The sequence below is a fragment of the Pantherophis guttatus genome, chromosome 2 (assembly GCF_059756535.1).
Source record: "Pantherophis guttatus breed Tessera chromosome 2, ASM5975653v1, whole genome shotgun sequence".
Taxonomy (NCBI): domain Eukaryota; kingdom Metazoa; phylum Chordata; class Lepidosauria; order Squamata; family Colubridae; genus Pantherophis; species Pantherophis guttatus.
The window spans coordinates 285,441,622-285,513,710 of NC_142064.1; positions in this window are offsets into that span (position 1 = coordinate 285,441,622).

Below are 72,089 nucleotides of genomic sequence, written 5' to 3' on the forward strand. Positions count from 1 at the left end.
TAACCCTAACCCTAACCCTAACCCTAACGCTAATCCTAACCCTAACCCTAACCCTAACCCTAACCCTAACCCTAACCCTAACCCTAACCCTAGCCTTAGCCCTAGCCCTAGCCCTAGCCCTAGCCCTAACCCTAACCCTAGCCCTAGCCCTAGCCCTAACCCTAAATCTAAACCTAACCCTAACCCTAACCCTAACTCACTGCTCACTGCCAGGAGTTCGATCCTGACCAGCTCAAAGTTGACTCAGCCTTCCATCCTTTCCAGGTTGGTAAAATGGGTACCCAGATTGTTGCTGATTCAATAAAGTGCTTATAGAGGGCTGTAAAAGCACTGTGAAGTGGTATATAAGTCTTTGTGCTATTGCTATTCAGGCAAATACTGTAGAGGGGACTGAATATCTGTTATTCACTAGCTCAGCTTTAAAATGGCTCCTCCTTTTAGGGTGTTTCAAGTTGCTTGAAATAATACAATTCAATATATTAGTAGAAACCAATTAAATAAATAGAGAAACCAGCAATCCAAAATTAATAGGGCTATCAGTGCATGTAACATAGATGCCTGTGCGAGTAAGATTATCACCCCTGGTGTCAACCAAAACCAAGCATTTAATAGCGAGTGCCATATCATGTGCATTAATCAAACAGGTGGCAAGAAAGTAGGGGCAGTCATGTACGACACAGGTTATGTAGACAGTAAACAAAGGGTCAATCAAAATGGACTCAAATGTCTATACACCAATGCACAGAGTATGAAGAATAAGCCAAGTGAATTAGAAATTCAAGTAAATGAGGGCAGATATGATATTTCTTTTTCTCTTTTTTCTTTTTTTCTTTTTTTGAATTTGTATACCGCCCTTCTCCCTGAGGATTCAGGGTAGTGAACAGCCAAATAAAAACATCAAATATAAATATTAAAATACAGTTAAAATATATATATAAATTTGGCCCCATTAATTAAAACAATAAACAAAACAATTAAAAACACTTAAAAAGAATTAGGCCAGCCCGGCTTGTTGGAAAAGGAAGGTTTTAAGGGCACGGCGGAAGGCACTGAGGTCATGGATTCTCCTTATCCCTTATCTCTATATTGTTGGCATTACGGAAACTTGGTGGGATGAAACCCACAAATGGAACATACAGCTAGAGGGATACAAGCTATTTAAAAGAAATAGACCAAAAAAAAGAGGAGGTGGAGTTGCACTATATATAAGAAATAACTACATCTCTACAGAAATAGAGCACAACAATGATGAAAATTATCTTGAATGCATTTGAGTCAATATTAAAGGGGGGAGGAATGACCTTGCCATAGGTCTATACTATAGGCCACCCAACCAAACAGAGGAAGTAGATGAACTTTTTGCTCGTCAGCTAACTAAGGTATGTAGGAAGCACATCACAATAATAATGGGGGATTTTAACTACCCTGACATCAACTGGGAGACAAACTCTGCACCAAGTGGAAGATCCAACAGGTCTCAAAGATCACCCCAAAGTTGATATCTCTAAGGCAAATGAAATTTCACTATCTCATGAGCAGTTTTAAAATCACTTCCAATTTGTGATTCAGACCAGTGACTATCTATGATTTTTCACTATACTTTTCTCCAGTTTCTCCTCTGCACATGGAGGTCCAGAGGTAGTTCAGGATCCCCAGAGGAGATGTCTTCTTACTTATTATTATTATTAACATCCTGGTTTGTGAGATCTCTCATGATATTCCTCCAGTGATTGCCTTTGGTGTAAACATCAGACTGAAGCAACTTGAAAGGAATCTTACATGAGAAAAGGATAAATGTCTCAGATCAAACTCCATGTGGCACAAATTTTGGGACATTCAGGGACTGTGCTTCTTGAATGTACCTTTCCTTTTTCTCATTTCCAGGTGCAGTTCTGTTTATCTCTCTCTCAGTCAAGAAAGTTACTCTCATTTTCATCTTGTGACAGTGCTTTGAATTCTTCAAACTCTCTTGTTCTTCCTTAGAAACAGGAAGGGGATTGATTCAGCCCCATGAATTATGGACCTCCTCCTTCTGCTTCTGCTGCTGCTGATGTCCCAGCCAGTCTCTGGGAAGCTGAGAATGAAGTGCCTGCTGAGTTTGGAGGAACATGAGGGAAGAAAACTACAGAGCTATTACAGGCCAGGAGACCATCTCATTAGTATCGTCTCCTTTGCCACATTAATATCCCATATAATGCTGTCTTTCAACACAGCTCCTTATACTCAATCTCCCTCGTAAGTCATTCAGTGTGATGGAGTTGCATTCTTTCAAATTTGCAGTCCTAACACTATTCTTCTTTTCTTTCAGTTACACCTATATTGCAGGACTTGTTTAATTTCTTGAATCATTTGGATTTTCATGGATTCTCTCTTACATCTTATTTTAAGAGACCCAAATCCAAAGATGGAACAACCCTGCCCCCCAAAGTCCAAATTATTTCCCCCTCTCATACAATCCTGAGTTAATCACAACTAGCTCATTGAAAAGTTTGTAGTTTCCTCTGCCCCACCCATTTCCCTATTTTTATAACCATTCATTGATATTCAATGCCTGACCCTGGTATGGAATAGAGGATGGCTTATTTTTAGAATTGCTTTTCTGGATCATTTATTAGTCCTCTTTGCTGATGATTCTATTTTAATGATTGAATGACTTTGCATCTTGATCATTTCACAAAACAAAAATGAGCACTATTAAAAATACTGATATATTTTAAATATTAAATCTCCACCCCACGTCCTCAACACTCATAACAATTAAACGGTGATGGGTGACTATAATTTTATTCTTATGTTGGACACTTTTGGCTTAAGACTGAATTGGCTTGTGGAGAGAAAGAGGAACAAATGAAAATATATTTTGTTGTTGTTAGAGATGATGTTATCATGAACATTTTTTACAGTAGTTCATCTACTGAACCAGCAAGAATCCTACGCTTCATTTTTGCCATTCAACAAGTGAACCAGAATTCTCAGCTTTTGTACAATCTCACACTTGGCTACAACATCCATGACAATTATTTGAGCACCCTTGGCACTTCAGATGCCTTGCTGGATTTGCTCTCAACTGGAGAAGTCAATGTTCCCAACTACAGCTGTGGAAAGAAGGACAACCTGATGGCTGTTCTTGATGGATCTTTTGATGACATCTCCATTCAGATGTCAACATTAGTAGGCCCCTACAAAATCCCACAGGTTTGTTTTTTTGTTTCTCTATCTGGCAAAGTGAGCAGGTTGTTGGTGGGTGGGTAATAGATTCAATCATATCCTTTCTATGAAAATCATGAACTGCTTTTCTCATGGCCTTTGTCATGGCTAGGGATTAGGATCCAGAGTGGGGAGGAGGCCTAAATATTTACTTGAGCAAGACTTGAGCAGCTGGACACAATGTTAAATATGGAACATTTAAGTAAATCTCTAAAATGAACTGATTTGCATTTGCAGTGCTCTAGAGATAGAGGACATAACATGTCTATTATCTGAATGTCAATTTTATTAGAAAAGAGAAAGAACAGTATCGTAGACCTCAGATTAGACAAATGATTATATTCAATCTTGCTAATATTCTGCATTTTGAATTTTTTATGTTGATATGGCTTAAGGGTTAAGAACAATAGACTATTCCAGGGGTCACCAAATTCATAATTTTAAATCCCGTGGACCACTAATATGAATTTTTTCAAAAGATAAATAGTATTTAGTGCAATATAAAAATGCAAATAACCACCAACATTTTCTCGCAGACCACCATTGGTCCGTGGACAACCAGTTGGTGACTGCTGGACTACTCCAATATGTTCGTGAGAACCACACTGGATGTGTTAAAAGCTTACAGTTTGCACTTGATCTGATCTAACCATAATACACCATTCTTCATTGCTTCTTCAGATCAGTTATGGAATTGTTTCAGAGGCTCTGAGTGATAAAAGTCAAATGCCTTTTTTCCATCAGATGCTCCCCCAAAATGGGATCCAGTATCCAGGAATTGTCCAACTCCTCCTCCATTTCAGATGGACTTTGATTGGTCTCTTTGCACCAGACACAGAGGAGGGAGAGAATTTCATGAGAACTTTCACTTCTATGCTTGTCAGAAATGGAATTTGTGTGGTTATCTCAATGACTAGACATACAGAACGTCTCAGAAATGCCATCTCTAAGTGGAGAAAAGTCAATGTCTTTGTTCACTTCAGAGAATTTGCTTCCCTTGTGGATATAATTCAGCGCATCCATTTAGCAATTGAAGGTTTGTCAGGACCCATTGAAGGTAAAGTCTGTATCACCACAATTGTGGAGAAAATGACAATTCCAAGGCATAAACATTTCAAATATATCCATAGCATTTGGAACTTTCCTTTTCAGGAAAGAAAATGGCCAAATGATGATGCCTTTCAACCCAATCTTTTCAAGGATTCCAAATTTGAAGACCAGTCTTTTCGCTGTTCTTTTTCAAAGCATGTCCTTTCTGTCAAGGGTCGGAGACGATGCACCCAGATAGCACCACTGGACATGCAAGAGAAAAAGAATAGAATTCAGATACAAAATGACGGCCGTTTTTATAGTATTGTTAAGACTCTGGCCCATGTCTTGATTGTTGCATATTCCTCAATATCTAAGAGGAGAAAAACGGAGAAGAAAGAGAGATTGGGGGCTCCAAGGCTAGAGCCATGGCAGGTATGGGGTTGTGACAAGGATCCATCAAACCTAATTCCTATTTAGAAAAAAATCCAATGCTGAAGTAGGGGAACCATTGTTCTCCAAAAACCCAACAGGTTTGGCCAAGCGGAGGCCAGATTTAGTTCACAGGATTATGTTCCAAAGAGCAGGCACTGTGACAATTATATTTTGATATTAAACACTGCTATTATAAAATTATTTAAAATGTATGCAGTGTAAATAAATTCCTGTACTTATGGGTTTGTAATTAGCATGATAGAGTTTTATATTCATAAATTTCAGCTAAACCTGGGAGCATTTCGCTTAACCCCTCCTCACTGCAGGAATCCAATTAAAGCTTTCCAGAATGATAGCTACTCGGTCTTTGCATTTAGCTATGCCATTTATGCGAATGCTAACACTAACGCTAACCCTAACGATCCTGACCAGCCCAAGTTTGACTCAGCCTTCCCTCCTTCCAAGTATGGTAAAATGAGAACCTAGATTGTTGGAGGCAATATGCTGATTCCATAAACCACTTAGAGAGCGCTGTAAAAGCACTGTGAAGTAGTTTATAAGTCTAAATGTTATTGCTATTCAGGCAAATAGTAAAGAGAGGACTGAACATCTCTTGTTCACTGGCTCAGCTTTAAAATGGCTCCTCCTTTTAGGATGTTTCAAGTTGCTTTCAAAATTCCTGGATGTTTCAATTCTAGTTCCATCCCTTTCTGGAGAAGAATGAGTTTTGCAATTTTTCCTGGGAGAAACTGTACTTGGACCAAAGTGGAAATGTAGCAGCAGATCTGAATATCATAAGTTGGTTGCTTTTCCCCAATGAGGATCCCATCAAAGAGCAACTGGGGAGTTTTGAAAGGCAGAGGCTTATTATCGACCAAGATGCTCTTTCACGGCTAAAGTTGCTCAACAAGGTGGTTGAAAATATTGGCAATTTTTCTCTGTCTGTATGGTTGGTGTTAGGGTCCCCTGAAAGAGCAGGCTCAGATATTTTTAAAATAGCTCATATCTGACCACAGTTATTCATGCCTCTGTTTCACCCCACTGAGATAGACCTCCTGCTGCTAGGTGTTCAATCAAAATGGAACCACTATGACTTGTCCGATATGAGATAATGCCTTAAACTAGAAAAATGAAGGACTGAAAATTACCATGACTGTTACCCCCCCAAGTCTTTCTTGACACTTGTAATAATGAAGGTAAATTTGTAATAAAATGTTACTTAGATTTGATCTTTGGCCTGTAAGCCATCTAAAAACCCATTTAATGGAATTTATTTATCTTGATTGTCAGCTACCATAAGTCTTCCACTGAAACAAAGATTTCTCCAAATTTAAGGAATAAATAAATGTGGGTCTGTCTTTCCATGTCATCTAATTGTAGTTCTAATTTTGGGAGGCAATGGAGGACAGGGAGTCCTGGAGTGCTGTGGTTCTTGGGGGCTGAAAGAGTTGGACACAAGTAGTGACTAACAACAAAACTGTAATTCTTCAATGGAAACAACCTTGTCTTAAATACCTCACTTGCAGAAGTGGGTTGCTACCAGTTTGGACCGGTTCGGGAGAACTGTTAGTGGAAATTTGGCATGGTTCCCCGAACAGGTAGTGACCTCTGGATGGCCCCTTAACCGGTTCCCGCTTGCTCACCCCTCCCACCTGATTCTCGCTTGCCCTGCCTGCCCACCTGCTCTGCCCAAGCACTAATTGCAGAATCTAGCCGTGTACTTCTGCTCACCGCTGCTGGCAAAGGTAAGGCCGAAGGGCATTGGCCAGTGGGTGGGCAGGGGAGGGAAAGCTGGTGGAGGGGTGATATCAGCAGTGGGTGGTGGACCTATGTGCGTGGGCAGGGAGGGGAGCATGCGGGAGATCGTGGCACTGGAGTTCTTCCTGTGCATTTTCCCCAGCCGGCCTGGCCTGTGAGGGAAGCACGTGGGAGATCCTAGCTGAAGTTTACTCGTGAGCAATATTGGCTGGGAGAGGAAGGGAGAAAGGCCAATGGTGTTCACGAGGAAACTGAGGCTCCTAAGGGGGGGTTGAGCCTCCCCACCCACAAGATGTTCACCTGAGGGAATTGCTGGCAGCCAATTTCTGCAACTCCCATCCTGTGCTCTTCCCGCTGCTGCTCGGCCTCCTTGATGCACAGAGGCAGGAGGCAGCAGTTTCTTTCACTGCCTGCGAGCTGATGGCTGTGAGCAGCAGATTGAGTAAGCCAGCGATCTGCCGGCTGCCTCTATTCAGCAGTTTACTTGTGAGCAAGTTTACCGGTTAACATGATGCTCTCAAGTAAACTGCAGATTACAGGAAGCTGGCAGATCCCTGGCAGACTGCAGACTGGCAGCTCTGGGTTGTCTCTCAGCCATTGTGTGCAGGGAAAAACCTTGCAAAGTAAAGAAAAACTTCCCCTGAGTGTGAGAGGTTAATTGCCTCGCAGTCACAAGAAATTTTTCTTTACTGTGACAAAGTGTTTCCCTGCACACAACTTCTGTAACAACAGATACATTGTGTCCAGACCAGTTGTGTGTGTGTGTGTGTGTGTGTGTGTGTGTATGTGTGTGTGTGCGCGCGTGCGTGAGAGAGAGAGAGAGAGAGAAAGAAGAAAGAAAGAAAGAGACTAAGAAAGAGAAAGAAAGAAAAAGAAAGAAAGAGGAAGTGTGTGTGAGAGAGAGAGAGAAGAGAGAGAGACAAAGAAAGACAGAGAGAAAGAGAGAAAGAGCCAGGAAAGAAAGAAAGAGAGATAGAGATAGATAGATAGAGAGAGAGAGAGAGAAAGAAAGAAAGAAAGAAAGGAAAAGAAAAAGAGGAAGAGAGATAGTCGAGACAGAGAAAGAAAAAGAAAAGGAAAAAAAGAGGAAGGAAGGGGGAGAGAGAGAGACACACAAGAAAGAAAACGAGACAAAGAAAGAGAATGAAAGAAAGAGGAAGGAAGGGAGAGAGAGACTAGAAAGAAAGAAAGAAAGAAAGAAAGAAAGAAAGAAAGAAAGAAAGAAAAAGAAAGAAAGAAAAAGAAAAAGAAAGGAAGAAAAAGAAAAAGAAAGGAAGGGAGAGAAAGTGTGTGTGTGAAAGAGAGAAAGAGAAGAAAGAAAGAAAGAAAGAAAGAAAGAAAGAAAGAAAGAAAGAGGAAGGAAAGAAGGGAGAGAGAGAGATAGAAAACTCTATGCTATTATTTTTAATTGTTCCATTATTTATCATGTGTTAATATTTTACACTGTCCCTACACCTAGAGTAATTTTATTGCCTTTCTTTTACCCAGGGCTACCACATAGTTTTCAGGGATTTACATGCATTCAATGTCTATAGTCCAGAGCATAAATATGTGTGTGTTTATTTTGTACATCAGGTTGCATAAGTCCATCTTAATATGCTATTCCTGGTATGTGATGTTTTATATACATGCAGAGAAAGAAGCACTCTTGTGATCTTTGACTTTTAGGCTTCAGCCATAAACATCAGCCATAATACTAATGACTGTTTTGAACAATATGCGCGAATGGCTATTTTATATGTGAAATTATGACTGAACTATTTCTGCACCTATATTGGTTCTCACTCTCAGGAAGATTCTCCTTAGTTTTAGGTTGCTTCTCTCTTTGTTCAGTTTCCATCCATTGCTTCTTGTTTTGCCTTCTGGTGGTTTGCAAAATACATTGCAACCCCTTCTTTCTGGCAGCCCCTTAAAAGCCTGTTGCCTCTCACACTCTTGGGCAAAGCATGGGAGCCATTTCCTCCTTTCAGTGGCCCATGAAAGTACATCTATAGTATGTAGATAATAAAGTTGAAAAAAGGTGAACAACATTTTTACAGAACTATAGATACGTTGAGGCTGGGTGTGACAAGGAATGGCTGGGAGGGGAGGGGCCAGGCAAGGCACCGCTTGACGTGAGTGACATTGAGTTGGCCACACCCACCCAGTCACATGACCATCAAACCACACCCAGTGTCACATAACCAACAAGCCATGTCCACAAAATAAGCTGCGCCCACAGAACCGGTAGTAAAAAAAATTTACAACCCACCCCTGCTCACTTGGCCTTAGAAATATCTCTTTCCCACACAGGGTTCATACTCATGTCCCATGGGCTGCAGGAAAACATGCCTGGCTCACCCTTTTTAAATGACATGTTCTCATGATTTCACCTCCACTCATCCTCACTATAGTTCTAGAACTTAGGCAGCAATATTTAGTCTTATTTCACCAGCATGGCAGCTGTATGAATTGAAAATATAAATGTAGAGATATAACTAAATAATACCTCATTTGAAGTTGACAGCCCTAGTCTGTGAGGAATTTTTTCTTTATATCTTAATAGGAACAAAGATTTGGATTATTTTCAAAGGGGAGTGGCTTTACAATCTTTTATGTTTTCCTGATCTACTGCTCAGAAGTTTCTTTCTTAAGCACAGTTTCACTTTATTTTAATCATCAATCAATCAAATAAAAAAATAAATTTGGCAGATATTTTAGAATGAATTTTGTTTTTCTGCTTAGTCTCTGCCTGAGTCCAAATGTGTGGAGAAATGTCACCCTGGATTTGTAAAACAGGCTCGGAAAGAAGAACCAATTTGCTGCTATGATTGTATTCCTTGTCCGGAGGGGACCATCTCCACACAGGAAGGTGGGTGACACCAGAGGAACTCTGGCTTTCCTGTCTCTCGGTATCAGCTGTCATCCAAAGAAGGTTTTTCTTGGAATGTGAAAAAAGAGACTATAGAAATAATATTACTTACTGTTTTCTCAGATGCTGAAAAATGCACCAGGTGCCCAGATGATAAATATCCCACTGATGACAGAATCCAATGTATCCCCAAAAGAATAACCTTCCTGTCCTATGAAGAACTTCTGGGTATCATCCTGGTCTCCTTTGCTGTACTCTTGTTTCTAACCACAGGCCTTGTTTTAGTCATATTCCTTAAATACCTAGAAACTCCCATTGTCAAAGCTAACAACCGGGACCTGTCCTACATCCTCCTGGTTTCCCTCTTGCTTTGCTTCTTGTCCTCCTTTTTCTTCATTGGCCGACCAAGGAAAGCCACCTGCCTTCTCCGACAAACAATGTTCAGCATCATCTTCTCAGTAGCTGTGTCTTGTGTGTTAGCCAAAACAATCATGGTAGTGCTGGCCTTCCTGGCCACGAAACCAGGGAACAGGGTGAGGAGATGGTTGGGGAAGAGCTTGGCCAACTCCATCATCCTTTCTGGCTCTGCTGGAAAAATGGTCATTTGTGCAATCTGGCTGGGAGTTTCTCCTCCGTTTCCTGATTTTGACCTGCACTCCCAGTCAGGAGTGATCATCCTTCAGTGCAATGAAGGCTCTGTGACCATGTTTTATGTGGTTCTCTGCTACATGGGTTTCCTTGCTGCCATTTGCTTCAGAGTGGCCTTCCTGGCCAGGAACCTGCCTGGGGCCTTCAACGAAGCCAAACTGATCACCTTCAGCATGCTGGTCTTCTGCAGCGTCTGGATCTCCTTCCTGCCCACCTACTTGAGCACCAAAGGGAAATACATGGTGGCCGTGCAGGTTTTCTCCATCTTGGCTTCTGGTGCTGGCCTGCTGGGCTGCATCTTCTTCCCCAAGTGCTACATTATCATCCTGAGACCAGATCTAAATACTAAGGAACATTTAATGTAAAAAGTCGGTATCTGATCATGAAGTAGATTCTTAGGCTCATAATACTTAACTATTTATTGCAGTTATTATTGCGTTTGTATGCTTCTTTTGACAATTAAGGTTATTTAAAATCAAAAGAAATAAACATACAAAGAATGTTAGACTAACATAAGATAATCATCAAAGTGTAAAATAAATTAATTAATAATTTAAATTGTCATGAAACTAGGGAAGGAGAAGATAAGAAATGAGATTTTATTATCATATAGGACTAACTGACATATGTTTGAAACAAGTTTACCAATCAGTGGGTGGGATCCCCTTCAGTTCATTTAAAAAGAAAGAAGACCACATCTTTCAAACTTTGTAAAATCTTTATTTTTTGTAATCTTTTGTAATATACAGCAAAGAGGTGATTTTAGAGTCGTTTTTGGAAAACTTTCCTCAGCTGAAACTGGGGAAAGTCTAAAACTCTTTTGGCCAAGTGTTCAGAGCCATTAATTAATCCAGTTCCTGACATGCCAGGAATGAGCTCATCCTCCCTTGAACTGATTTCTGAGAAAGAATCTGGGGAGTTGTCCAAGGAGGACATGATACTGTCTGCTGTTTGTTTAGTAAACAAAGAGACTTCAAAGTACAAAGTTTCTCAGTGTCTTACATGAATACTGAAGGGCAAGTATAAGGGAAAAAAAAGTCTACCCCCATAACGTATTCCATATTTACCCAATGATACAGTTGGACAATTATCAATTTCCATTCCCTTTGTTTCAAATATCATCCCAAAGTTAATATTTCTAGGGCAAATGAAATTTCACTATCGCATGAGCAATTTTAAAATCACTTCCAATTTGTGATTAATACAGGGAGATCTAAAAGAAAAGTAAATTACAAACAAGTCCTACTCTTAACATAAGGCAGGCTTCACGGTTACAGATTTCTTCCTTAACATTAAAAGACAGGCAGTATTAGAATTAAGCGTCATCAACCTAAGTGTCAGGGTTCCAAGAAACCCCCATGAAAGAAGACTCTGAAGCTTGAATTTCCTCACTGTTCCATTTTATTGGAGAAGTCATATTGGCACATCTGGCAAAACCCAAACCCAGTTTCCAGGTTTTCCCCACCCAAAAGAAAGTTCAAGTCCCTGCCCAGCACCCACATGTCCATCACATGGTCCAATCAGGCACCATCCAAAACCGGAGATGCCTCCCAGTCACCGCATCACAGCTGCAGGGCAAGGTGGCCTTGACTCTCTGAGAAAAGAATGTTATTTTGATTACATATCACACCTACTCTATGCCAGGAGTCCCCAACCTTTGGGACCTCAGGGACCACCAAGTTCGTAATTTTAAATCCCGCAGATCACTAATATGAATGCAGTGCACCACTTGCTGAAGCGCCTGGACTCCCAGTGATGGGTTGGTGTCCTTCAGGCACTCTCCCTCCTCTCTTTCTCTCTCTCTCCCACTCTTTCTCTCTCATTCTCTCTCCCACTCCCCCTATCTTTCTCTCTCTCCCATTCATTCTCTCTCATTCTCTCTCTGAATCCCTCTCTGCCTCTTTCTTTCTTTCTTTCTCTCTCTTTCATTCTCTGTCTCTGTCTCTCATTCTCTCTCTTTCATTCATTCTGTCTCTTTCTCTCTTTCTCTCTCATTCTCTCTCTCATTCTCTCTCATTCTCTTTCTTTCTCTCTTTCTCTCTCATTCTTTCCCTTTCATTCTCTCTCTGATTCTCTCTCTCTCTCTGATTCTCTTTCTCTCTCTCATCTCATGGGCCAGCCAGTGTCTTGGGGCTGAGAGGAAGTCAAGCATCTCCCCGAGAGATCAAGGTGCACAGAGCACCAACAATGGCCATGAGATCCAGCAAGAGACAAAACTTCACTCTTACTCTGGAATATGCAGTGAATCTCCATCCCCTGCCCTTCCCTCGCCAGGTGAGGAGTGACTGGGAAGGGAGGGCAAGGTGTGGGGGCAGCTATTGGTGGGTTCAGCTGACAGGAAGCTACAGCATGGGGAAGAAACAGCCCGGGTTCCTGCCACCCGTTGCTTCGGCCCACCTGCACTGCCACCCCCCCTTGCACCATTATTATTTATTATTCATATTTCTATGCCACCCATTCTCCAAGGACTCTGGGCAGCTTACAACAATCAACAGTATACTAAATAGCATATTGCCCCCAACAATCTGGGTCCTCATTTTACCCACCTAAGAGGGATGGAAGGCTGAGTCAACCTTGGGCCGGTGAGATTTGATCCGCTGATCTGCTGAACTAACAGTCAGCTGAAGTAGCTGCAGTACTGCACTCTAACCACTGCACCACTTTGGCTCAATTATCTCATTCCTGCCAGCGAGGGCTGTGCTACAAAGTTGCAAGTTGCATGAAGCTCCCTCTACAGCGGAGATATACAGACCCATCATGAGCTGCCTGGCCAGTTCCATATTCCAGAGCTCTAGTCACAGGACTGTCCATTGCTCATACCGGAGCAGCTCCTCCACCCGGGTGCACTGCGGACCACCAAAATTTTCTTATAGAACACCAGTGCACCACGGACCACCAGTTGGTGACCATTGCTCTATGCAATCCCCCCTCCCATATTTCCACAGTAGAAAATGTGGCACGCCTGAAGGCCCAAATGTAAAAGATGGCTTCCATGTCTGACACTAAGGTGGAACCACACTCTATAGTTCTGGGTGACCTTCCTCAGGAGTCTCTGGAGACAAGAGAGTACATTGAAGGACAACACCCAATTTCCTGGGTGTCAACTATCTTTCTTCAGCATCACTTTCTAGACATGTTCAGAAAGGAAGGCCCACAACCACTTCACACCAGTGCCCTCTAGGGGTATAACTATGATTTTTCACTATGCTTTTCTCCAGCTTCTCTTCTGCACGTGAAGGCCCAGAGGTAGTTCAGGATCTCCAGAGGAGATGTTGCTTCTTACAGTGATTATTAAAATCCTGGTCTGTGAGATCTCTCCTGATATTTCTCCAGTGATCACCTTTGATGTAAACATCAGACTGAAGCAACTTGAAAGTGATCTTGCATCAGAAAAGCATAAATGAATCAGGTCACACTCCGTGTGGCACAAATTTTGGGACATTCAGGGACTGTGCTTCTTGAATGTACCTTTCCTTTCTCTCCTTTCCAGGTGAAGTTCTGTTAATCTCTCTCAGTCAAGAAAGTCACTCTCATTTCCATCTTTGAATGGTGCTTTGAATTCTTTGAATGCTCTTGTTCTTCCTTAGAAACAGGAAGGGGATTGATTCAGCCCCATGAATTATGGACCTCCTCCTTCTGCTTCTGCTGCTGCTGATGTCCCAGCCAGTCTCTGGGAAGCTGAGAATGAAGTGCCTGCTGAATTTGGAGGAACATGAGGGAAAAAACCTACGGAGCTATTACAGGCCAGGAGACTACCTCATTAGTATAATCTCCACTGCCACAATAATATCCCATACAATGCTGTCTTTCAACACTGCTCCTTATACTCAAGCTCCCTCGTAAGTCATTCAGTGTGATGGAGTTGCTTTCCTTCCATTTGCAGTCCTAACACTCTTCTTCGTTTCTTTCAGTTACTCCTATATTGCAGGACCTGTTTAATTTCTTGAATCATTTGGATTTTGATAGCTTCTCTCCTATGTCTTATTTTAAGAGACCAAAATCCAAAGATGGAACAATCTCGCCCATCAAAGTCAAATTATTTTCCCCTCTCGTACAATCCTGAATTAATCACAACTAGATTATTGAAAAGTTTGTACTTGCCTCTGCCCCACCCATTTCTCTATTTTTATAACCATTCATTGATATTCAGTGCCTGGCCCTGGTATGGAATAGAGGATGGCTTTTTGTTAGAATAGCTTTTCTGGATCATTTATTAGTCTTCTTTGCTGATGACTCTATTTTAATGATTGAATAATTTTGAATCTTGGTCATTTCACAAATTAAAAATGAGCACTATTACAAATACTGATATATACACATATGTGTGTGTGTGTGTGTGTGTGTGTGTGTGTGTGTATTTGTAATAGTGCTCATTTATATATATTTAAATTTATAAACTTTATTAAAACACATATAAAACATATATAAAAAACATTTACAAAACATACAACATATAAGTACATTTTCTTCTTAAAGCAATATTTTGTAGTGGTTCTTCAATTAATACAGTTGTGATTTTCCCCTTATGTTTAGCCTGGTAGTTTTTCTCATTCTCTTTTCTCCCCCCTTCTCTTCTTTCCCCTCCCCTTAGGATTTCTTAACAATCTTTATATTTGAATTAAACTTTTGTTTTGAAACCCCTGTTCATGTTTACTTGTCCATAGGAAATTATAAATATATCTATTTACATCTTTATTCTATTTTTCTTGCACCTATATTTCTTTATTAGCGATGTTATACCATAGGTACTATTTGTCCCATATTCTATAGTACTCTGTCTCTTCTTTTTCCTTAATTTCTTTTGTTAATCTATCCATTTCAGCACACTGTGTGATTTTATCTGTTAACTCTTCTTCCGTTGGGATTTTTTCTTGTTTCCAATTCTTTGCGTATGTTATTCGAGCTGCTGTTAGGATATGTAATAACAGATACTGATATATTTTAAATATTAAATCTCCATCCCACCTTCTCAACACTCATAACAATTAAACGGTGATGGGTGACTATAATTTTATTCTTATTTTGCACACTTTTGGCTTAAGTCTGAATGGGCTTGTGGAGAGAGAGAGGAACAAATGAAAATATATTTTGTTGTTGTTGTTAGAGATGATATTATCATGAACATTTTTTTTTACAGTTATTCATTTCCTGATCTAGCGAGAATCCTAAGCTTCATTTTTGCCATTGAGCAAGTCAATAAAAAATCTCAGCTTTTGTACAATCTCACACTTGGCTACAACATCCATGAAAATTATTTGAGCACCCTTGGCACTTTTGTTGCCTTGCTGGACATACTTTCTACTGGAGAAGCCAATATTCCCAACTACAGCTGTGGAAAGAAGGACAACCTGATGACTGTTCTTGATGGATGTCTTGATGACATCTCCATTCAGATGTCAACATTAGTAGGCACCTACAAAGTCCCACAGGTTTGTTTTTTTGTTTCTCTATCTGGCAAAGTGAGCAGGTTGTTGGTGTGTGGGTAATAGATTCAATCATATCTTTTCTATGGAATTCATGAGCTGCTTTACACCATGGCTACGGTCATGGGTAGGGATTGGGATCCACAGGAGGCATAAATATTTATTCAAGCAAGACTTGAGCAGCTGGATACAATGTTAAATACGGAACGTTTAAGTAAATCTCTAAAATGAACTGATTGTATTTGCAGTGCTCCAGATAGAAGACTTAGCACGTCTAGTATCTGAATGTCAGTTTTATTAGAAAAGAGAAAGAGCATTATTTTAGACCCCAGATTAGACAAATGATTATATTCAATCTTGTTAATATTCTGCACTTTGTATTCTTTATCTTGATATGGTTTAAGAGTTAATAACAATCGACTATTCTAATATGTTTGTGAGAACCACACTGCATGTGTTAAAAGCTTACATTTTGGACTTGATCTGATCTAACCATAATACACCATTCTTCATTGCTTCTTCAGATCAGTTATGGAATTGTTTCAGAGGCTCTGAGTGATAAAAGTCACATTCCTTTTTTCCATCAGATGCTTCCCAAAAATGGGATCCAGTATCCTGGAATTGTCCAACTCCTCCTCCATTTCAGATGGACTCTGATTGGTCTCTTTTCAACAGACACAGAGGAGGGAGAGAATTTCATGAGAACTTTCACTCCTATGCTTGTCAGAAATGGAATCTGTGTGGTTATCTCTCATCAATTCTCAATGACTAGACCTACAGAACCTCTCAGAAATGCCATCTCTAAGTGGAGAAAAGTCAATGTCTTTGTTCACTTCATAGAATTTGCTTCCATTGTGGATAAAATTTGCCACATCCATTTAATAATTGAAGGTTTGCCAGGACCCATCGAAGGGAAAGTCTGGATCACCACAATTGTGCAGAAATTGACAATTGCAAGGCATACACTTTTCAAACATATCCATAGCATTTGGACCTTTCCTTTTCAGGAAAGAAAATGGCCAAATGATGAAGCCTTTCAACCCAGTCTTTTTAAGGATTCCAAATTTGAAGACCAGTCTTTTCGCTGTTCTTTTTCAAAGCATGTCCTTTCTGTCAAGGGCCGGGGACGATGCACCCAGATAGCACCACTGGACATGCAAGAGAAAAAGAATAGAACTGAGATAAAAAATGAGCACCGTTTTTATAGTATTGTTAAGACTCTGGCCCATGTCTTGAATGTTGCATATTCTTCAATATCTAGGAGGAGAAAAATGGAGAAGAAAGAGAGATTGGGGGCTGCAAGGCTAGAGCCATGGCAGGTATGGGGTCCTGACAAGGATTCATCATACCTAGTTTCTATTTAGAAAAAAATCCAATGCTGATGTAGGGGAACCATTCTTCTCCAAAAAAACCAACAGGTTTGGCCAAGCTGAGTCCAGATTTAGTTCACAGGATTATCACCTTCTGCTACCGATAGCCTCCCACCGACCAATACACTTCCACAGAGAGGGACTCCTCCGGGTGTCTGTCGGTCCAACAATGTCGACTGTCGACCCCCAGGGGGAGAGCCTTCTCTGTGGGGGCACCTGCCCTCTTGAATGAATTGCCCCCGGAGATACGGATGATCCCTGACCTATGCACCTTTCGCCGTGCCCTCAAGATGGTATTGTTCCAACAAACTGGGCTGGCCTAGACACGATTTTTAATGATTTTTAAGGGTTGTTTTCAGTTTTTTAATAATATCAGGGCCAAACTATTTAATATATTTTAAACTGTTTTTAAATTTTATGTATATGTGTGTTTTATTGTTGGCTGTGCACCGCCCTGAGTCCTTCGGGAGAAGGGCGGTATAAAATTTTAAATAATAAATAAATTAATAATGTTCCAAAGAGCAGGCACTGTGACAATTATATTTTGATATTAAACACTGCTATTATAAAATTATTTAAAATGTATACATTGTAAATAAATTCCTCTGTTTATGGGTTTGTAATTAGCATGATAGAATTTTATATTCATAAATTTCAGCTAAACCTGCGAGCATTTTGCCTAACCCCTCCTCACTGCAGGAATCCAATTAAAGCATTTCAGACTGATGGCTACTCAGTCTTTGCATTTAGCCATGCCATTTATGCTAATGCTAACGCTAATGCTAATGTTAATGCTAATGCTTATGCTTATGCTAACCCTACCCCTACCCCTACCCCTAACACTAAACCTAACTCACTGCTCACTGCCAGGAGTTCGATTCTGACCAGCTCAAGGTTGACTCAGCCTTCCATCCTTTCCAGGTTGGTAAAATGGGTTTCTAGATTGCCATTTATGCTAATGCTTCTGTCAGGTTTCGGTGCTATCTTGAATAAACTTCATTCTCAAGCGCAAGCTGTCTAATGAATCATTTTATTTTTAAGAATAGCAGAATCCGACATTTCTGACTCAAATTGCAGCCAAACTGGCCCCTCCTTCCAACCCCCTCCTCTTCCGCTCCCCAACCCCAACGTCCCATTGGCCATCATACAGATCCAACTCTACATCCCGGCACGTTCTTTTCACAGGAATGCAGCCCCCATCCTCGTCTCCCAGGATACACTATCTGTACATACAAAACTAGGTAAAAGTTCATCTCAGCAATAAATCAAGCTTCCGCTCTTTCTGCTTCAACTTGTTATGTCAGCGCTGGAAGAAAGCCTAATTTGGAACGCTGACATCCGGCCCCTCTCCCTTCACTTCTGCGACATCACCTATCCCATAGGGAAAACACAAGAAGATTAGTCCCATCAGCCCCTCCCTGGCTGTGCACCCCCCCCTCCCGGCTTTCCCGGGTGGTCTGCATGGAATTTTGCTATAAGGCGATCAGCTTGGATGTTTGCGCTTTTCACCCAGGAAGCCTCTGACAATGGGTAACCCTTCCATTTAATTAAGTACTGAAGGCGCCCCCTGTGCCATCTTGAATCAAGAATCCGCTGCACTTCGTAGTGCGTTTGGCCCCCAACAACCAGGGGCCCAGGGGGTTCACGTGGCGTTGGCCTTAAAGTAGACCCCACTACAGGTTTTAGAAGGCTACTGTGAAAAACGGGGTGAATTTTCCCCAAAAGCCGTGGCAACTGCAATTGCACTGTAACGGGGTTGATTATTTTTATTATAGGAAATGGTCCTATAAATTTTGGGCCCAATTTCCTGCTCGGGAGTCTAAGTCTCAAGTACTTGGTGGAGAGGTAAACTTTCTCTCCTAGCTGAAATGGTCTTTGGGGAGTTCGGTGCTTGTCTGCTTGGTCCTTATAAGATTGAGCCGCCTTTGCCAGCGCCCTCTTAACATTTTCCCAAGTTTGTCTCAACATTTCCATCCAGTCGGTCAAACTGACTGAGGAAGGGGGCTCCCTCGGGTATTCTGGCATGGGAACAAAATCCATGCCACTCACTATTTTGAACGGGGTTAGCCCCGTGCTGCTGTGGACAGCATTATTATATGCAACCTCTGCAAAAGATAGGAGGTCTGCCCAATTGGACTGCTGGTAGTCGACGTAGCATCTTAAATACTGTTCTATCATAGCGTTCAGTCTTTCTGCCCCCCCATTGGTGCTCGGGTGAAATGCTGAGCTGAGCCCTTGGGATGAGCCTATGGACCGTAGAAACTCCCTCCAGAACTTTGCTGTGAACTGGACCCCTCTGTCGGAAATGATTCTCCTGGGGACTCCATGTAGGCGGTAAATGTGTTTCAGGAACAGTTTGGATAACTGACGGGCTGAAGGCAGTCCACTACAAGGAATGAAGTGTGCCTGTTTGGAGAATAAGTCTATTACAGTCCAGATCACTGTATTTCCACTGCTCCTCGGTAGGTCTACTATAAAGTCCATTGCAATCTCCTCCCATGGTCTTGTTGGCTCAGCTACTGGTTGCAACAATCCAGGCGGGCACCCTGGCCTTGTCTTCATCGTGGCACAAATGGTGCAGCTTTTTACATAACTGTCTATGTCCTTTCTCATATGTGGCCACCAGAACTGCCTTCGTACTAGGTGCAGAGTCTTTAGGAACCCGAAGTGTCCTGCTGGTTTAACGTCGTGGCTCCTCTTAAGAATCAGGATGCGTAAACTCTGTGGGACATAGAGTTTTTTCCCCCTCCATGCTAGTTCATCTCTTTTTGTCAAGAGATGTTGATTGTCCCGATACCAGGGGTCGGTCAGCGTTTCATTTTTTAATTTTGCAGTTAAGTCACTTGCAAGTTGGCCTTGCTGGTCACGTCGTTGCCGTCTGGTGATCACTTGGGCCGCAGCTTGGGTGGAGGGGATGATGGCATTCACTACCTGCTCCCGCTCACTGTTGTATTGGGGCATCTGGGAGAGGGCATCAGCCAGGAAATTTCTCCCTCCTGGGATGTGCTTAAGCTCGAAATTGAAACGATTGAAGTATTGTGCCCACCGCATCTCTACATCCCGGCACGTTCTTTTCACAGGAATGCAGCCCCCATCCTCGTCTCCCAGGATACACTATCTGTACATACAAAACTAGGTAAAAGTTCATCTCAGCAATAAATCAAGCTTCCGCTCTTTCTGCTTCAACTTGTTATGTCAGCGCTGGAAGAAAGCCTAATTTGGAACGCTGACAGCTAATGCTAATGCTTATGCTTATGCTTATGCTTATGCTTATGCTTATGCTTATGCTTATGCTACCCCTACCCCTACCCCTACCCCTACCCCTAACACTAAACCTAACTCACTGCCAGGAGTTCGATCCTGACCAGCTCAAGGTTGACTCAGCCTTCCATCCTTTCCAGGTTGGTAAAATGGGTTTCTAGATTGTTACTGATTCTATAAATCACTTAGAGAGGGCTGTAAATGCACTGTGAAGAGGTAAGTCTAGGTGCTATTGCTATTCAGGCAAATATTGTAGAGGGGACTGAACATCTCTTATTCACTAGCTCAGCTTTAAAATGGCTCCTCCTTTTAGGGTGTTTCAAGTTGCTTTCAAAATTCCTGGATGTTTCAATTCTAGTTCCATCCGTTTCTGGAGAAGAATGAGTTTTGCAATTTTTCCTGGGAGAAACTGTACTTGGACCAAAGTGGAAATGTAGCAGCAGATCTGAATATCATAAGTTGCTTATTTCTCTCCAAGGAGGATCCCATCAAAGAGCAATTGGGGAGTTTTGAAAGACAGAGGCTTATTATCAACCAAGATGCTCTTTCACGGCTAAAGTTGCTCAACAAGGTAGCTGAAAATATTGGCAACTTTTTTGTCTGTATATTTCTGCCTCTTAGTATCCTCTGAAAGAGCAGGCTCAGATATTTTTAACAGCCCTTATCTGACCACAATTATTCATGCCTTTGTTTCACCCCACTGGGATAGGCCTTCTGCTGCTAGGAAGGTCATCCAAGGTGTTCAATCAATATGGAACTACAAGGACTTGTCCAATATGAGATAATGACTTAAACTAGAAAAATGAAGGACAGAAAATGACTTTGACCCTCCCAAAAAACTTTCTTGACTCTTGAAATCATGAAACAATGAGGATCCATTTGTAATGAAATGCTACCTAGATTTGATCTTTGGCTAGTAATCCATCTAAAAAATCCTTGAATGCAATTGTTTATCTTGATTGTCAGCTACCTTAAGTCTTCCTCTGAAACAAAGATTTCTCCAAATTCTCCAAATTTAAGTAATAAATAAATGTCTTTCCATGTCATCTAATTGTAGTTCTAATTTTGAGAGGCAATATAGGACAATGGGTCCCGGCGTGCTTTGGTTCTTGGGGGCTGAAAAAGTTGGACACAAGTAGCGACTAACAACAAAACTGTAATTCTTCAATGGAAAGGACCTTGTTTTAAATCCCTCACTTGACCTTAGAAATATCCCTTTCCCACACAGGGTTCATGCTCATGTCCCATGGGCTGCACGAAAACATGCCTGGCTTACCCTTTTTAAGTGACATTTTCTCATGATTTCACCTTCACTCATTCTCACTACAATTCTATTTATTTATTTATTTATTATTGCGATTTATATGCCGCCTTTCTCCCTGGGGACTCAAGGCAGCTTACAAAATGACAAATTCTAATACAAATCACAATGAAATAAAATTAAAATCCGCAACCCTATTAAAAACAGTTTAAAATTATGACAGTGTACCCCCAAACGGATCAGTTGAGTTGACGGAAGAGCCACATCGCGACGGAAGGAAAGAAGGTTGGGAGCTGTCCTGAGCTCAGTGGGCAATCCATTCCAGGGGGTCGGGGCTCCCACAGAGAACGCTCTCCTCCTGGGGGCTGTCAGCCGACCTTGTTTGGCCGACAGCACCGTGAGGAGGCTGACTTTGTGAGAGCGCACAGGATGGTGGGAGTGCGGCTGGAGATGGTCCTGCAAGTACCCCGGGCCTAAGCCATGAAGGGCTTTATAGGTGAGCACCAGCACCTAGAAATGTATCCGGAGCGCCACCAGCAGCCAGTGCAGCTCACGCAGGAGAGATGTTACACGGGAGTATCTAGACGCCCCCATAACTACCCACGCGACTGCGTTCTGGACTAGCTGGAGCCTCCGGACGCATCCCAAGGGCAGCTCCATGTAGAGGGTGTTACAGTAGTCCAACTTAGAGGTAACGAGGGCATAAGTGACCATGGTGAGGGCATCCCGGTCTAGAAAAGGGCGCAATTGGTGCACAAGACGCACCTGTGCGAAGGCCCCCCCTGGTTATGGCCTTCAGATGGTCCTCTAAAGACAGCCGAGAATCCAGGAGGACACCCAAGTTGCGGACCCTATCAGAGGAAGCAAGAGTTTCTCCCCCGATCATTAAAGATGGAACCTCCAGATCCCGGGATGCCGGCATCCACAGTCTTGGAAGGGTTGAGTCTAAGTCTGTTCCTCCCCATCCAACCTGCACCACTTCCAGGCAGTGGACATCACGGAAAGGGCATCCCTAGAGTGGTCAGGGGTGGAGAAACTAGGCAGTAATGTTTAGTCTTATTTCACCAGCATGGCAGCTGTATAAATTAAAAATATAAATGTACAGATATAACTCAATAATACCTCATTTGAGGTTGACAGTCCTAGTTGGTGAAGAATTTTTTCTTTATATCTTAACTGGAACAAAGATTTGGATTATTTTCAAAGGGGAGTGGCTTTACAATATTTTATGTTTTCCTGATCTACAGCTCAGAAGTTTCTTTCTTAAGCACAGTTTCATTTTATTTTAGCAAATCAATCTAATAAATAAAAATTTGGCAGATATTTTAGAATGAATTTTGTTTTTGTGCTTAGTCTCTGCCTCAGTCCAAATGTGTGGACAAGTGTCAACCTGGATTTCTAAAACGGGCTCGGAAAGAAGAACCAATTTGCTGCTACGATTGTATTCCTTGTCCGGAGGGGACCATCTCCACACAGGAAGGTGAGTGACACCAGAGGAAATCTGGCTTTCCTGTCTCTCAGCATCAGCTGTCATCCAAAGAAGGTCTTTCTTGGAATGTGAAAGGAGAGACTATAAAAATAATAATACTTACTGTTTTCTCAGATACTGAAAAATGCACCAAGTGTCCATATGATAAATATCCCACTGATGACAGAATCCAATGTATCCCCAAAAGAATAGCCTTCCTGTCCTATGAAGAACATCTGGGCATCATCCTGGTTTCTTTTGCTGTTGTTTTGTTTCTAACAACAGGCCTTGTTTTAGTCATATTCCTTAAATACCTAGAAACTCCCATTGTCAAAGCTAACAACCGTGACCTGTCCTACATCCTCCTGGTTTCCCTCTTGCTTTGCTTCTTGTCCTCCTTTTTCTTCATTGGCCGACCAAGGAAAGCCACCTGCCTTTTCCGACAAACAATGTTCAGCGTCATCTTCTCAGTAGCTGTGTCTTGTGTGTTAGCCAAAACAATCATGGTAGTGCTGGCCTTCCTGGCCACGAAACCAGGGAACAGGGTGAGGAGATGGTTGGGGAAGAGCTTGGCCAACTCCATCATCCTTTCTGGTTCTGCTGGAAAAATGGTCATTTGTGCAATCTGGCTGGGAGTTTCTCCTCCGTTTCCTGATTTTGACCTGCACTCCCAATCAGGAGTGATCATCCTTCAGTGCAATGAAGGCTCTGTGACCATGTTTTATGTGGTTCTCTGCTATATGGGTTTCCTTGCTGCCATTTGCTTCACAGTGGCTTTCCTGGCCAGGAACCTGCCTGGGGCCTTCAACGAAGCCAAACTGATCACCTTCAGCATGCTGGTCTTCTGCAGCGTCTGGATCTCCTTCCTGCCCACCTACTTGAGCACCAAAGGGAAATACATGGTGGCCGTGCAGGTTTTCTCCATCTTGGCTTCTGGGGCTGGCCTGCTGGGCTGCATCTTCTTCCCCAAGTGCTACATTATCATCCTGAGACCAGATCTAAATACTAAGGAACATTTAATGATAAAAGTTGGTATCTGATCATGAAGTAGTTTCTTTAGCTCATAACACTTAATTGTTTATTGCAGTTATTATTGAGTTTGTATGCTTGTTTTGACAATTACAGTTATTTAAAATCAAAAGAAATAAACATACAAAGAATGTAAGACTAACTTAAGATAATCATCAAAGGGTAAAATAAATGAATTAATAATTTAAATTGTTATGAAACTAGTGAAGGACAAGATAAGAAATGAGGAGACAAGACTTCCCAGATTGGGGTGAGGGGGAGGGATACGACATCATCTATCTCCAGTCCTCAACACAGTCCTCTCAGCAGTTCCAAAAAGGCTCCATCCCCATTTGCACCACTCAGTGACCCTGATAACAGAGATAAACCTCCAAGTGACTTTCATGACTCTCTAAAAGGAAGCAAATGACCAGCTGTCTGCAAGGAGTATAAATCCTTCCATTCCCCACCATCCAGTCAGAGCTGAAGAAGCTTCTTGGATGAGAAGTGAAATGCCTTCAAAGAAAAACAAAACAGTCCAGTTACCTCTTGAAAAAAGCACCTTTGGGACATCACCATACTAGAAAACTGCACTTCAACTGTAGTCTCAAATGATGGTGAAACTGAACAAAAGAAAACAAAATAAAGGGTGAGTAGAGAGGCCTTCATTGCAAGGGGTGGAACTTCCATTTCACTGGGGACAGAACTTTACCTCAAATTTTGGATATTATGGACATCAAATAAAATACCATCTTTTGTTCCTTAAGCTTTAAGACCTGATTCTGTAGATAGCTTCAGATCCCAATGATGGAGCATCACAATGGAGATGGTTGATGGACTAAGAAGCAATCCCACCCCCCACATATCCAGCTCCTTCCCTCCCTATTTTTTAAGTATAATTCTATTTTGATTATAGCTTCCATTTTAATTATTTTAGTTTTCTTTTATATTGTTAATGGTATAAGTTTCCCAGAGTTGTTTTGAAACAAGATGGGTGGCAAATAAGCTGAATGAACGAACGAACGAACGAACAAACAAACAAACAAACAAGCAAACAAACCAATGTTTGAAGCAAGTTTACCAGTCAGTGGGTAGGATCCTCTTCAGTCCATTTAAAAAGAAAGAATATCACATCTTTCAAACTTTATAAAATCTTTATTTTTTGCAATCTTTTGTAATATATAGCAAAAGGTGATTTTAGAGTTGTTTTTGGAAAACTTTCCCCAGCTGAAACTGGGGAAAGTCTAAATCTCTTTTGGCCAGGTGTTCAGAGCCATTAATGAACCCAGTTCCTGACATGCCAGGAATGAGCTCATCCTCCCTTGAGCTGACCTTTTTTTGGGGGGGGATAAGTTTTTTTTATTTTTTAAACACAGAAACAAACATACAATACATCTTTTCTGAACAGAATATTGGCCCGGTCTTAAATTTGTACAGATTTTTGTTCATCTTTAGCACAATTTTATATGTTCAATTTTTCTCATAGCATTTATTCTCTCTAATTTTAAGAAACCAATATTACCCTTCATCATAACTTCTCATCCTATTATAGTTCATTTTTTCTTTTCCCGCCTTAAAATTTGAACCCCTAAATTTACATTCCCATAACATAGCACAATCCCCAATTACTTCCTTAAATTCTCTTATTCTAATCACCAATGATTCTTTTTTCAGCTATTCCAAATAATACAATTCACTATATTAGTAGAAACTAATTAAATAAATAGAGAAACCAGCAATCCAAAATGAATAGGGCTATCAGTGCATGTAACATAGATGTCTGTGCGAGTAAAATTATCGCTCCTGGTGTCAACCAAAACCAAGCATTTAATAGCGAGTGCCATACCATGTGCATTAATCAAACAGGTGGCAAGAAAGTAGGGGCAGTCATGCATGACACAAGTTATGTAAAGAGTAAACACAGGGTCAATCAAAACGGACTCAAATGTCTATACACCAATGCAGAGAGTATGAGGAATAAACCGGGTGAATTAGAAATTCCAGTAAATGAGGGCAGATATGATATTGTTGCCATTACGGAAACTTGGTGGGATGAAACCACAAATGGAACATACAGCTAGAGGGATACAAACTATTTAAAAGAAATAGACCAAAAGAGGAAGTGGAGTTGCACTATATATAAGAAATAACTACATCTCTACAGAAATAGAGCACAAAAATGATGAAAATTATCTTGAATGCATTTGGGTCAATATTAAAGGGGGGGGGATGACCTTGTCATAGGTCTATACTATAGGCTCCCCAACCAAACAGAGAAAGTAGATGAACTTTTTGCTAGTCAGCTAACTAAGGTATGTAGGAAGCACATCACAATAGTAGTGGGGGATTTTAACTACCCTGACATCAACTGGGAGACAAACTCTGCACCAAGTGGAAGATCCAACATGTCTCAAAGATCACCCCAAAGTTGATATCTCTAAGGCAAATGAAATTTCACTATCCCCTGAGCAATTTTAAAATCACTTTCAATTTGTGATTCAGACCAGTGACTATCTATGATTTTTCACTATACTTTTCTCCAGTTTCTCCTCTGCACATGGAGGTCCAGAGGTAGTTCAGGATCCCCAGAGGAGATGTCTTCTTACTTATTATTATTAACATCCTGGTTTGTGAGATCTCTCATGATATTCCTCCAGTGATTGCCTTTGATGTAAACAACAGACTGAAGCAACTTGAAAGGAATCTTACATGAAATAAGAATAAATGTCTCAGGTCAAACTCCATGTGGCACAAATTTTGGGACATTCATTGACTGTGTTTCTTGAATGTACTTTCCTTTTTCTCCTTTCCAGGTACAGTTCTGTTTATCTCTCTCTCAGTCAAGAAAGTTAATCTCATTTTCATCTTGTGACAGTGCTTTGAATTCTTCGAACTCTCTTGTTCTTCCTTAGAAACAGGAAGGGGATTGATTCAGCCCCATGAATTATGGTCCTCCTCCTTCTGCTTCTGCTGCTGCTGATGTCCCAGCCAGTCTCTGGGAAGCTGAGAATGAAGTGCCTGCTGAGTTTGGAGGAACATGAAGGAAAAAACCTATGGAGCTATTACAGGCCAGGAGACCACCTCATTAGTATCATCTCCTTTGCCGCATTAATATCCCATATAATGCTGTCTTTCAACACAGCTCCTTATACTCAAGCTGCCTCGTAAGTCATTCAGTGTGATGGAGTTGCATTCCTTCCATTTGCAGTCCTAACACTCTTCTTTTCTTTTAGTTACTCCTATATTGGAAGACCTGTTTAATTTCTTGAATCATTTAGATTTCCATTGATTCTCTCTTATGCCTTATTTTAAGAGACCAAAATCCAAAGATGGAACAACCCCGCTTCCCCCCCAAAGTCCAAATTATTTTCCCCTCTCGTATAATCCTGAGTTAATCACAACTATCTTATTGAAAAGTTTGTAGTTTCCTCTGCCTCACCTATTTTCCTATTTTTATAACCATTCATTGATATTCAATGCCTGACCCTGGTATGGAATAGAGGATGGCTTGTTTTTAGAATTGCTTTTCTGGATCATTTATAAGTCCTCTTTGCTGATGACTCTATTTTAATGATTGAATAATTTTGAATCTTGGTCATTGCACAAATTAAAAATAATTACAAATAATGTAATTACAAATTACATTACAAATAATGATATATTTTAAATATTAAAACTCCATCCTATGTTCTCAACACTCATAACAATTAAACGGTGATGGGTGATGATCATTTGATTCTTGTTTCGGACACTTTTGGCTTAAGACTGAATGGTCTTGTGGAGAGAAAGAGGAACAAATGAAAATATGTTTTGTTCTTGTTGTTAGAGATGATGCTATGATGAACATTTTTTTACAGTAGTTTATTTACTGATCCAGGAAGACTCCTAAGCTTCATTTTTGCCATTCAGCAAGTCAATAAGAAACCTCAGCTTTTGTACAATCTCACACTTGGCTACAACATCCATGACAATTATTTCAACACCCTTGGCACTTCAGATGCCTTGCTTGACATTCTATCGACTGGAGAAGCTAATGTTCCCAACTACAGCTGTGGAAGGAAGGACAACCTGATGGCTGTTCTTGATGGATCTCTTGATGACATCTCCATTCAGATGTCAACATTAGTAGGCACCTACAAAGTCCCACAGGTGTGTTTGTGTGTTTCTCTACCTGGCAAAGTGAGCAGGTATTTGGTCGGTGGGTAATACATTCAATCATACCTTTTCTATGGAAATCATGAACTGCTTTTCTCATGGCAATTGTCATGGCTAGGGATTGGGATCCAGAGTGGGGAGGAGGTCTAAACATTTACTCGAGCAAGACTTGAGTAGCTGGACACAATGTTAAATAGGGAACATTTAAGCAAATCTCTAAAATGAACTGATTTGCATTTGCAGTGATCTAGAGATAGAAGACATAGCACATCTATTATCTGAATGTCAATTTTATTAGAAAAGAGAAAGAACAGTATCTCAGATCTCAGATTAGATAAATGATGATATTCAATCTTAATATTCTGCATTTTGTATTCTTTATGTTGATATGGCTTAAGGGTTAAGAACAATAGACTATTCCAGGGGTCACCAATCTTTCGGAACGCAGGGACCACCAAATCCATTATTTTAAATCCTGTGGACCACTAAGATTATTTTTTTTTCAACAGATAAATAGTTTATTTTAGCAAAAGATAAATAGAATTTACTGCAATATAAAAATGCAAATAATTTTTCTACAGACCACCAAAATTTTCTCGCAGACCACCAGTGGTCCTTGGACAACCAGTTGGTGACTGCTGGACTATTCTACTATGTTTGTGAGAACAACATTGGATGTGTTAAAAGCTTACATTTTGCACTTGATCTGATCTAACCATAATACACGATTCTTCATTGCTTCTTCAGATCAGTTATGGAATTGTTTCAGAGGCTCTGAGTGATAAAAGACAAATTCCTTTTTTCCATCAGATGCTCCCACAAAATGGGATCCAGTATCCAGGAATTGTCCAACTCCTTCTCCATTTCAGATGGACTTTGATTGGTCTCTTTGCACCAGACACAGAGGAGGGAGAGAATTTCATGAGAACTTTCACTGCTATGCTTGTCAGAAATGGAATTTGTGTGGTTATCTCAATGACTAGACATACAGAACCTCTCAAAAATGCCATCTCTAAGTGGAGAAAAGTCAATGTCTTTGTTCACTTCAAAGAATTTGCTTCCCTTGTGGATAGAATTTGCCACATCCATTTAATAATTGAAGGTTTGTCAGGACCCATTGAAGGGAAAGTCTGGATCACAACAATTGTGGAGAAAATGACAATGAGAAGCAATACACTTTTCAAATATATCCATAGCATTTGGGCCTTTGCTTTGCAGGAAAGAAAATGGCCAAATGATGATGCCTTTCAACCCAATCTTTTTAAGGATTCCAAATTTGAAGACCAGTCTTTTCGCTGTTCTTTTTCAAAGCATGTCCTTTCCGTCAAGGGCCGGAGACGATGCACCCAGATAGCACCACTGGACATGCAAGAGAAAAAGAATAGAATTCAGATACAAAATGAGCACCGTTTTTATACTGTTGCTAAGACTCTGGTCCATGTCTTGAATGTTGCATATTCCTCAATATCTAGGAGGAGAAAAATGGAGAAGAAAGAGAGATTGAGGGCTCCAAGGCTAGAACCATGGCAGGTATGGGGTCGTGACCAGGATCCATCAAATTTATTTCCTATTTAGAAAAAAAATTCAATGCTGATGTAGGAGAACCATTGTTCTCCAAAAAACCAACAGGTTTGGCCAAGCAGAGGCCAGATTTAGTTCACAGGATTATGTTCCAAAGAGCAGACATAGTGACAATTATATTTTTATATTAAACACTGCTATTATAAAATTATTTAAAATGTATACATTGTAAATAAATTCCTGTACTTATGGGTTTGTAATTAGCATGATAGAATTTTATACTCATAACTGTCAGATAAACCTGGGAGCATTTACCTTAATCTCTCCTCATTGCAGGAATCCAATTAAAGCTTTTCAGACTGATGGCTACTCAGTCTTGGCATTTAGCCATGGCATTTACACTAACCCTAACCCTAACCCTAACCCTAACCCTAACCCTAACCCTAACCCTAACCCTAACCTTAACCCTAACCCTAACCCTAACCCTAACCCTAACCCTAACCCTAACCCTAACCCTAATCCTAACCCTAACCCTAACCCTCACTCCACCTGTAACTCACTACTCACTTCCAGGAGTCCGATCCTGACCAGATCAAGGTAGACTTAGCTTTCCATCCTTCCAAGGTTGGTAAAATGGGTACCCAGATTGTTGGGGGCAATATGCTGATTCTATAAACCACTTATGAGCGCTGTAAAAGCGCTGTGAAGTGGTCTATAAGTCTAGGTGGTGTTGATATTCAGGCAAATAGTGAAGAGAGGATTGAACTTCTCTTATTCACAAGCTCAGCTTTAAAATTGCTCCTCCTTTTAGGATGTTTCAAATTGCTTTCAAAATTCCTGGATGTTTCAATTCTAGTTCCATCCCTTTTTGGAGAAGAATGAGTTTTGCAATTTTTCCTGGGAGAAACTGTACTTGGACAAAAGTGGAAATGTAGCAGCAGATCTGAATATCATAAGTTGGTTGGTTTTCCCCAAGGAGGATCCCATCAAAGAGCAACTGGGAAGTTTTGAAAGACAGAGGCTTATTATCAACCAAGATGCTCTTTCATGGCTAAAGTTGCTCAACAAGGTGGTTGAGAATATTGGCAATTTTTCTCTCTGTATGGTTGGTGTTAGGATCCCTGAAAGAGCAGGCTCAGATAGTTCTAATTTTGGGAGGCAGTGGAGGACAGGGTGTCCTGGAGTGCTATGGTTCTTGGGGGATGAAAGAGTTGGAAACAAGTAGTGACTAACAACAAAACTAATTCTTCAATGGAAACAACCTTGTATCAAATACCTGCTTGCAGAGGTGGGTTGCTACCAGTTTGTACCGGTTTGGGAGAACTGTTAGTGGAAATTTGGTGTGGTTCCCCAAACAGATAGTGACCTCTGACTGGCCCCGCCCCCAAACCGGTTCCTCTTGTTCTCCTTGCCTACCCAATGCTCGCTCGCCCTGCCTGTCCACCAGCTCTGCCCACTCACTACTTGCAGAATCTAGCCACGTACTTCTGCTCACCGCTGCTGGCAAAGGTAAGGCCGAAGGGCATTGGCCAGTGGGTGGGCAGGGGAGGGAGAGCTGGTGGAGGGGTGATATCAGCAGTGGGTGGTGGACCGATGCGTGTGGGGCGGGAGGGGAACATGAGGGAGATCGTGGCACCGGAGTTCTTCCTTTGCATTTTCCCCAGCTGGTCTGGCCTGCGAGGGAAGCACGTGGGAGATCCTATCTGAAGTTTACTCGTGAGCAATATTGGCTGGGAGAGGAAGGGAGAAAGGCCAATGGTACTCAGAAATAAATTGAGGCACCTAAGGGGGAGGGTCGAGCCTCCCCACCCACAACATGTTCACTTGAGGGCATTGCTGGCAGCCACTTCCTGCACCTCCCGTCCTGTGCTCTTCCTGCTGCTGCTCGGCCTCCTCGATGCACAGAGGCAGGAGGAGGCGGTTTCTTTCACTGCCTGCGAACTGCTGGCTGCCTCTATTATGTAGTTTACTTGTGAGCAAGTTTACTCGTGAACATGGTGCTCTCAAGTAAACTGCAGATTACAGGAAGCCAGCAGATCCCTTGCTCTGCTGCTCGCCTGGCAGAGCGCAGACTGGCAGCCCAAGGTTGTCTCTCAACTGTTGTGTGCAGGGAAAAACCTTGCAAAGTAAAGAAAAATTTCTCTTGAGTGTGAGAAGTTAATTGCCTTGCAGTCACAAGAAGTTTTTCTTTACTGTGGAAAAGTGTTTTCCTGCATGCAACGGCTGAGAGATGACCTGGAGCTGTCACTGTCTCATAAAATGCACGTCTCGCAGTGGGGCGCAATTTGGGGTGGCAGGTGGGGTGGGGGATGGGGAGGATCTCAGCAAGCTTTGCAGGTACATTGCTACAAAGGATGCCGGGCCGGCACCCATCTCTCTGCCGGCCAGTGCCTCCCGAAGCCGCCAGTGTTGCATTCAGCTGTTGTGCTGGGCCTGATAGGGGCAGCAGCAGCCCTCTCCTGTCTTTCTCCAGCTGGGTGGGAAAAAATGGAGGAGGACTTCACAAACAAAAGAGAATTCTCTCTTTCGGCACCAGAGCCAAAGCTAAAAGCAACTGGAGGGGAGAAAAAGAGGGAGGGTAGGAACAGGTGAAGTGCAATTTTTTCATTGTTTTAACTCCATAGCAACTTCCTTCCCAGCTACTTCTTTCTCTGCTCAGCAGCAGGGCCTTCTTTTAAAAAGAAAGATTGGCCACCATTTTCCCGGGAGAGAGAAGAGCGGAGGTGGGGAGAGAAAAAGAAGGCGGCGTGGGATGGTTTGTGGTGGGAGTGGAGGTTGCTGGACGGTTGCTGCTTCATTGGGTCCCCTCAACTTTTCAGTCCCAGAAAGTAGCTGAAAAATGCCCTCCTCCTGTTTTGCAGCCATGCGCCATTTTCTGTCCTTGCCTCCTTCCTGTTTTTATTTGGTTTTCCCTCCCACCCTGAAAGGAGTTTCAAGCAAAAGGAAGCGAGTGGGGGAAGAAGGGGGAAGAAGGATCCGGGAGTGGGAAAGGAAGGAATTGGGAGAATGAGAACAAAGAAGGCTTCCCGGCTCAGGGAAGGCTCGGAGTCTGGAATCCAGAGCGCACCTTTCCCCTTTTCCCTTGCTGCCCTTTTATTTCCAAAGCCACCCTCCAGTCCACTCTCTTTCCCTAAAAATGGAGCTGTTGGTCCAAAGCTGGCAGTGTGTAACGAAAGCAAAGGAAACAAAGTTGAGCTAGTTTGTAAGGAAACCAAGTACTGTCAAGTTTCAGTGCAGGTATTCCAAACTAACGAGTCTTAATGTCTGGTTAAAATGGGTAGTACTTCCATTTAAAGAAGAAAAGCATAGCTCAGACAATTGCTATGGTTTTTTGCTCCTATATTCTGTTGTTTAGGTATAAATTTTGTTAATGTAGAAATTTTACTTACAGCCTATTAAACAACGGAGCTAGCTGTCTGCCTGCAATCATGTGTATCTATTAGGAGTAAATCCGACTGAAAGGGAGTAGTCTTACTGCCAATTAAACATGCATAGGCTTTATGTAGTTGAGAGATAGGGTATTGATTAGTATTAGGTGTAGTATAGAGAGAAATTAGAACTTTTGTAACAACAGATAATACTAATGACTGTTTTGAACAATATGCACGAATGGCTATTTTATATGTGAAATTATGACTGAACTATTTCTGCACCTATATTGGTTCTCACTGCCAGGAAGTTTCTCCTTAGTTTTAGGTTGCTTCTCTCTTTGTTCAGTTTCCATCCGTTTCTTCTTGTTTTTCCTTCTGGTGCTTTGGAAAATACATTGCCCCCCCCTTCTTTCTGGCAGCCCCTTAAAAGCCTGTTGCCTCTCACACTCTTGGGCAAAGCATGGGAGCCATTTCCTCCTTTCAGTGGCCCATGAAAGTACATCTATAGTATGCAGATAATAAAGTTGAAAAAAGGTGAACAACATTTTTACAGAACTATAGATACGTTGAGGCTGGGTGTGATAAGAAATGGCTGGGAGGGGAGGGGCCAGGCGAGGCACCGCTTGACGTGAGTGACATTGAGTTGGCCATACCCACCTAGTCACATGACCATCAAACCACACCCAGTGTCACATGACCATCAAGCCATGCCCACAAAATAAGCTGCGCCCACAGAACCGGTAGTAAAAATTTTTACAACCCATCCCTGCTCACTTGGCCTTAGAAATATCTCTTTCCCACACAGGGTTCATACTCATGTCCCATGGGCTGCAGGAAAACATGCCTGGCTCACCCTTTTTAAGTGACATTTTCTCATGATTTCATCCCAATTCATCCTCACTATAGTTCTAGAAACTAGGCAGGAATTGTTAGTCTTATTTCACCAGCATGGCAGCTGTACGAATTGAAAATACAAATGTAGAGATATAACTCAATAATACCTCATTTGAGGTTGACAGCCCTAGTTGATGAAGAATTTTGTCTTCATATCTTAACTGGAACAAAGATTTGGGTGATTTTCAAAGGGGAGAGGCTTTGCAATATTTTACTTAGTCCAGGAGAAACCTTTTCTTGATCTACTGCTAAGAGTTTCTTTCTTAAGCACAGTTTCATTTTATTTTAGTAAATCAATCTAATAAATAAACATTTGGCAGATATTTTAGAATGAATGTTGTTTTTCTGCTTAGTCTCTGCCTCAGTCCAAATGTGTGGACAGTTGTCCCCTGGATTTGTAAAACGGGCTCGGAAAGAAGAACCAATTTGCTGCTACGATTGTATTCCTTGTCCGGAGGGGACCATCTCCACACAGGAAGGTGAGTGACACCACAGGAACTATGGCTTTCCTGTCTCTCGGTATCAACTGTCATCCAAAGAATGTCTTTCTTGGAATGTGAAAGGAGAGACTAAAAAAATAATATTACTTACTGTTTTCTCAGATACTGAAATATGCACCAGGTGCCCAGATGACAAATATCCCACTGATGACAGAATCCAATGTATCCCCAAAAGAATAACCTTCCTGTCCTATGAAGAACTTCTGGGCATCATCCTGGTCTCTTTTGCTGTACTCTTGTTTCTAACAACAGGCCTTGTTTTAGTCATATTCCTTAAATACCTAGAAACTCCCATTGTCAAAGCTAACAACCGTGACCTGTCCTACATCCTCCTGGTTTCCCTCTTGCTTTGCTTCTTGTCCTCCTTTTTCTTCATTGGCCGACCAAGGAAAGCCACCTGCCTTCTCCGACAAACAATGTTCAGCATCATCTTCTCAGTAGCTGTGTCTTGTGTGTTAGCCAAAACAATCATGGTAGTGCTGGCCTTCCTGGCCACAAAACCAGGGAACAGGGTGAGGAGATGGTTGGGGAAGAGCTTGGCCAACTCCATCATCCTTTCTGGTTCTGCTGGAAAAATTGTAATTTGTGCAGTGTGGCTGGGAGTTTCTCCTCCGTTTCCTGATTTTGACCTGCACTCCCAATCAGGAGTGATCATCCTTCAGTGCAATGAAGGCTCTGTGACCATGTTTTATGTGGTTCTCTGCTACATGGGTTTCCTTGCTGCCATTTGCTTCACAGTGGCTTTCCTGGCCAGGAACCTGCCTGGGGCCTTCAACGAAGCCAAACTGATCACCTTCAGCATGCTAGTCTTCTGCAGCGTCTGGATCTCCTTCCTGCCCACCTACTTGAGCACCAAAGGGAAATCCATGGTGGCCGTGCAGGTTTTCTCCATCTTGGCTTCTGGTGCTGGCCTGCTGGGCTGCATCTTCTTCCCCAAGTGCTACATTATCATCCTGAGACCAGATCTAAATACTAAGGAACATTTAATGATAAAAGTCGGTATCTGATCATGAAGTAGTTTCTTAGGTTCATAAGACTTAATTATTTGTATCAGTTATTATTGCGTTTGTATGCTTTTTTTGACAGTTAAGGTTATTTAAAAGCAAAAGAAATAAAAATACAAATGATGTAAAACTAATTTAAGATAATTATTAAAGTGTAAAATGAATTAATTAATAATTTAAATTGTCATGAAACTAGGGAAGGACAAGATAAGAAACGAGATTTTATTATTGTATATGACTGACTGACTGAATAAATAAACAGACAAATGTTTGAAACAACTTTACTGGTCAGTTGGTGGGAACCTCTTCAGTCCATTTAAAAAGAAAGAACACCACATCTTTTCCACTTTGTAAAATCTTTATTTTTTGTAATCTTTTGGAATATACAGCAAAGAGGTGATTTTAGAGTCGTTTTTGGAAAACTCTCCTCAGCTGAAACTGGGGAAAGTCTACAACTCTTTTGGCCAAGTTTTCAGAGCCATTGATGAACCCAGTTCCTGACCTGCCAGGAATGAACTCATCCTCCCTTGAGCTGACTTCTGAGGAGGAATCTGGCAAGTTGTCCAAGGGGGACATCACACTGCCTGCTGTTTATTTAGTAAATAAAGACACTTCAAAATATAAATGTTCTCGGTGTCTTACATGAATACTGAAGGGCAAATAGAAAGAAAAAAAAAGTCTATCCCCATAATTTATTCCATATTGATCCAATGATACAGTTGGCCAATTATCTATTTCCAGACCCTTTGTCTCAAATATCACCCCAAAGTTGATATTTCTAGGGCAAATGAAATTTCACTATCGCATGAGCATTTTTAAAATCACTTCCAATTTGGGATTAATACATGGAGATCTAAAAGAAAAGTAAATTACAAACAGGTCCTATTCTTAACATTAGGCAGGGTTCACGGTTACAGATTTCTTCCTTAACATTAGAAGACAGGCAGTATTAGAATTAAGCATCATCAACCTAAGTGTCAGGCATGCCTCCTTTCAGATTTCAAGAAAAAATGACCCCGACTCCATTTTCATAGATAAAGGTACTTTTACTGAAATTGAACTGAATGCAGCCAAGGAAAGCAAGATCTGAGGCAATAGACATGAAAATTACATATAGAAAGCATCCCCTCCCAACTGTCCAGTGTAAATCATCCAATCCAAAGGTCCTCCAGAGGTCAGGTGGAATCACACATCTGTCAGTGCCATCAATCTGGAATGTCAGGACCGTTAACTCGATAGCAGCTTCAAAGGCACAGGACTGCAGCTAAGATTCACTTTTGTTTCTCCTTTCGTTTCTCCTCCAGCATGCTTCACCCTCTAGCAACTTCCTAGCTCCCCCTCCCCATTTACTAAAGACAGCCGTGCATCCAGGAGGACACCCAGATTGCGAGCCCTCTCTGTGGGGGGCAAAGATTCACCCCCAATAGTCAGCGATGGCACCTGCTGACTATATTGGGACACCGGCAGCCACAGCCACTCGGTCTTGGATGGGTTGAGTCTGAGCCTGTTCCTCCCCATCCAGACCCGCACGGCCTCCAGGCAGCGAGACATCACATCAAGGGCATCGTTGGGGTGGTCTGGGGTAGAGATGTACAGCTGAGTGTCGTCAGCGTACAGATGACACTTCACCCCAAAACCACGGATGATCTCACCCAGCAGCTTCACATAAATGTTGAACAGAAGGGGCGAGAGGACCGACCCTTGTGGCACTCCCCATGCGAGACGCCTCGAGGTCGACCTCTGCCCCCATGCCAACACGAACTGCGAGCGGTTGGAGAGGAAGGAGGAGAACCACCGCAGAACAGTGCCCCCTATTCCTAACCCTCTCAACCACTGCAGCATGATACCATGGTCGATGGTATCAAAAGCCGCTGAGAGATCTAATAGGACTAGGACAGAGGAGCAACCCCTGTCCCGAGCCCTCCAGAGATCATCCACCAACGCGACCAATGCCGTTTCTGTGCTGTGCCCCCGTCTGAAGCCTGACTGGCATGGTCTAGATAGATAGCTTCATCCAGGTGCCCGGGCAGTTGTCGTGCCACCACACTCTCAACAACCTTCGCCACAAAACGAAGGTTGGAGACCGGACGGTAGTTAGCTAATTCAGCCGGGTCCAGGGAAGGCTTCTTGAGGAGGGATCTCACCACCGCCTCTTTAGAGGCGGTGGGAAAGGCACCCTCACTCAGAGAAGCAGTTATAATCCCCTGGAGCCAGCCTCGTGTAACCTCCCGGGAGGCCAGTACCAACCAGGAGGGACACGGGTCCAATAAACATGTGGCGGCACTAATCCTACCCAGAACCCTGTCCACATCCTCGGGAGCCACAGGATCAAACTCCTCCCAGATAATATTCTCAAGACCTGCCCCTGTCTCCTCCCCCGGACTCATCCAATCGGAGTCCAAGCCATCCCGAATCTGAGCGACTTTATCATGAAGGAATTGCACAAAATCCTCAGTGCGGCCCTGCAAGGGATCTTCCCGCACTCCCCCCTGAAGAAAGGAGTGGGTCACCCTAAACAGGGCGGCTGGGCGGTTCTCTGCAGATGCGATAAGAGCAGAAAAATGGTTAGATTTCGCCGCTTTTATCGTCACTAGGTAGGTCTTGATATAAGACCTCACCTGTGTCCGGTCGGAATCGGATTGACTAGTCCTCCAAATGCCCTCTAGACGTCTTTTCCGATGCTTCATCTCTCTCAGTTCCTCAGAGAACCAAGGATCCAATTGAGATCGGCATCGGGTCAGAGGCCCCAAAGGCACGACGCGGTCCAAAGCTCCGGCGGCCACACTCTTCAGCTCTTCAGTCGAGTCATGTGCCAGGGTCTCAGGAAACGGCACAAGCTCCATCAGGAACCTTTCGGGGTCCATCAGGCACCTGGGACGGAACCATTTCATAGGTTCCGTCTTCCTGCAGCGGGGGAAAGCGGTAGGAAAGTCTAAGTGAAGGAGCGAATGATCTGTCCACGACAACGGTTTGATGTCTAGGTCCCCTCTACCAAGATCATTCAACCACTGACCAGAGATGAAAATCAGGTCCAGAGTGTGTCCCCCTATGTGAGTTGGGCCTTGAACTAACTGGGTCAGGTCCATGGCCGTCATGGAAGCCATGAACTCCCAAGCCACCTCTGACGACTCACCCACAGACGGAAGGTTGAAATCCCCCATGACAATAAGTCTGGGGGTGTCAACCGCCACCCCGGCAATGACATCGAGTAGCTCAGGCAGGGTCGTTGCCACGTGGCAGGGAGCCAGGTACGTAGTCAGCAAATCCATCTGCACCCCACGGCCCCACTTCACAAAGAGGGACTCACATCCGGCTATCTGAGGAACAGTGGCTTAAGGACTGGTTCAGCAGCAAACAGGCATTTTAGTTTCTCAAATGCTCCCTGACAGTCCATAGTCCATTCGAGGGGTCGGTAGGGCTTTGGTTGTGAAATTTCCGAAAAATGCCGAAAAATGCCCTAATTAATTCATGAGCCATGAACCAAACTTCAAAAGAAATACAGTCATTTATTAGGAGCACCATTTCGGCATTATTCGGATGCAGTTAGAACTAATCCCACGTAGATTCACGTTCCCCTATGAACCTGTTTCTCCCCTCCTCCCTGGCCATGTCATAAATCACATTCTCAAATTAACCACTTTGGCTGGCTGTGAAATTTAACACCCTCCCTCTGATTGCGGACAGGAAGCATGTATAGAATGTAACTTCAGTTAGTCAATCAGCTCTATCAATTCTCCCTTCCTCCTGCTCATGGCAACGTGAAAGCTTTGCAAGTTGACATTGGTTTTACTTCTCCTTTTGTCTTCAAAAGATTGGTAATCGGCAGAGCGATTTTGACGAACGAGGGGATGAACTGTCTATAGAAGTTAGCAAATCCCAGGAAGCTCTGTAATTGTTTGCGGGTGCATGGTGGGGCCCATTCCAACACCGGCTGGACCTTTTCTGGATCCATCTCTATTCCCTCATGCGAGATGCCAATACTCCTTTGGAATCTTCTCCTCCCCTTCAATGTGGTCTATTGCCATTTCCGCCCCCTCGTTTTCCACTCCATCCTCCAAAGGGGGTTCTTTCCTGTCTTTTCCTGGTTTCTTGGAGCGAATGCGCAAAACTCCCGTCCTCCAATTAATGCAAGGATTCCTTTTACGGAGCCAAGGTAGTCCAAGTATGAGGGGTCACTCCATGACAGGGGCCACAATGAAACTAAGAGTCTCCAGATGATCCCCCAACTGCATCTCAATGGGTTTGGTCACAAAACTGGCTGGGCCCCCTCCTGTTACTGATCTGTCTTACTGACAGAAAGTGATGGGCCTTCTCAAAGTTTTTAGCCTTAGGCCCATCTTTTCCACCACTTTTGGGCTGATTATGCACCTACTGCATCCAGAGTCTAGGCAGGCTGGCATCTGCCCATGAGCCCCAGTGGATGGCACCCTTATTTCTACAGGGATGATCACAGGGCCCCCATTGTGACTCACCAGGTCATCGTTGTCGGACTCGGTGTCAGTCTCGCTGTCGTCCATGATGGTTGGAGTTCCCAACTCACCCTGTTTTCAGGGAGTGAACTCAATGACTTCTCCTTTCAGGGCAGGCTCGCAGGCTTTTGCAGGCGCTTTGTCAGCCTTCTTCCCTCCAGGGCCGGTTGATTTTGGCGCTGGCTTGGAGAAACACTCAGCCGCTCGGTGTCCTTCTTTTCCACATTTGAAACACGTGAAGGATTTTGGCTTGTGTTTGGGTTCTGTCTTCCCCACTGCTGTCTTTGGCACCCCCTTGTGGAAAGAGGAGGATGACTGATCCCAGACGCAGCCACCATGGATCCAGCTTCGGGCCAGGTCGATCTCCACGTCCGCTAGTACCACGTACCAGCTCTGCAGTTCTTCAGGGACCCCCCGTGCTCTGCAATCTTTGTAGATGTCCTCATTCAATCCATCTTTATAGTTTTCTAATAGGGCCACTTCTGACCACTCTCTCATGAAAGGAGCCAGCTTGCAGAACTCTTGGGTGTACTCTGCCATCGATCTCCGGCCCTGGTGAATGCCCTTCATTCTGATTCTCGCCTTCCGCTCGGCTAGGGGGTCCTCAAAGCACGTTCTGAGGGCTCCCATAAAGAGGTTGTAATTTCTCAGCAGGGGGGAGTTGTTATTGTGAAGGCCCACCATCCATTCGGCTGCCACTCCCTCTAGGGCATTTGTAACACACCTCACTTGTGCCGCATCTGACAAGAAGTCCTCCTCCTAGTCCTGCATATGGTTCCACACTTGGGTCAAAAAAAATCCAAAGGTCTTCGGAGCTCCTCTGAACTTGTCTGGTAGGGGGGGAGTTTTTGGCTTTCTTCAACTCTGGGGTGGAGCCTGCAATCCTGGGGGCCCCTGGACTGCTGCATCTCTCGCCTGAGTTTCAGAGGCTTGAGATGTTCCTTCCCCAGCTTGCTCTTCCTCTCCCCCACAAGCAGCCATCTCTGGTTCATCCCCGCGGTGGTCTCCTTCCCAGTTGGGTAAACATACCTCTCCCAGGCTCAGTGACTTTCTTCGGCATCTCTGAGAAGTTGCATAGCCTGGGCGACTATGAGGCTTTCTTTCTGCTCTTGCATCCATGCCAATTCTCACCTTTGGGGTCTGGCACTTGTTACTCCTTGGGGGGGTCCTTTCCAAGTCTGGTAGCCTCCCCACTCCAGTCGACCATCTGGCTTGCTCTGGTTCTTCTCCTAGTCGTAATTTTTTCATCCATTCCAAGTCCCCCCCCTTCCCCCCCAGATGGAGGGAAGAAATTGTACAGCCAGCAGCTCCCATCTGGTCCTGATCACTGTCTTCATCAGACATTGTTCGGTTTCTGCCCCCTCAGTAGTTATCCGGGATGGCTGTAAAAATGAGATCTTGCTTAATGTCAGGCGTGCCTCCTTTCAGATTTCAAGAAAGAATGACCCTGACTCTATTTTCATAGATAAAGGTACTTTTACTGAAATTGAACTGAATGCAGCCAAGGAAAGCAAGATCTGAGGCAATGGGCGCGAGAATTACATATAGAAAGCATCCCCTCCCAACTGTCCTAAGTGTCAGGGTTCCAAGTAACACCCACACGAAAGAAAATTCCAAAGCTTGAATTTCCTCAAAGTTCCATTTTATTAGAGATCTCATATTGTCACATCTGGGAAAACCCAAATCTGAAAGTTTCCAGGTTTTCCCCACCCAAAAGAAAGTTCAAGTCCCTTCTCCCTGCACTAACGTGTCCATCACATGATCCAATCAGGCACCATCCAAAACTGGAGATGCCTCCCAGTCACCTCATCACAGCTGCAGAGCAAGGTGGCCTTGGCTTCTTGAGAAAAGAATGTTATTTTGACTACATATCACCCATACTCTACACAAACCCCCTCCCATTTTTCCACAGTAGAAAATGTGGCAGGCCTGGAGGCCCAAATGTAAAAGATGGCTTCCACATCTGACACTAAGGTGGAACCAAACTCTATAGTTCTGGGTGACCTTCCCCAGGAGTCTCTGCAGACAAGAGAGTATATTGAAGGACAACACCCAATTTCCTAGGTGTTGAACTATCTTTCTTCAGCATCATTTTCTAAACATGTTCAGAAAGGAAGGATGACAACCACTTCAGAACAGTGCCCTCTAGTGGTATATCTATGATTTTTCACTATGCTTATCTCCAGCTTCTCCAGAAGCCCAGGAGTACTTCAGGATCCCCAGAGGAAATATTGCTTCTTACAGTAATTATTAAAATCCAGCTCTGTGAGATCTCTCCTGATATTTCTCCAGTGATTGCTTTTGATTTAAACATCAGACTGAAGCAACTTGAAAGGGATCTTGCATCAGAAAAGGATAAATGTCTCAGGTCACACTCCGTGTGGCACAAATTTTGGGACATTCAGGGACTGTGCTTCTTCAATGTACCTTTCCTTTCTCTCCTTTCCAGGTGAAGTTCTGTTAATCTCTCTCTCGGTCAAGAAAGTCACTCTCATTTCCATCTTTGAATGGTGCTTTCAATTCTTCAAACTCTCTTGTTCTTCCTTAGAAAGAGGAAGGGGAGTGATTCATCCCCATGAATTATGGACCTCCTCCTTCTGCTTCTGCTGCTGCTGATGTCCCATCCAGTCTCTGGGAAGCTGAGAATGAAGTGCCTGCTGAGTTTGGAGGAACATGAGGGAAAAAACCTACGTAGCTATTACAGGCCAGGAGACCACCTCATTAGTATAATCTCCACTGCCACAATAATATCCGAAATAATGCTGTCTTTCAACACAGCTCCTTATACTCAAGCTCCCTCGTAAGTCATTCAGTGTGATGGAGTTGCCTACCTTCCATTTGCAGTCCTAACACTCTTCTTTTCTTTCAGTTACTCCTATATTGCAGGACCTGTTTAATTTCTTGCATCATTTATATTTCCATGGATTCTCTCTTACGTCTTATTTTAAGAGATCCAAATCCAAAGATGGAAGAACCCCACCAACTAAAGTCAAATTATTTTCCCTTCTTGTACAATCCTGAGTTAATCAGAACTAGCTTATTGAAAAGTTTGTAGTTTCCTCTGCCCAACCAATTTCCCTATTTTTATAACCATTCATTGATATTCAATGCCTGACCCTGGTATGGAATAGAGGATGGCTTGTTTTTAGAATTGCTTTTCTGGATTATTTATAAATCCTCTTTGCTGATGATTCTATTTTAATGATTCAATGATTTTGAATCTTGGTCATTGCACAAATTAAAAATGAGAACTATTACAAATAATGATATATTTTAAATATTAAATCTCCATCCCACCTTCTCAACACTCATAACAATTAAACGGTGATGGGTGACTATAATTATATTCTTATTTGGACACTTTTGGCAATACTGAATGGGACAGAAAGAGGAATAAATGAAAATATATTTTGTTGTTGTTGTTAGAGATGATGCTAGGATGAACATTTTTTTTACAGTCATTCATTTATTTACCCAACAATAATCCTATGCTTCATTTTTGCCATTCAACAAGTCAACAAGAATTCTCAGCTTTTGTACAATCTCACACTTGGCTACAACATCCATGACAACTATTTGAGCACTCTTGGGACTTCAGATGCCTTGCTTGACATACTTTCTACTGGAGAAGCCAATGTTCCCAACTACAGATGTGGAAAGAAGGACAACCTGATGGCTGTTCTTGATGGATCTCTTGATGACATCTCCATTCAGATGTCAACATTAGTAGGCCCCTACAAAGTCCCACAGGTTTGTTTTTTTGTTTCTCTATCTGACAAAGTGAGCAGGTTGTTGGTGGGTGGTTAATAGATTCAATCTTTTCTATGGAAATCATGAACTGCTTTTCACATGGCCATTGTGATGGGTAGGGATTAGGATCCAGAGTGGGGAGGAGGCCTAAACATTTACTTGAGCAAGACTTGAGCAGCTGGGCACAATGTTAAATGTGGAACATTTAAGCAAATCTCTAAAATGAACTGATTTGCATTTGCGGTGCTCTAGAGATAGAAGACATAACATGTGTTAGGAAATGGCTATTATCTAACTGGTTGGACAGGCAATATATAAACCATCAATATCTGTTTGCAGTCAAAATCTATTGTATTTCTTTAAGATTGTATTGCTGAATTGCATCATACTGTATCCTGATTGGCTAGCTCTGTAGCCAAGGTACTTAAGAGGAAGCTTGAATCATGGCTTATTATTCTCTCTGCTTAGTCTCTGCTACTCTCTGCCTCTTCTCTCTGCATGATCACCGCCTGATCATTGCTACTTGTTGTTTTCTACTGTTTACTGAATATTTTAATGCTGTACTTGCTCCAGTTTGCAACTCTAGAAGAACTGTTTTATTGTGTATGACTACAACAATTGGTAAGAAGACTTTGATCTTGGAATATCCCTGGATTGACATTTTAACTATCCATTTATCTGTGTATGACCTGGATTGTTATTTGGACTTTGCTTTACTTTTTCCTAAAAGTAAAAGAATATCACAACTCAGTGTGTCTGTGTATTGACTGTGATTATTCATAACCACTCTCAGCCTTTTTTCCCTTGCTACTCAAGGGTTACTCTGCGCATATTCCTTAACATTGGTTATGGGCCCAGGGTAGTGAGAGTTAGTGTGAATACACAGTACTATATTCAGACAGCTGTGTTTGTGGTTTATTGTCCATGTGAAGATGGCACAAGAACAGTCATCCAGCATATCCTTGATAACCCGGTTGGATGGAACAAACTATGATTCCTGGTCTATGAAATGCAGCCTCCTTCTGCGTAAGGAAGGGCTATATGGGAAGTAGTTAATAATCCACCGGATGTAACTGCTTGGAATCCAGTAAACGATGAAGATGTGAAGAAACTAGCCAAATTTAACTGGGATAACAAAAGAGCTCTTTGTATAATTGGACTGACACTGAGTGACCAGCAGCTAGTCCATATTCATGGTGAGGATTCTGCTGCCAGGTGTTGGAACAATTTGAAGAGGATTTATGTTCGTGATAGTGTGGGAGCACACATACATCTGACATGTAAACTGTTTAGAAATCTTCTTCTGAAAGGTGGAGATATGTTAGCTCATCTGGAGTTTATGAAGAGAACTTTGCAAGAGCTACATGAAAATGAGTTAATTTTCTCAGAGCTGCATAAGGTTTATATCATTCTTTCCTCTTTGGATGGAAGTTATGATGATTATGTGTCTTCACTGGAGGTTTTGACCAGAGATGAACTAACATTGACTGGCATAACCAGAAGATTGTTAGAAGAGTCCAGAAGAAGGCAAGATAAAGACCAACTGAAAGAGAGACAACCACAGAAAGAAAACCTGTCTTCAACTGCCTATACTGTTAGGAAATGTTTTTCTTGTAGGGCTAAGGGTCATATAGGTAGATTCTGTAAAAAGGGCAAGAAACTGAATACTGGTAGTCAAAAGAGAGCTAAAAAGAATGTTAGTTTAGCTATATCCAGCTCAACGACAACTGTAAACCATGATTTGTGGGTAGTTGACAGTGGAGCATCACAGTCTATAATTAGGAGTAAAGAGAGGTATTTTAACATGACCAAGAATAAACAACATATATCATTAGCCAATGGATGCATATTGTTCATGTATAAATGAGCAGTTACCAATGTTGTATATATCTAAACTAAAATTCAACTTGCTATCTGTAAAAGCATTGTTAAAAGCTGGATTTGTAGTAACATTTAGGGGAGATAAATGTTTGATAGAAAAGGATGGTAAAAGTGTTATTGCAAAGTTAGAGAATGATTTGTTTATGTTGAAAGATGATCCATTAATTATGGCTAATGCTAACTCAGTTTATGATAACACGAAGCCACATGATGAATGCATTCATTTACATCATAGGCGTTTGGGACATATAAACTTTAAGGTGTTAAAAAGAACTATAGAATTATCTTAGGGGATAAAATTAAAATCTTGTAAAAAATACCACAATTATAATGCTTGTAGCCAAGAAAAGAGTAAGGTAACCCCTGCAAACAGAGTTACAACCAATGAACCTTTGGAGGTAGTGTTTGCAGATATCATTGGACCTAAAAAAACCTAGTTTAGGTGGAGCCTGTTATATATTAAGCATACTAGATCATTTTTCTCGTTATGTTTTCTGTTACCTAATGAAAACTAAAACATTTCAGCATTTGTCAAACTGGCTGAAGTTTGTTTAGAGGAAACAGAAACATACGGTGGTTTGCTTGGTAACTGATAATGGTACTGAGTTTACCAATATAAGATTAGAAACTATGTTACGGAAGGCAGGTATTGAACATAAGCATACTGCCCCTTATAGACCACAACCTAATGCTTATATTGAACGCAGAGGACAAACACTGCAGGCTATGGCTCGAACCATGTTATCTGATTCTGGTTTACCTGAGACACTCTGGGGTGAAGCAATAATGTGTGCTAACCATGTTTTGAATAACGTAGTTAATTCAACAACTGGTGAATTACCATTCACACATTGGCATGGTAGAAAACCAGAATTAAGCTATTTGCATACATTTGGAGCTCCAGCATGGGTTCATATTCCCTCGCAATTGAGGCAAAAGAGGCAACAAAGAGCAAAGAAGATGTTTTTTGTTGGTTATGAATCCAACTACAGGTCATATAGATTTTGGGCGCCAGGTACCTCTAGCGTCTACTGTAATGCTAGTGCCAATTTCCTGGACCATGTTGGTTGGAATAAGCTTGAGCAAGCAGGTTACAAAACAGAGGATAGTGTTATTATTGATACACAAATATTTAGTGAGGATGAAATAGCTGATGTAGAACCTATTATTGTAAAGAAAGAAGGGGTTTTAGGGGAGGAAGTAGAAGATACACCAGTTACGAGTCCTGAGTTACCCAGAAGATCTACTCGGGTGAGACATCCACCCGACAGGTTTCAAGCCAGTGTGGTATGTCAGGTTAATATAGAGCCTTCTCACTATGATGATATAAAACTGTATCCTGCAAAGGATGAAGTAGCTTGGAAGGAAGCAATGGATAAAGAACTTAAATCATTGACTGAGTTAGATTTGTATGAGAACATTAAGCTACCATCCAATTGGTTGTAAGTGGATTTACAAACTAAAAACTGGTGTGGATGGAACTGTTACCCATAAGGCAAGGTTAGTCGCTCAAGGATTTGCTCAGTCAGATAAGGACTATGATGAAGTTTTTGCATCTAGTTTGAGAGCAACCACATTGCGAACAGCGTTAGTGTGGGCATCTAAGAATGGCTATAATATAAACCATATAGATGTTGAAACTGCATATTTACATGCACCTTTAAAGCACATTATCTATATAAAAAAACCACTAGGTTTAAGAACTGATGAGAAAACTGATTGCTGGAGACTAAAGAAAAGTCTTTATGGCTTAAAACAGTCAGGTTATGAGTGGGATAGATGTATAGTAAACGAATTAAATGCTATGGGTTTTGTTGCTGGTATAGCAGATCAATGTTTATTTAGACGAGAGAAAGACGGTTTGATTTCTCTTTTACTCTTGTTTACTGATGACATAGCAATCGTTACTAAAATGGAACAGGAAGCAACAGAACTTATTTCTGTGTTGCAGAATAAGTTCAGGATTAGGTGAAATCAAGCACTATTTGGGTCTTGATATTGTGAAAACTAAGAGAGGGTACAAACTGTTACAAGCTGAGAAAGTTAGCCAATTGCTGAAACGTTACAATATGGAACTCTGTAAGCCTGCTAAGACACCAATGAGTCAGGATTTTAAACATGGTAATATTCAAAGTCCTGTATTCGATAAGGAAATATATCAATCCTTGATTGGCAGTCTATCTTATCTTAGTAATTGGTCTAGGCCAGATATATCCTATAGTGTAAATCAACTGGCTAGATATAACGCTGAACCAACTGAAAGGCACTGGCAAGCTGCTAAGTGAAATTTTTTTTGCTGTAGTTGTGGCTGAAAAAAAACGGGAGAAGAGACGGGTAACCCCTACGGCAGAGGATCACTAGTACTGATAGTACAGATAGTATCTGAGGCAGTAGATGGTGTACTGTCACACGACCTATCTATATTTGTAAAATATACTTCCCTTCTATGTGTATTTTAATCTGGTCTTTGACTGAAATAAAAAGCTTACTTACTATCGCAGACCATTTTACAAAAGCTCAGAGTGCAATTAAGCATAAAACGTGTTGTGAGTGTTATGGTTTAGAATGTAAGCTATTATATATTGTCCTAACCAAAGGGGAGAATGTTAGGAAATGGCTATTATCTAACTGGTTGGGCAGACAATATATACCTACGAGACCGTCTTTTGCTACCAATAGCCTCCCACTGACCAGTTCGTTCTCACAGGGAGGGACTACTCAGGGTACTGTCAGTCAAATTATGCCAACTGGTGACTCCCAGGGGGAGGGCCTTCTATGTGAGGGCTCCAGACCTTTGGAATGAACTGCCCCCAGAGATACGGAATATCCCCGACCTTCATGCTTTCCGCCGTGCCTTCAAGACCCTGATGTTCCAACAGGTGGGGCTAAACATGTGAATGATTTTTAAAATGTTATCTAATTCTGGGTTTTTATTTAATCGGGCCAAATTATGTAATAATTTTAATTAGCAATTTTATGATGTTTGTGTGTCTATATTTTTATCTTGGATGTACACCACCCTGAGTCCTATGGGAGAAAGGCAGTATAGAAATATAATAAATAAATAAATAAATAAATAAATAAATAAATAAATAAATAAATACCATCAATATATGTTTGCAGTCAAAATGTATTGTATTGCTTTAAGATTGTATTGCTGTATTGCATCATACTATATCCTGATTGGCTAGCTCTGTAGCCAAGGTACTTAAGAGGAAGCTTGAATCATGGTTTATTACTCTCTGTGCTTAGTCTCTGCTACTCTCTGCCTCTTCTCTCTGCATGATCACCACCTGATCATTGCTACTTGTTGTTGCTTTCTACTGTTTACTGAATATATTAATGCTGTACTTGCTCCAGTTTGCAACTCTAGAAGAACTGTTTTATTATGTATGACTACAATAACTGGTAAAAAGACTTTGATCGTGAAATATCCCTGGATTGACATTTCAACTATTGATTTATGTGTGTATGACCTGGATTGTTATTTGGACTTTGCTTTACTTTTTCCTAAAAGTAAAAGAATATCACAACTCAGTGTGTCTGTGTATTGACTGTGATTATTCATAACCACTCTCAGCCATTTTTCATGTGCACACCCTTGATACTCAAGGGTTACTCTGCACATATTCCTCAACAATGTCTATTATCTGAATGTCAATTTTATTAGAAAAGAGAAAGAGCAGTATCTTAGACCCCAGATTAAACAAATGATTATATGCAATCTTGCTAATATTCTGCATTTTGTATTCTTTATCATGATATGGCTTAAAGGTTAATAAAAATAGACTATTCCAGGTGACACCAACTTTTCGGAACTCAGGGACCACCAAATTCATTATTTTAAATCCCGTGAATTAAAAAAAAAGATAAATAGTATTTAGTGGTCTACAGATCACCAAAATTTTCTCGCAGACCACCAGTGGTCCTTGGACAACCAGTTGGTGACTGCTGGACTATTCTAATATGTTCGTGAGAACAACACTGGATGTGTTAAAAGCTTACATTTTGGACTTGATTTGAACTAACCGTACTACACCATTCTTCATTGCTTCTTCAGATCAGTTATGGAATTGTTTCAAAGGCTCTGAGTGATAAAAGACAAATGCCTTTTTTCCATCAGATGCTCCCCAAAAATGGAATCCAATATCCAGGAATTGTCCAACTCCTCCTCCATTTCAGATGGACTTTGATTGGTCTCTTTGCACCAGACACAGAAGAGGGGGAGAATTTCATGAGAACTTTCACTCCTATGCTTATCAGAAATGGAATTTGTGTGGTTATTTCACAACAATTTTCAATGACTAGACATACAGAACCTCTCAAAAATGCCATCTCTATGTGGAGAAAAGTCAATGTCTTTGTTCACTTCATAGAATTTGCTTCCCTTTCGGATAGAATTCACCACATCCATTTAACAATTGAAGGTTTGCCAGGACCCATTGAAGGGAAAGTCTGGATCACCACAATCGTGGAGAAAGTGACAATGACAAGGCATGGACTTTCCAAATATATCCATAGCATTTGGGTCTTTGCTTTGCAGGAAAGAAAATGGCCAAATGATGATGCCTTTCAACCCAATCTTTTTCAGGATTCCAAATTTGAAGACCAGTCTTTTCGCTGTTCTTTTTCAAAGCATGTCCTTTCTGTCAAGGGCCGGAGACGATGCACCCAGATAGCACCACTGGACATGCAAGAGAAAAAGAATAGAATTCAGATACAAAATGAGCACCGTTTTTATACTGTTGCTAAGACTCTGGCCCATGTCTTGAATGTTGCATATTCCTCAATATCTAGGAGGAGAAAAATGGAGAAGAAAGAGAGATTGGGGGCTCCAAGGCTAGAGCCATGGCAGGTATGCGGTCCTGACAAGGATCCATCAAACCTAGTTCCTATTTAGAAAAAAATCCAATGCTGAAGTAGGGGAACCATTATTTTCCAAAAAACCAACAGGTTTGGCCAAACAGAGGCCAGATTTAGTTCACAGGATTATGTTCCAAACAGCAGGCACTGTGACAATTATATTTTGATATTAAACACTGCTATTATAAAATTATTTAAAATATATACATTGTAAATACATTCCTGTACTTATGTGTTTGTAATTAGCATGATAAAATTTTATACTCATAACTGTCAGCTAAACCTGGGAGCATTTAGCCTAATCCCTCCTCACTGCAGGAATCCAATTAAAGCTTTTCAGACTAATGGCTACTCAGTCTTTGCATTTTCCTGTGGCATTTATGCTAACCCTAACCCTAACCCTCAACCTTACCCTAACCCTAACCCTAACCCTAAATCACTGCTCACTCTCAGGAGTTCGATCCAGACCAGCTCAAGGTTGACTCATCCTTCCATCCTTTCCAGGTTGGTAAAATGGGTACCCAGATTGTTGCTGATTATAAGTCCAAGTGTTATTGCTATTCAGGCAAACAGTGTAGAGGGGACTGAACATTTCTTATTCACAAGCTCAGCTTTAAAATGGCTCCTCCTTTTAGGATGTTTCAAGTTGCTTTCAAAATTCCTTGATGTTTCAATTCTAGTTCCATCCATTTCTGGAGAAGAATGAGTTTTGCAATTTTTCCTGGGAGAAAGTGCACTTGGACCAAAGTGGAAATGTAGCCGCAGATCTGGATATCATAAATTGGTTATTTCTCTCCAAGGAGGATCCCATCAAAGAGCAACTGGGGAGTTTTGAAAGACAGAGACTTATTATAGACCAAGATGCTCTTTCACGGCTAAAGTTGCTCAACAAGGTGGTTGAAAATATTGGCAACTTTTCTCTGTCTATATGGTTGGTGTTAGGGTCCCCTGAAAGAGCAGGCTCAGATAATTTTTAACAGCCCATATCTGACCACAGTTATTCATGCTTTTGTTTCACCCCACTGGGATAGGCCTCCTGCTGCTAGGAAGGTGATCCAAGGTGTTCAATCAATGTGGAATCACAATGACTTGTCTGATATGAGATAATGCCTTAAACTAGAAAAATGAAGGACTGAAAATGACTTTGACCCCCCCCCCAAAAGTTTCTTGACTCTTGAAATAATGAGACAATGAGGATCCACTTGTAATGAAATGCTACTTACATTTGGTATTTGGCTTCTAATCCATCTAAAAGCCCCTTGAATGCAATTGTTTATCTTGATTGTAAGCTACCTTAAGTCTTCCACTGAAACAAAGAATTCTCCAAATTTAAGCAATAAATAAATGTGGATCTGTCTTTTCATGTCATCTAATTGTAGTTCTAATTTTGAGAGGCAGTGGAGTTCAGAGAGTCCTGGAGTGCTATGGTTCTTGGGGGCTTCAAGGGTTGGACACAAGTAGCGACTAACAAGAAAACTGTAATTCTTCAATGGAAAGGACCTTGTCTTGAATCCCTCACTTGGCCTTAGAAATATCCCTTTCCCACACAGGGTTCATGCTCATGTCCCATAGGCTGCAGGAAAACATGCCTGGCTCATCCTTTTTAAGTGACATTTTCTCATGATTTCACCTTCACTCATCCTCACTATAGTTCTAGAAACTAGGCACTAATGTTTAGTCTTATTTCACCAGCATGGCAGCTGCATGAATTGAAAATATAAGTGTACAGATATAACTAAATAATACCTCATTTGAAGTTGACAGCCCTAGTCTGGGAGGAATTTTTTCTTTATATCTTAACTGGAAGAAAGATTTGGATTATTTTCAAAGGGGAGTGGCTTTGTAATATTTTATGTTTTCCTGATCTACTGCTCAGAAGTTTCTTTCTTAAGCACAGTTTCATTTTATTTTAATCAATCAATCTAATAAATAAAAATTTGGCAGATATTTTGGAATGAATGTTGTTTTTCTGTTTAGTCTCTGCCTGAGTCCAAATGTGTGGACAATTGTCGCCCTGGATTTGTAAAACGGGCTCAGAAAGAAGAACCCATTTGCTGCTACGATTGTATTCCTTGTCCGGAGGGGACCATCTCCACACAGGAAGGTGAGTAACACAAGAGGAACTCTGGCTTTCCTGTCTCTTGGTATCAGCTGTCATCCAAAGAAGGTCTTTCTTGGAATGTGAAAGGAGAGACTAAAAAAATAATAATACTTGCTGTTTTCTCAGATACTGAAAAATGCACCAAGTGCCCAGATGACAAATATCCCACTGAGGACAGAATCCAATGTATCCCCAAAAGAATAACCTTCCTGTCCTATGAAGAACATCTGGGCATCATCCTGGTCTCCTTTGCTGTACTCTTGTTTCTAACAACAGGCCTTGTTTTGGTCATATTTGTTAAACACCTAGAAACTCCCATTGTCAAAGCTAACAACCGTGACCTGTCCTATATCCTCCTGGTTTCCCTCTTGCTTTGCTTCTTGTCCTCCTTTTTCTTCATTGGCCGACCAAGGAAAGCCACCTGCCTTCTCCGACAAACAATGTTCAGCATCATCTTCTCAGTAGCTGTGTCTTGTGTGTTAGCCAAAACAATCATGGTAGTGCTGGCCTTCCTGGCCACGAAACCAGGGAACAGGGTGAGGAGATGGTTGGGGAAGAGCTTGGCCAACTCCATCATCCTTTCTGGTTCTGCTGGAAAAATGGTCATTTGTGCAATCTGGCTGGGAGTTTCTCCTCCGTTTCCTGATTTTGACCTGCACTCCCAATCAGGAGTGATCATCCTTCAGTGCAATGAAGGCTCTGTGACCATGTTTTATGTGGTTCTCTGCTACATGGGTTTCCTTGCTGCCATTTGCTTCACAGTGGCTTTCCTGGCCAGGAACCTGCCTGGGGCCTTCAACGAAGCCAAACTGATCACCTTCAGCATGCTGGTCTTCTGCAGCGTCTGGATCTCCTTCCTGCCCACCTACTTGAGCACCAAAGGGAAATACATGGTGGCCGTGCAGGTTTTCTCCATCTTGGCTTCTGGGGCTGGCCTGCTGGGCTGTATCTTCTTCCCCAAGTGCTACATTATCATCCTCAGACCAGATCTAAATACTAAGGAACATTTAATGATAAAAGTCGGTATCTGATCATGAAGTAGTTTCTTAAGCTCATAACACTTAATTATTTATTGCAGTTATTATTGAGTTTGTATGCTTCTTTTGACAATTAAGGTTATTTAAAATCAAAAGAAATAAATATACAAAGAATGTAAGACTAACTTAAGATAATCATCAAAATGTAAAATAAATAAATTAATAATTAAATAATTAATTTGTCATGAAACTAGGGAAGGACAAGATAACAAATGAGTTAATTATGTTAATATGATGCATCTGCAGAGGAGACAAGACTTCCCAGATTGGGGTGAGGGGGAGGGATATGACATCATCTATCTCCAGTCCTCAACACAGTCCTCTCAGCAGTTCCAAGAAGGCTCCACATCCACTTGCTCTACTTAGGTGATCCTGAGGGCAGAGATCAACCTCCAAGTGGCCTCAATGACTCTCTAAAACAGGGGTGTCAAACTCGTGGCCTGTAGGCCGTATGCGTCAAGTGCTGGTCTTACTCCCTCCTGGGTTAATGAAGGGGAAAAAAGTCCCAATATGTTACGTGTTGCCACTGTGATGACATGAGTTTGACACTCCTGCTCTAAAAGGATGCAAATGACCAGATGTCGGCAAGGAGTATAAATCCTTCCATTCCCCACCATCCAGTTAGAGCTGAAGAAGCTTCTTGGATGAGAAGTGAAATGTCTTCAAAGAAAAACAAAACAGTCCAGTTACCTCTTGAAAAAAAGCATCTTTGGGACATTACCTTACTACAAATCTCCACTTCAACTGTAGTCTCAAATGATGATGAAATTGAACAAAATAAAACAAAATAAAGGGTGAGTAGAGAGGCCTTCGTTGCAAGGTGTGGAACTTCCATTTCAATGGGGACAGAACTTTACCTCAAATTTTGGATATTATGGGCATCAAATAAAATACCATATTTTGTTCCTTAAGCTTTAAGTCCTGATTCTGTAGATAGCTTCTGATCCCAATGATGGAGCATCACAATGGAGATGGTTGATGAACTAAGAGGCAATCCCACCCCCCACATATCCAGCTCCTTCCCTCCCTATTGTTTAACTATAATTCTATTTTGATTGTAGTTTCTTTTTTTTTATTGAAAAAGTTTTTCAAATACAAATTTTCCCCCCTTTTCCCCCTCCTCCCTAACCCCCCCTCCCCCTCCCCTCCCCCTATGACTTCTTCATAATAAAACCCAAGTTCATAACAGATTATATAATACTTTACCATCCCCTTACTCCATCCCCATATGCTGACCCTTTCTTTCTAATAATATTATCATATCCCCCTTATACTATACATTTCAAAATGACATTCTATTATAACATTATATAATAACTCCTAATTTAGCATAATAATATTATTATATCTCCCAGTTTAGCGATTTCTGCTCATAATCTGCCCTTTTTCTAACCCCCCATACATATATCTCTTAAATCAAATCCTTTATGTATATTAATATAACATTTCAAAGCCTTCCGCTATAAAACTATATAATAAATTCTAATTTAACATTTATTCAATTCAGAGTCTACCCATTTCCTTCACCCCCATCGTTATATCTCTTAACTCAAATCTTTTACATATATTCATATCTAAACATAATATCCCTTTTCTTAAACTAAACAATCAATAAATCAATAAACTAACCTGTCTCCACCCACTTTCCTACAAGACTACCATACTTAATAATTCTTAGTATCTTCATTCTTCTGCCCACTCCACTAAAAAATATTCCCTTATGTAAATAAAATCCTCTTAAAAAGACTTTAGGCTTGTAATCCATATAATATCTTCTGTAGTGTCTTTCAGCTGGATTGTAAACTCCATCACCCATGTTAGGGTAACATCACATCCTAATTCCAACAGTATGTTCGGTATCTTCCATTACCATCTGCCCCCATCAATAGCAAATATCTTCAAAAAAAAAAAAAACAACCACCCGAGTGACTTTATATTTGTATTCCATATAGTGTCTGTAGAGGTGTCTTTTATCCAAATTATTAATTCCAACCACCGTAATAGGGTAACAGCCAGATAATCTGCGTGCCCCAATTCCATAACACTCTTGCCTTGTGGCTCAAGATAAACGTAGTATATTTATCAAAGAATCCAAAAAAATCCATTCAGTTTAAGGCCCTTTTCACATCCCAAAAGTACAGCACTGCAGAGGTCTGTCATTCTCCTCAGGATAATATAAACCAATACTTTGCCAATTATCTTTTCATATATTCAATCATCTCTTAAATATCCCGCCCCCCATATATCCAGCTCCTTCCCTCCCTATTGTTTAACTATAATTCTATTTTGATTGTAGTTTCCATTTTAATTATTTTAGAAATATTTCTCTTTTAGGATTTTAATGGTATAAGTTTCCCAGATGGGTGGCAAATAAGCCAAATGAATGAATGAATAAATGAACGAACAAACGTTTGAAGCAAGTTTACCAGTGAGTGGGTGGGATCCTCTTCAGTCCATTTAAAAAGAAAGAACATCACATCTTTCCAATGTTGTAAAAACTTTATTTTTTTGCAATCTTTTGTAATATACAGCAAAGACGTGATTTTAGAGTTGTGGTTGGAAAACTTTATAAATGCTTTGTGAAAGTGATTTAAAGCAGGGCTCACCAAACTTTCAGACCTCAGGGACCACTAAATTCATAATTTTAAATCCTGCAGACCACTAATATGATCTGCCTAATGACTGGCTGGGTGGGCATGGCTAGCTGGTCATGTGACTCGGTGGGCATGGCCAACTTAATGTCACTCACCTTGAGGGGTGCCTAGCCGGCCTCTATTACCCTCCCCTCCCAGTCACTCCTCACCTGCCTGCCTGGGCTCCTCAGGGCCCTAACAGGAAGCAGTTGTTGGAGCTAAGAAGCCACCATAAGAAAGAGTTGGCAAAATGGCTGGCTCAGTTCAAATTGGATCTGGCCAAGAAGGAGGATCAGCAGAAGCACCTCACTGAGGACTACGAGCATAAGCTTTCCAAGCAGAGGGAAGACCTGCGGGAGTGCAAGGCCAGGTACTGGGGCCTGGAGGCTCAGCAGGTTGACATGGTCAGCCAGTTCCAGGCCATGATCCACTCCCACTGGAACAAGGCCCTCCGGCTCTTTACCTCCAGCAGTGCTTCCCTCCAGCCTTCACCCAAAGCCCTGCACCAGGAGACTGAAGCAGACCCCAAGTCAGAATTTCTGCCCCCCTCTGCCCCACACAAATGGACCCTGAAGGGGGAGACACTCTCTGCAACAACACAAGCGTTCATTACATGTATCCGGCCCAGGGGCCATAGTTTGAGGACCCCTGATTTAGTGCAATATAACAACCGCAAATAATTTTTCTGCAGACCACCAAAATTTTCTCATGGACCACCAGTTGGTGACTGCTGATTTAAAGACTATGAAGTTAATTACAAAGAATCTTTGGTAAGGGGAAAGTCTGTCTTTTTTTTTTATAAAAAGTTTTTTATTATTTTAAAACATAAACATAAAACACATCTTTTCAAAACAAAGCTCTTGATCCAGTCACAAATTCATACAAATCCCTAACAAATCTTTTTTTTCAATTAATACAACTTAATATTTTACTCAGTTATTTCCCTCAAATCTATTATTTAACTATGCCATTATCCCCAAAAACCCGTTACTTAAATCTTAAATCTTAACCAATTATCTTACCCTTTTTCTCTTTCATTTGCTTAGATGGATATATTTTTAAAGTATATATCAATTATTATAAACATTCATAAAATATTAAACTTTATAATCAAGATGTAACAACACAGGCAACCAACCCGCTCACAGCAACAAAGCCAGCACCCCACACTTCCCCACCAGTATTTATAGAGAGATGGCAGCTCCGATCACGCTTTCCTCGCACAAGCACGAAGCCGAAGACACCAGCCTGAGGATGACGAGTGGGACCTCGTCAAAACATCACCAAGATAGTCTCAATCTTACACGGGAAAAGTCCCGAATACACCAAAACTTGCATACATCTACCTGTGAAAATCTATGAAATATATATATATATGTGTGTGTGTGTGTGTGTGTGTATAGTTAGTATTTTGGGTTTCTTCCCGTGTAATTGTGGATATATCCCTAAAAGGGTAGAAGCGATGTTTCGGCAGAATCCCATCTGCCATCATCAGGCTTACGTTAGCAGTCATTTTGCACTAACTGACGTTGGAATTTCAAATCTGGTGCTGGTATTCTGGGATGGCTCCACCTTTTCATTCTGATTGGTTGGGAGTCCCAGTATGTGTTTATTGGCTTGGCTTCGGGTGTATGGTCGGTTTTTCTCCACTAGGTGGCAGGGCTTCATCTTTGTGGCTGGTTTGAATATGATTTGGTTGGGATTTTTTTGTGTAATGTTTGGTTTATGTTTTATATATGGTGTTAAGATTCGTCTATCTATGAGAGCAGGTTTCCTAATATATATTAGAATATATATATTCTCAGGTTTTCGCGGGTGTTTGTATGTAGGTCTTTGGTTATTCGGGTCTTCTCCCACATAAAATTGGAAGTGTCTTGGCGACGTTTCGACGAAGTCTCATTCGTCATCTTCAGGCTGGTGTTCTCGGCTTCGTGCTTCAATTGCTCCTGTGTTGCTCACACACACACACACACACACACACACACACACACACACATATATATATACACACACATACACACACACATACATACACATATATACATAGACAAATACACACATATGTATATATATAAATTTTGGGCAAAATTCTCCAGTTTCCCACATTGTCCCATCTTCAAAGTTTGGAGTCACAACTTTGAGTTCTCCCTTTGAGCACCTCCTATTGACTCATTCAGGGCTCAGATGCTTCTCTTCCTTGCAATTGTCCAAATTATAGTGATTTTGTTGTTTTTATGTTAGGACCCTAGAGACCTTTCTGCAAACTTTCAGAACATTTTACGCAAACATGTCAGAAATTGGCTTGCTATCAATACCAGTCTCAAAGCAAAGTCTGGTGGGGTCTATATTATCAATACTAGATGCATAAATGACTCTGGAGACGGAAAGGGAATCTGGAGCTGGAATTCAGGACAGGCAGGTGCTGTGTTTATGTCTCTTCGATGGGCTCTGACTGGATCTGAAGCTACTTTCCTGGAAGAGGTTTTGGTTTCTTCCACCTCTTCATCTCATCCATTGTTAAAAACCAGGTGCCACTGAGAAGGCTCAAATCATGTTGCTACTGCTTCAACTTCTCCTGCTTCTGTGGCCAAGGGGAGCCTGTGAGATACGCAAAGCCAAATGCCTCCTGACTCTGGAGCAGGGTGAAGTGGATCCAGACAATCACTACAAGTCAGGAGATTATTTCATTAGCGGCATAATCTCTGCAAGGGACACTAGGTTTGAATCATTAAGCTTTGAGCAAAGTCCTTCAATCAAGTTCCTTAAGTAAGTCCTGCACTGCATTAGAGCCACTCCATTTCCAATGAATGTCTACAGTTCCACTTCTCCAAAAACACCAGGTGCTTTCTCTCCTTTCTCTGCTCCTTTTGCTTAGTTACTTTCTGATTCTGTCTTCTATTGCACACTGCAAGTGTCGAAGTTCATTGTGAGAAGTAAAATTTTAGAAACCCAATCACAATGTTTGCCCCATTCCATTTCCTTTCTGTCCTATGAGCAGAGCTAGAGTATAGACAGAGAGGAACAAAAGGGCATCTCCCTTCCACCTCAACCCTCAGCTGAGCTGGACTCCGAGGAGGCCTGATCCAACCACAGAGGCTGCCGTATTTTCTCTTTGCATCAGATATGCGATAGCGCCATTCTTGTTTATCCACACCAACATTTACTCCTAGTTTCCAAGCATCCCAATTAAGAACATAGCCAAACTTCTGAGAGTTTACAAATATCTCTGATTCTCATTCAAAAGTTCATGCCAGGGAACTAACAATTATTCCCACCCCCCCAGTGTAATAGTTTCAAAGTTTGAAAATTGTTTGGAGGAATAATTGTATGATTGGATGAAAAGTACAGTATTATCAGGAAAGAAAGTTATTTTCATCTTTCTTTTGTATTTGCAGACCATCATCCAATCATTATTGGAAATTTCTGCCCTTCCTTTTTGCCACTGAGGAGATCAACAAGAATGTCCACCTCTTGCCTAATATCACTCTGGGTTACAATATTTATCAAGTTTTCTTCAAGGTAGAAATGACTTCAGATCCGTTGCTGGATCTGCTTTCGGACGGGGAGGCCAATGTTCCCAACTACAGATGTGGACGGCAGAGAAACACGGTGGCTGTTCTGGAAGGGGCTGAGTCTGGCATCTCCATCCAAATTTCAACCTTGTTGGGCACCTACAAAATCCCTCAGGTATGTCTTTCTTGGAGGAACTGTTAGAAAATCAATCAGAATAGAGCTGGAAGGGACCTTGGAAGTATTCTAGTTCAACACCCTTCTCAAGCAAGAGATTCTATGCCATTTCAGATAGTTGGCTGTCCAGTCTTTTCTAAAACCCTCCAGTGATGAAGCATCCACAACTTCTGGAGGCAACTTCTGTTCCACTGGTTAATTGTCCTCACTGTTCAGAAGTTTCCCCTTAATTCCAAGTTGCTTCTCTCCTTGACTAGTTTCCATTCATTGTTTCTTGTCTTGCCTTCTGGTGCTTTGGTAGATAAGTTGACCCCCTCTTCTTTGTTTATGTGCAATTTTGAATCAAACACCATCTGCTTGCCTCCAGAAGTTGTGAATGCTCCAACACTGGAAGTTTTTAAGAAGAGGTTGGACAAACATTTGTCTGAAATGGTAGAAGGTTTCCTGCCTGAGCAGGGGGTTGGAGTATTAGACTTCCAAGGTCCCTTCCAACTTTGACATTCTGTTAATTCTTTTCAGATCAGTTACAATTTGGCTTCCCAGATTCTGAGGGATAAAACTCTGTTTCCTTTCTTCTACCCGATGCTCCCTGCAGAAGGAGTCCAGTACCCAGGGATGGTCCAGCTTCTCCTCTATTTCAGGTGGACCATGGTTGGTCTCGTTGCTCCAGAAACTGACCAGGGGGAGAGGTTCATGAGGACAATGTCTTCTTTGATGTTAAGGAATGGCATTTGTGCAGTTATCTATCAAAGCTTTCCACTAAATCTGTATCGGCTAGTTTTAACCCTTAGCAAATATTACAAGTGGAGAGAAGTCAATGTCGCCGTTTATGGTTCAGAGATAATTTCCTTCCAGTTTGGAATGTTTATTCTACAATGCATATTTCAACACTTTTAGGGACCTATTGTAGAGAAAGTCTGGATCACCACCGCACACTGGGATCTGAGTCTCGAGTTGATGTTTCCTAAAGCTTCCTTTAAATACATTGGTGGGCTCTTTTCCTTCCTAATACAGAAAACGAAATGGGCGAACTATGATGCTTTTAGTCTCTTTATTGACTCAGTAGTTAACTTTTCAAAGAAAACCTTTACATGTTCCTCCACTAAGGATGACTTTTCCGTGAAAGTCTGGAGGCGGTGCAGACAGAAAGAAGAACTGGTGACTCTGAGAGAAGAGGAGATGGATCGGATCCTGGCTATGGACAGTTATCTCACTTACAGCACCATCTGGGCTGTGGGCAGGGCCTTAAATTCAGCTCATATCTCCACATTCAAGAGATCTGTGAGGCACAGAGGCATAAAGGTAGAAGCTCCAAGACTGACGGCTTGGCAGGTATTTCTATTTAATTCTGAAAAATTAAATTGTCCTGAAACTCAGATCCAACCCAATTGCAATCTATCTTCCCTTTCTTTTTCCTTTCCATTCCACCCATCCATATTTTTTCCAATAATTTCCTCTTTTTATTTTTTTTAAAGACAATACAATGATTTTTTAATTTTGTTTCTAAAATCTAATTTTATAATGTAGAACATAAATAAAAATAAAAATAGGGAGATGGGGAAGGGAAAATGGGGGAAAGAAAAGTTTGGGATAGGGAGAAAAAGATTTTTTTAAAAAACTTCCAACTTTTTTCAGTGCAGTAGTATAAAAATAAGGTACAGCCTCATCTATTTATTTTTACATGCTTAATATACTAGACATTTCTGTAATAACTGACTTATCTAATCAGCAAATCCCAAAGCATAACTTTCTTTTTTCCCCTTGACCACAAAGTCCAGAAGTTATTTCCAAGTAGAAAGAAAATTAGATGTTTTTTAAATTACTAAAACAGTTAATTTGACCCATTTCTGCAAGATCCATTTGTTCTTCCATTAGGATGATTAATATATATTTCCATTTTTGTGCATAAAGAATTCTTACTGCAATCAACATATACAATAACAAAGTTCCAAGGGTTTTTTTTTTTTTTCAATTTCCTTGTCCAGAAGTCCTTAAAGAAAAGTCTTGGTTTCAGTTTTATATTCATGTTACAATCTTCTGTATTAAAATTTGAATCTGGCCGCTTTATCACAAGTCCACCAAAGAAGATAAAAACTTTCTCCCTTACAATTGTATTTCAAACATACATTATTTTCCAAAGCACCTGAAGGCAGGAGAAGAAGCAATGGATGGAAACTTATCAAGGAGATAGACTTCCAGTGGTGACGTAAGGTCGTAGTGGAACGGGAAAAGAAGCGTTCTGTTCCCAGTGCCGAATTTCTAAGTTTTGGAGCCCATTCGGGCGAAGATCGGTCCTAGAGGGACCGGCAGTAAGGAGGGGAATCTTCGGAGGAGACAAGGAGAGGTGCAATCTCCCGTCACACCAGAAAGGACCCTCATTCCGAACTTGGAAGAAGCTGGCCGGTGCAGCTGACACAGAGGCCCGACGCCCCGAGAGATACCAATGGGAAGCAAAATAGTGAGTATGGTACAAAGACTGGTGGTGTGAGTGAACTGAGAAAACTTTAAATACTTTCATCTTGCGGGAACCTGAAGAGGAGAAGCTGATTTTCGGAGGGGCAGCGGGCAGGAGAAAACTCAGAAATTCAAATGGGTGGCAAACGATGAGGAGAATTAAAAGGAAGAGGGCAAACTTCAACCAGATGGGAAAATTAAAAGAACTGAATGCTAATATATGAGAAAATAGAACGTGGAGAGAGGATTGTTTAAATAGCTGGACTGAGAAAGGAATTGGACACTACACCTACCCGTTTTTTAGCTGCTTCAACGGAAAGAAAGAGGTTGTTTGGCAAAGTAAGAAACACCTACGTGTGACTGGGTAGATTGCAGATCGCCATATTGAATCATTCTAAGCCGGAAAAGAAATCAGAAATGGAAGAAAAGGCTAGATACAGGAAACTTTTCTAAAAATTTACAACTTGGATAAAAAGAACTCGTGATAAAATAGCATTATTCCTTTTTTCCCTATTTCCCTATTTCTCTGGATATAATCACACACCTATAGTAATTTGTTAGTCTTTCCATATTTATTCTTACTGACTTTGTAGTAAATTAATTGAAATGTTATAGAAACATAAACAGTACATATCTGAACTCATAAATAACCTGTAAATATTTTTTAGAATATCTTTTAGAATTATTTATGACTGCAAATTTCATATATATAATAATTTATAGTAATTGTTACCAACTGTTTTACAACTAAGTATAGATTATTAATTATTAACTATTGAAGTATTAGATTTTATTTAAGTGCTTATAAGGTCATTTTAAGTCTAGTATTTATAACAGTATTAATTAAGTATTCACATAGTAGTAGTAATTTATATAGTAGTAATTAAGTATTTACTAATTAATTGATTATTGAACAATAGATAGATTGACTGATTAATTGATTGATTAATAGGTAGGAGTGCTGACTTTGGAGAAACTGTATTTACAAGAAATTGTATAATATAAGTATTAAGGAACTGAATACATGAAAACAAGTTAGGAGGAAAAAAAAGGAAGGAAAGCAGAGAAAGAAAGAAGTTATATAGAATTTGGATGGTGATTTGGGAGAAGGTAGACAAGATATTGGTGGAACAATACAGAATACTTAAGGAGATGACGAGTACCACTACAACGACGCTGAAAACAGGGAAGAAAACTGCATCAATACTAACTGGACCAGCAGCCTCTCCAGTGACACAGAAGACCCTGGAGGGAATGTTCTCATCAGAGAAGCAGTCAACTGTATTAAGTATGCCAACAATGCAGGCTACACTCATAACAATACAAGAGACTATGGTTAAGATGCAGGAGTGTATGACCAGAAATCACGAAGAAACCAGGAAGGACATGGATGAGGTTAAGAGAGAGGTAAAGAGTGACATCCAGAAAATAGATGAAAAAATGGATTCGATACAGGAAATTATAACAAAAAACGATCAAAGGATAATAGCCATAGAAAAGAAAACAGAATTGACTGAAGAAAATTTGGAATCTTTAGATTTGAAAATGATGGGACTAAATAAAGAATTAGAGAATACTGTGGCGCAATTAGAGATGGAAAGAGCTGAATTTTATTTACGCTTCCAAAATGTGGCTGAAGACAAAGAGGAGGACCTAACGTTAGTAATTGCGGAGATGATAGCATACACCCTCCAAAGAGAGAAGGACGAAATAATAAATGAATTGGACAAAGTTTACAGAGTCCATACAAATTATGCACGACAAAACAAATTACCCCGGGAAGTACATATACGATTTGTGAGAAAAAAAGTCAGAGACATTGTATATAAAATAACAAAGGATGATCCCATGTATTACAGGAACAAAGAAATAATTACCCTGAAACAAATCCCTAAAAGAATAAGAGAGATGCGGAAAGATTATTGGTTTTTAGCCACGTTACTAAACAAGAGATATATACCCTTTAGATGGATAATACCAGAAGGGATGCTGGTAACGTGGCAGGGAAAGAAAATAAGGGTGGACACACAAAGCAAAGCAAGAGAACTACATGATCAAGTGATGGGTAATTAAATAACAAGTAATAGTAAAGAGGAATTGGGATGGAACGCCAGAGGAAAACAGAGACGAGAGCATGAAAGAGTGTCAAAGGAAGGAGAAAAGGAGGAGGAAGGAGAGATTCAAGAGGAAGAAGGAGTACAAACAAGGGGGGGAAGGAACAGGAAGAAACAAAAAAGAAACAACAGGAAAACCATTAAGAAATGGAACAAGAGTTAAAAATTCTATCTTTGAATGTAAACGGTCTCAACTCACCATCCAAAAGACACCAAATCTTAAGAAAAATTGTGAAACAAAAAACAGATATTGTGTGCCTCCAGGAGGTACATATAAGAAAACAAGATGAAAAGTATGTACAATATAAGAAACTAGGCAAAGCATATGTAGCATTGGCGGAGGAGAAAAAAAGAGGGGTTGCAGTATATGTGAAAGAAGGAATAGATAGCAATTTAAAATATGTTGACATGATAGGGAGAACAGTGATGATAGAGTTGAAGATTAACAGTAAAAACATTTTATTGGTGGCTATATATGCTCCAAATAGCCGACAATTAGAATTTTATAAAAATGTACACGAGAAAATAATAGAACAAAAAATAGAAAATGTGTGTTTGATCGGTGATTTTAACGCGATTATGGACATAAGAAAAGATTATAAAAGTGGTCAGAGAAATAAAAATAAGAAAAATGTATTGCTTAGAACATTTAAAGACTTAGTAGAAGAGTTAAATATGGTAGACAGCTGGAGATTTTATAACCCGGAAGTTAAAAATTTTACATACCATTCGAACCCACATAGGTCCTGGTCGAGGTTAGACATGGCATGGGTTACTAATACGTTGATGCCAGAAATAGAATCCATAGAAATATTGAGTAATAAATGGGTGGATCATGACCCAATAATGTTAACATGGAAGGGACGGTGGAGGAAAAAAAGTAAATGGACAATGAATATACAGACCCTGAAAGAAAAGGAATACAAGGAGTACATGGAGAAGGAATTAGAATTGTTTTATAAGGAAAACACAAAACAACACACCTCCCTACAAAATTTATGGGACACAACTAAGGCGTATGTAAGAGGCTTGACAATAGCCTATAATGCAAAACGGAAAAAAGAGAGGGAAAAAGAGTACAATAAAGCATTAGAATAAATTCAAAAATGGGAAAGAAAGAAAGTTACAAGGGAATCCGGGAGATGAACAAATTAGGATTAATTGGATGGCAGCGAAACATAATTTGAACATATTAGAACAGGGGAAATACGCAATGACATTGAAATACATGAGGCAAAATTACTTCGAACAAGCAAACAAGCCGGGGAGGTGGTTAGCATTTAGGTTAAGGAAAGAGAGGGGAAAAAGAATAATTCAGAAATTACAGGACAAAAAGGGAATAATCCAACAGAGTTTAGAGAAGAAAAGGGAGATAATAATTCAATACGACCAAGAGCTTTATGAGAAAGATGAAGTAACAACAGAGGAAATAGAAAAATACTTAAGTGGTGAAGGGATGCCAATATTAACAGAGGAAGAAAAATAATTACTAGACAAGGAAATTACTATGGGGGAGTTAAAAGAAGCACTGAAGAGACAAAAAAATAACAAAATACCAGGGACCGATGGTCTACCAATGGAGTTTTATAAAAGTTTAGGGGACTCATTAAATGAGACATTATTAGAATTATATAATGAGGCATTGACGGAGGCAAAGTTACCAAATACATGGAGGGAAGCATATATTTCCCTGATACCGAAAGAGGGGGCAGATACCACATTAATAAAAAATTATAGACCAATCTCCTTATTAAATACCAATTATAAAATTTTTATGGGCATAATTGCAAATAGGATGAAAAAAATACTAAATAATAGAATATATCAGGATCAAAATGGTTTCTTGCCTACAAGACAAATAAAAAATAATATAAGAATGGTGATAAATGTTTTAGAATATAATGAGATGCATCCAGAAAGACAGGTAGCATTGATATTTCTGGATGCACAAAAGGCATTTGACCAAGTCAACCGGCAGTTCATGACATACCAAATTAAAAATATGAATTTCGGAGATAAATTTACAAGAATGATACTGTCAATATATAAGAACCAAAAGGCTAGTGTATTAGTAAATGGGGACCCAACAAATTTTTTTGGAATAAGTAAAGGAGTAAGGCAGGGCTGCCCATTGTCGCCCTTACTTTTTATTATGACTCTGGAAAACTTGCTAATTAGAATTAGGTCGAATAAAGAAATAAAAGGATTAAAAATAAAAGAAGAATACAAGATCCAAGCCTTTGCAGACGACCTTGTCTTCTTCATAGAAGATCCAATAAAAATAACACCCAAATTAATAAAAGAAATCGAAGAATTTGGAAAGGTAGCCGATCTAAAAATTAACAAGGAGAAGACTAAAATGATAACAAAAAATATAATAGCAAAACAGGTAGAGAAGTTAGCAAAAGATTCAGGATTGCAGATAGTTAAAAAAGTGAAATACTTAGGGATAAACATGACAGCCAGAAGTACAACAATAAAAGAAAATAATTACGGACCTTTGGTCCAAAAAATAAAAGAAGATTTGGAAAAATTGAGAAAATTAAAATTGTCACTGTTAGGGAGAATTGCAGCAATAAAATCAAATATACTACCAAGGCTCCTTTATTTATTCCAAACAATCCCAATAAAATTAGACAAGAAGTTTTTTAGCGATTTGGACAAAATGACTACAAAATTTGTGTGGGAAGGGAAAAAAATCAAGAATTAAATTAAGTATACTACAAGATGATAAAACTAGAGGTGGATTTGGACTCCCGGCATGGGAAAATGTAAATTTTATGAGTGAGAAAATCTGTATATTTTCTCTTTTTTTCTTGTTAATATTTTTAAATTCAATAAAGTTTGTTTTTTAAAATTAAAAATTAAAAAAAAAGGAAACTTATCAAGGAGAGAAGCAACCTAGAACTAAAGAGAATTTTCCTGAAAACAACTAATCAGTGGAACCATTTGCCTCTAGACGTTGTAGATGCTCCATTGCTGGAGATTTTCAAGAAGAGGTTGGACAACCATTTGTCTGAAACGGTATAGGGTTTCTTGCTTGAGCAGAGAGTTCAACTAGAAGACCTCTACAGTCCCTTCCAACTCTGTTTTATTCATTCATTTGAAATTCCTATATACCTTGCACAATTTATCAGCTGTTAAATATAAAATATAAACCCCAATTGTTGGAAATGTGGACAAAAGCAAGGTACCTTCTTTCATACATGGTGGTTATGCTCAGATGTTATGTTCAGATACCCCCCAACATAGACTAAAAGGTTCCACTCCCAGCTTAGCTACGAAAGCTGGCTTGCTGTCCTTGGGTCAGTCACTCTCTCTCAGCCCAACTCACTCACAGGGATGTTGTTGTGGGGAAAGTAGGAGGAGGAAGGTGTGTTGCATAAATTTGCCACCTTGAATTATCTGTAAATGTAATAAAAGTGGGATACAAACAAACAAACAAACACTTCCAATGTCCTTTCTAAACTTTTCTTTCCCTTTCCTTTCCAGCTTCACGCTTTCCTTCAAAGCCCTCAGTTTCACAATAATTCCATAGCTGGGATATATTTGGATGAGAAAGGAGATCTGACAGCTGACCTGGACATTTTGAACTGGATTGTTTTTCCAAACAAATCTGTTAAGAGAATGAAAACTGGAAGTGTAGAAAAACAGACAACGCAGGATTTTAAAGTTACCATTGACCAGAGGAACGTTGGACAGGTAGAAATGCTGACACTCTGGGATTAATATTTATTTTATTCTACTAAATGTGGCAAAAACATTTAGTAGGGAACACAGGGAATGTGTGTGTTTTCTTTCATTGCTTTTGAGTTTTTATGTCAGCTGATCAGGTTCTCAAGAGTCCAAATATCATCTTTATGAGATATTCAGTTGGTCTACATGTTGATTTTTCTGGATGTACTTCCTTTCATTCCTCAGACCTTACCGACTTCCAGGTGTGTAGAAAGCTGTCATCCTGGATTCATGAAGGTGGTTTTGGAAGGGAAACCCATTTGTTGCTACCATTGTCTCCCTTGTCCAGAAGGAACCATCTCCACCATTGAAGGTGAGTGATAGCAGGAAAAAGAGGCACACTTTTGGGAAGACCACGGCCTCTGACTGGCTCATGAAAGCATGTTTTGAAAAGCATTTTTAAACTTGACTTTAAAAAATAATTTCTTTTAATATGTATAATTTATAGGGAGTTAAAAGAAATAGTCTGGTAATTTAAATAGGGAGCAGGATATCAAAAACAGCAGATCGATCAAGAATTGGAATTAGAAGAGAAATGGCATTTTTTTTTCTTTTTCTTATTTATTGGTGAACCTCTGGCATTTTTTCTTGGTGTCTCTGCAGAAATGGAGAAATTTTGATGCTCTGCTTTGTTCTCCTCTCCTCTCCTCTCCTCTCCTCTCCTCTCCTCTCCTCTCCTCTCCCCTCCCCTCCCCTCCCCTCCCCTCCCCTCCCCTCCTCTCCTCTCCTCTCCTCTCCTCTCCTCTCCTCTGCAATAGATTGCTTAAACTTGCTAGCTACTGCTGCATACTTCCTTTCTCTACACACTGTCAGGGTTCCAAGTAATACACTCAATGGAATCAAAACTCCAAGGCAGGCAAGTTCCTCAAAGTATAGATTTATTAGGCATGTCATATTCCTAATATACTATACCAATATACCATCCCCCAGCTATCTCTACCTCCCCCCTCCTGTTCCCACAGCTCGACTCATCTCCGTTGTGGCAGTCCTGAAGGTGGAGGGGGAAAATGGCTCCAGGGCTGACACACACATTCTTCGACATTATCGTTAGTTTTCTTCCAACTCTGCATGTGAGGGAAGAATCTGCTTTATGGTAGATGTTAATCTTGTTCTTTTCAGATGCTGAAAAATGCACGAAATGCCCAGTGGGTCAGCATCCAAGCATCAACCGAGATGGATGTATACCTAAGGTTGAAACTTTCCTGTCCTACCAAGAAATACTGGGGATCATCCTAGCTTCCCTTGCCTTGTTCCTGGTTTTGGCAACAGGTTTCATCTTCGTAGTATTCATTAAATTTCAAGAAACTCCCATGGTCAAAGCCAGCAATCGTGATCTCTCCTGCATCCTCCTCATCTCCCTCCTGTTTTCATTCTTGACCTCATTCTTATTCATTGGCCAGCCAAGAGTAACCACGTGCCTTGTCCAGCAAACAGCATTCAGCAACATTTTTACAGTTGCCATTTCTACTGTCCTGGCCAAAACTGTCATGGTGGTGTTAGCCTTCTTGGCCACAAAACCAGGGAGTAAAGTGCAAAGATGGCTAGGGAAGAGCTTGGCCAACTCTATCATACTTTCTTGCTCTGGGGTCCAAGTTGTCATCTGCAGCATCTGGTTGGGCACCTCTCCCCCATTCCCAGAGTCGGACATGTACTCAGAGTCTTCTCAGGTCATCCTGCAATGTAATGAAGGCTCTGTTGCCATGTTCTACCTTGCTCTTGGCTACATGGGTTTCCTGTCTGTCATCTGCTTCACAATGGCCTTCCTGGCCAGGAATCTCCCGGGGGCCTTCAACGAAGCTAAACTGATCACCTTCAGCATGATGGTCTTCTGCAGTGTCTGGATATCCTTCATACCCACCTACCTGAGTACCAAGGGGAAGTATATGGTTGCCGTGCAAGTCTTCTCCATGTTGGCTTCCAGTGCCAGCCTGTTGTTATTAATTTTTCTCCCCAAATGTTACATTATTTTCCTAAGACCAGATCTGAATACAAAAGAACGTATGATGTCAAAATAAAACAGAAAATTGAGTTCTGTATATGTGTTTCCCAGAAACCATCATCCTCTTCATTTAACGACCCCATAATCCCTTGCGAGGTGGAGTCTGGGCAAGTGAATGGAGCTAGCAGAGTGTTTACTGGCCGGATGCCCTTCCAGACGCCAATTCGGAGATTTGTTCAGCAGATATATTCTCGTTGTGCCCAGAGAGAGAAACATCTGCCTCTACCTAGGATCGAACTCACAGCCTCTTGATTGTGAGGCGAGAGCTCCACCTCCAGGCCACCGCACCACTCATGTGTTTCCCAGAAATCTCAGTTAATAAATGTACTAAATGGTGTTTGATACTTTAATGTTTTTTAAATTAAATTTTAAAAAATGAGACATTTCTTTATGTGGTAGAAATGGACTCCCGGTCATAATAGATGTGTTTTCCCCCTTTCCTTTTGCTGTCCAGTGTATGGGAAAGTGTGTGGGTATGCATGGATGCTATGGTTGTGTGTGTATGGATTTTCTAAAGATACATTTGAACCAGAGACCAGGAGACCTTTCTGTCGAAGCACATTTTTTTCTTATTGATATTCAGGGCAAAAGGATGGGCCTAAAGAAGGGAGGATTCCCTCCTTTTTATATTATGTAAATGTATGCATACAAGGGATTGAGAACAGAAGCAAGTGAAATGATTAGGCCTGGGCAACAGCAAGTGTGTGATTGGGTACAGGACATCAAGAGCTAGTGAGGTCCACGAGGCAATTAGTTCACAAATCAATGCAGTAATGACTCCACATCCCCCCAAAACTTACTCTGCCTCTGATGAAGCTCCTTGGATGAGAAGCAAAATGTCTTAAAGAAAAATTAGAAAGTCCAGATGCCTTTGAAATAAAAGCACCTTTGGGACAACCATGACCTGGATGAATGAGAAACTCCATAGACCTCTGCACATAGGGCCCTAAAAAACTCAGGAACCCCAGAGAAGAAATTACTAGATTAGTAAAGGACTATATGGTTTCATGCAGTGGTGGAATCCTAACAGTTTGCACCCGTTCGGGCTAACAGGTAGTAATAAAATCTACTGGTTCGGCGAACCGATAGTAGAAAAAAGCTACCAGTTTGGTCCGAACTGGTATTTCCGACGATCAGCTGTGCCGAGCGATTTATATTTGCCTTCTAGTGAATCTACAGTAAATAGCACGGCACACCTCTTCCACCCTTGCTGTTCTACTTACCTTGTTAAGCATCCTTTTTCTGCGGAAAGCATGCATTTGGTGTGCACTGTGCATGTGTGTGCACACAGCGAACTGGTGGAAAACTGCAGAGGATTTCACCACTGGTTTCATGCCTTTCACCTATATTTGACTCATTACAGTTTGCCTATTCGATGAAGCGCTCTATAGTTGATGCACTTTCCTGCATGTTTCATCTTAGCTTGGCGCACCTGGAGGAGAAGAATACTCAGACTGCCTCCCGCTTGATTTTAGCTTGGCGTTCAACACAATAATTCCTCAGCAGTTGGTGAACAAAACGGGCCTATTAGGATTTAACACACCTTTGTGTAATTGGGTATTGGATTTTCTTATTGATAGGCTCCAGTGTGTGCGAGTTGGAAGAAAAGTGCAATCTGGCTGGGAATTTCTCCTCCATTTCCTGATTTTGACCTGCACTCCCAATTAGGAGTGATCATCCTTCAGTGCCATGAAGGCTCTGTGACCATGTTTTATGTGGTTCTCTGCTACATGGGTTTCCTTGCTGCCATTTGCTTCACAGTGGCTTTCCTGGCCAGGAACCTGCCTGGGGCCTTCAACGAAGCCAAACTGATCACCTTCAGCATGCTGGTCTTCTGCAGCGTCTGGATCTCCTTCCTGCCCACCTACTTGAGCGCCAAAGGGAAATACATGGTGGCCGTGCAGGTTTTCTCCATCTTGGCTTCTGGTACTGGACTGCTGGGCTGCATCTTCTTCCCCAAGTGCTTGCTTCTTTCTTTCTTCTTTCTTTCTTTCTTTCTTTCTTTCTTTCTTTCTTTCTTTCTTTCTTTCTTTCTTTCTTTCTTTCTTTCCCTCTGGAGGCCGCCAGTCAACATTGTTTGGCCGACAGCACCCTGAGGAGGCCTGCTCTGTGGGAGCGCATGGGATGGTGGGAGGAAGGCAGAATATGGTCCTGCAAGTACCCCGGGCCTAAGCCATGTAGGGCTTTATAGGTAAGTACCAG